Here is a 70,754-nt window from a genome sequence, read left to right on the forward strand (position 1 = left end):
TTGAACTAGGCAGTGGGTTTGGGTGGAGGGCGGTCGGAACGGGTTCAACATGCATAAGCACGAAGGTACAACAACCTTCGCCGCCAACCAACCGAATGACAGCAAACAAACTTAACTGTATATCAAGATGGACAACAAAGACGTGCTGCTGCAATTTAACAAACACTGCCAATGCACGTCCGACGCTTCTTCCCCTCCTCTCCACTAACCAAGCATGGACGCTGGTTATTTGATATTTTCAGCAAAATAATGTTCCTCTCTGTTGTTGGTGGCACATAGACCGGCAGCATGGGCAGTGCTTGTTGTTGCTATTTTTGTTGTCATTTGGGCGTACATCAATTTGCATTGCTTAGGTTTAAATTATTATTATGAGCCCGGCCAACAAGCAGAGGCCTGGTCAAAACACAGGCAGGTGCAACAGCAACAGTTCACAACAAAGTGTCACTCGCTTTGGCTTGTTCCTTGGTTCGATGCATTTGCCGCCAGTCTCAGTTCCCCAATGTTGTTTTTGTTATTCTTATTAAGCTTACAACTATTGTTATTGTCGGTTGTTTACTATACTGTCAGGCTGTACGAACTGTTGATTTAATGTCGTTCTTCCAAGTCAGTCCATCTTGCCTAGGCCAAGTAAGTTGAGGTGGATTACAGAGGAGCTTCGCTCGAACAGCTCTCCGTGCTCGAAGAAGTGCTGCCAGCGGACGACAGAATCTGTTACACAGTGTAAACAGTGCGGATGTGTGTAAGTGTGTTTGGCATAGGAAATAAATAAACAAGGGGATGAAGATGGCTTAGTGACAATCCGTTGTACTGTAATTTATACTCGTAGGCAGTGGCAGTGGGCGGCTCTACGTTTATTTGGTCACCTGTTTACCTGAAATGTGAAACACGGCAATTTGGTAATTCAGCTGTTTGAAAGCATTTTCAATACTATAGTGGGGCTTGCTCGTTTTTATGTTGTCAAAAGAACGAGGGAATAAAAGCGCGTGCATTACTTAGCTTAATAGAATACCATATGATCAAAATTGACCCGGACTGCTTCATTTTAACAGAGCGCGTAAAATTTTTATGTCTTTGAGAAATATACTTTCCATATACATATATGTCAATTAGTCTGTGTTCGCTGGCTTTCTGTTTACGAATCAAAATGTTTGTCTGTTCTTTTAATACTGAAACAAAAAGTGAACAGCGAGTTGACTTGATATTTTTGTTTCCAATAATAATCACGGCCACGTAATCGTTGCAAATGCTGCAGAAATGTTAAATGTTATTTGTGTGGCATATCGCGTTGAGAGGAGTTCGAGCAGCTAGCAAAAACTTGGTTCATGCGAGTTGTCTATTCACCTGCCTTAATGACGATAACATCGAAGAACTTAAAGAAACAATCTTGAATCTTCCGTGAAAACCAACTTCTCTAGGTATTCTAGAAACGAGGCGAAACCGAAAAAACCAAAAATCGCTAAAAGCACTGAAGGCCATCGTAATTATATGAAAATTTCGGTTAATAAACCTATTTTAAAGGCGACCCAGTTTGGGTGAAATTATGGACGAATTCAAAACTGCTTTTGACAGCACGAAAAGGCAAGCAAAACTAATACGAAGGGTAAGTTAAATAATTGAAATTCAGAGAGAATCCTTTCCTGATAATAGTAGATTTATGTCCCTTCCCTTAACTCCCATATACCTTAATAAAATTGAGAGATCGTGTTTTTCTGATAACGGTTCATCTTTGTATTTAGAATTAATTAAATCGGATGAAAACTTGCCCTAGACCTCATATAACTAACAAGCCGTATGCACCTGAAGGTAAAGCCAAAAACTTTTCTGAAATACCTAAAGCAAAATCTTCCTCAACGTACCGTTTAATGTTAATTACCTCGAATCTCAATATTGAGCCTCGAAATGTCTCTGTTAAGATGAAAATAAAATTTAAGCACTGAAATCAGCATATTCGGTTTCCACCGATTGGCTAATCTAATCTTTCTCATTGCTGGCGTCACGGATAGAGCGAGTAAATCGTGTAAATCGACGAATGCGAACTGATACTAGAAATGCAGCTAAGAAGACAGGTGAGAGTAACTGACAAGCCGACGGTTTGACAGCCAGACAGACCGCGGGGCGAAAATTCAGCGTACAAACCGAAAGATTTGGATGTGCACATGTGTACTCGAAGCGAACGCCAACGAAGTTTCACGGCAAATCGGCATGTCAGCGAGGGGAACGGATCATATCGCAGCAAATGGACATGCTTCTGCTTTCTGCAGGTACTTGCCGGGAGACAAAGGCAACGATAGCAACCTGACAGGTGTTCAATCGTACAGCGATGCACCTAACGCGCAGCCAAGCGCTCCCCGCGACGCTCAAAGGAATCAAATACTGCCGATTGACTGCAAACACTCACGCTGTCATGAAGACTGCTTCAGAGCCACAGACAAGCGCCCTAATAACGTTAAAATGTGCAGTACGTAAGCGCCAACTATGCAACTGCATCAGTTAAGGGCTCGGTGAGCTTGCAACGTAGGCAGCAGAAGAGGCGAAAGATATTTGGAAGCAATGAAAGGGCTTCGCGGAGGATTCAGCGGCTATAGCTCAGACTGTTTAACAAATAGAAATAAGCATGAACAACTTTGGTAGTGGCAACATTAGCGGTTTAGGAATTTTTATATAAGTACATGCATACATGTGCACCCTCTCTCGCCTGGTAGCCGTTGTTTCCGAGCGCTAATGGCCGCAACGGGTCCTCCTATCTGCAGCATTTGCACACATTTATGCTAACGCGCAGCTGGGATTAGTGCTGGTGAGTTCGCCGAAAGCAGAAAAATCCACACACATACATATGTGTGCGCATAGGCGTGCACGAGCATAGACGGCTGCCATCGCATATGAATTTGCAAGAAAGTATCAATCGGAAGCCAGCTAAATGGCTGGGGAATTGCGACTACGACGGCCCCCCCTCCGCTCCGATACGCTGATACATGGTAATTTCATTTGTAAACGGCGCGCTATGGGATCGGATTCGGAATAGCGGGGAAGCCGGCAGCCAGGGAGTGGCAAGAAAAACAAAGTATTCTAAAATGCCACCGGAGAATAGGAAAATTATAGCAAGCCAGCATGTTGGAGTGCTAGTATGCAAATTGCTGGTAAATTGCTTTTGCATATTGATTTCAAATACATTTTGCACGCGGAAACGGTGGAGAGGGGTCCCAAGTATGGCAACTGCGCTTACCGCGGCTAAGGCTAAGGCGAAGGACGCTATCATTTGGGAAATTTACACATAATCACCGGCTCTTTTACACCCAGAAAGAGCATGCAAAATAGCAGTCATATGAGACCGACTTTCATCTTCAGTTTGGATGTGTGCGCCCGTTATTTCCTTATATTGTCTGCTGCAAACATTTTACATCTGCAGACTGGCGTTAAAAGAATTTCTTTTGAAGTACAAGTAGTTATTGGATATTCTGGAGCTGGAGCTGGAGCTGGAGTCGCTACAAATTTATCGAAATAATATAATAATAATAAACGCAATAATTGCCCTTCTCCCTTATAACATAGGCTCCTGTAAGATAAGAGAGTTTCTAGGGGTCGAAATATAAAACCCCTGATTACAGAAACCGAAAAAGAGTTTTTTGAGCATAGTTATTAGGATTAGGTAGTAGATGTCTACGATTCGTCAAGTGTTGGAGAGTAGCGAATCGAACACATTATACCAAACACTGAAACAGCACTTGTGAGCAACCCTGCCTTAGGATGCCTTCTACGCCGATGATATTGATATCATTGGTCTCAACAACCGCGCCGTTAGTTCTGCTTGACAACATCAGATGAGTTGGCGTACGAGTTTTCGAAAGAAAGGTTCTATGGAAGATTTATGGTCTTTTACGCATTGGCACCGCGAATCACCTGGCTAAGTCATGTCGTCCGATTGGATGACTGCAAACACACACTCCAGCTATGAGAATATTCGACGCATTACCCGCCAGAGGAAGATTTCTACTCCATTAGAAAGACCAGATGCAGAAGGACCTGGTGCTAAAAATCAAAAAGGAAGAACAACTGGCGCACTGTGGTAAACTTGGTTGTAACCGCGTAGCAAAGAAGAAGAAGAAGATTGAATGGAATATTTTATTACAGAAAATCGGGCCAAGATGACTTTTTAGAATACCTAAAGTATTTTTAGATGTTATTTGATATGCTTAACTACTGAGTTAAGAAGAAATCCATTAAGGAAGCATTGACATTGACCCATATTTATGAAAGCCAAATTCCATTAAATAAAACCCATAGCAGAAGTCGTTCCTAAAGGTGCTTAACTAGTCCACCTGTGGCATGAGCTCAATAATTACTACAGTTTTTCTTTCTGCTCGGACAGATTCGTACAAATGCAAGCGCTGAAATGTCTTAAAGTAGGAATTCGCATAATTCAGTTGCGGGTTAAATGGTCACGCCTACTTTAATTTGCATTGAAACTTCCTGAATTCCGAAAATATTCGCAAGTGCCTTGGTATTTAGCACAATTGAGCAAAATTATATGCGATTTCAGGCTTTACTGAAATAAAACTGAGAAAAAGAGATATTTTTGAGCTTTATTTCTGATGGACAGACAGAAAATTTTCATGGCAAATGTTAGCAGCGCAGATAACCGAAAATTTACTGTTAACACCATACGACTTTACATTGGTGAAACATTTGCATTAAACCTATTGCAGAGGAGTTGAAGGAGTTTGCAATAACAACTATTGCAAGTAGGGTTGGGTAACTAGAACGCTCTCAGTAGATTTTTAGCGGCTTTTCTAAACTCCATAAGTTCCACATGTACAGTTATTTGTTATGTGCTTGCCGGATTGCTTGCAGCTAAATGTGCTTTAGAAATACAACAACAAATAGAGCTTATGCTAAGACGCTAACAACAACTGCAGGCAAACTTCAAACGCGCGCTAGACGAGCGAGAGTGGGTGTGCGAGCGGAAGAAAAAACTTTTAACCTCTCAATTCCAAAGCAACTTTTCCACTTACTCGGTTCCATTGACAGCCATTCAACACAAACACACAGCACAGCCCAGGCCCCCTACGCAGACGGGCCATTTGGCGAAACTTTAGAAAACACTTTTATAGTTTTTGCCTTCGCTTGTACCGACTTTTTTCGAAGGCACAACACTTTTCCACTATTACTTCTAATATCCGTTTTATTGAGGCGGCAACCACAAGTCCTTAGCGCGTATAGCGTAACTTTGTGGCTTCTAAGCCTTTTGTAATCGGCGGTGAGCGGGCGCGGGAGGCGGCGTTAACGCCAGTGAGAGAGTTCGACAACTTGACGTTGTAAAATTTTATGAATATTTCGATAATGTGGAAGCTTCTAATGGGTTTCGGATAAAACGCGCGATTGCACAAAAATGTTGATACACAAAAGCGCACACCTTCTCACTCTACCGCATCGGCTGATAGTCAATTATACATACAGACACACACTGGTGCTCCTACTTCGGTCACTTGCACGAAATTGCTGCTGTGTTTTGTCTTAAATGGAGACTTTCAGCACCTAAGCACCGAAGTATGGTATAAATATCGTTTGCGAGACAAAATGGCACAGAAGCGTCCAATAAGTGAGGTACATACATATGTACATAGGCAAAGCACTAGAGAAGTTCTTGCAAATGATTCTATATGGACAAATTTATTTTTTCTTTCAACGGATCATTGTATGCAGATTTTTTATCCAGTAAAAACATTGTTTTTAATTTTTCATTATAGATGGCTGTAATTTTTCTAAATTAAGGTCTGATTGTGGATCGATTACTCTGTGGAAATTTGCCATCTTTGATCACTTTCGATTGTTGTTTATGTATTTGAATAATGGCGTTTTGTTGCAGATTTGAATCGATCATACCAACAGATACATATACAGTCTTAGATAATTTTAAAGGTGAACAGATCAAGCATGCTCCGCTGGATTTTTTTAAAGAAAATTTGCGTTCTTAGGAATGTGCTTTCAGATGTTGCACTAATGTGAAATATACAAACAGAGTGCTTTCAAAACTACACATACATACATAAAAGCTCTGGGCAAAAAATAGTAAGACTTTTTAATTTTAATTTTTCACAAAATTTCTTTCATCGACATATTTTTTTTTCCTTGTTGGGATTTTTTCGATGACAGAATATATTCAACAAAGAAATTCCATACATTTTTGTTTGCGGAATCAAATTTCTGGTGCCGAGACGTTCACATTCATGACGGCCATCAACATCAACTCACGATCAACAAGTCAATAAAATATAGGAAAGGTGATTGAATCGACAATTAACAGTCAGAGATATTACTGGAATCATTGGAATATCAGAAAGATAAGTGAAACCCATTTTGAAGAATCAAGGTCTGTGAAACAATATTTTTCGACTACAGGATGTCATGAAACGTATTATTATTGACGATGAATCCTGGATCAATGCTTATGGTCCCGAAATAGTCGATCAATCGGCCGAATATCGCGGCAAAGGTGAAGCTGGTCAAAAAATAAGATAATGTTAACAATTTCCTTCGATTATTGAATTGTGATGCACTCAACGTTACGAGTTTTCGAGAGAAAAGTTCTGCGAAAAATGTATGGTTCTTTGCCCATTGGTTATGGCGATTATCGTATTCGATGCAACGATAAGCTGTATGCGATATTCGACGGAATAGACATAGTTCAGCGAATTAAGAGACAGTCTCTACTCTGGCTATATTATGTCGACCGTATGAATAAAAACACTCTAGCTCTGAGAGTATTCGACGTAGTCCCCGCCGGGGGAGGCCAGGTGGAGAAGGAACTGGCTTCGTTTGGAATCTCCAATTGGCGCGACCTTGCGAAAAGAAGAAACGACTGGCGCGCTGCTGTTAACTCGGCTATAATCGTGTAAACGGTGTCACAGCCAGACTTTGAAAGAGAATACATAGATTTTAAAGAATAAATTAAGAATTCTATAATTATGATCAAAGTCTTACTATTTTTTGCTCATAGTAGTAGGTTTACTAACTTTGAACCCACTAACGGATAAAGTATGTTACTATGTTTACGAAATTCCGATTCCTCAATCGGTTTCCCAAATGTGTGACACCAGAATCTCCATGAATGTCTGAACTTAAAAACTTACCTAACGGACTTCCTTTACCTCCTTTTTAAAAGTAATTTGGATAGAACAATTTTCTGCAATATTCATACCAAGAACAAAAATGATTTATAAGGAATGAATACGTAAATTCATATGCATTGGTTATGTTATTGACCTTCTTGATTTTCAACCAATAGAGATAACAAAATAAAATCTATGAAATTTTCTAAGACAAAACTGATTTCATACTCTCCAATTACTTTGTCCCTACGCAACTATAACTCTTTGTTGTCAAAATTACTATTTATTACTATTCAAACATTTATATGCGGTGTAATCTATAGACTGTAACAAAACTTAACTTTAACTTTATCAACCATTAATTTAATTCAAGAAAGGGCAGGACCCGTGAGAAAGCATTACAAATTTCGCGGGTAACGAAACTTTGACTTATAGAGAAGTGGGTGCCTGACATCGTAATGTGGAAAGCACTAAACATATTTTATACGACGCGCGAACACATTATCTTACATGAACAGGAACGCTGGAAAACTCCGGCCGCGTGTGCGAAGCAAAGGCCTCAGGGACTCCAGTACAATTAAGAGCAAAGGTGTTTGCGTGTTTGGACAATTGTGGGCGTTGTACAAACAAGTCGGTACTTGCACGGCTGAGTAACCCCAATGGACACTTTATTTTCTTGAAAATTTACTGCCGTCCACAGTTGATTGTATGGCGGAAGTGCTGCGTGAAAGCATAATTCTCGAACGTAAGTTATGAGCGGCCAAATCAAAGTTTTTTGTAAGTTTTTCCGGCTAATAAAAAATGACTGAATGAGGAACCGAACAGCCGCCAACTGAAAACTGGAGGCAAGTAGCTCACAGCCTATCGACAAGAGGCGTATTGCAGCCATTCTCCCTCTAGCTGCTACCTTTGGGTAAGTTAACTGCGGCTTTTTGCGCAAACTAACCGCAAAGTAGCTTTGCTGTGTAATGTTCGTTCAGCAACTTTTGTGACTTCGAAATAAAGACCACTCTGCGGTGCGCTACAAGATGCAATTTGCAGCAATGCGTGCGAAATGCGTAACGGGTTCCCGGGAAAGTCTTACTACCATCTATTGAAGATCCATGCTTCGTTTCAAGGTGGAAATAATTAATGAATTTTCCTTCGCAAACTTCTGCGAAGATTTCGCTCATTGATCTTGCTCCGATTACCTGGGACCGCTCACCATAATTTAAAGTAATGTTCGTTTTCAACATTGAGGGATGTTCTCAGCGTTTTTTCTTGATACCATAAAAAATTCTGAATAAACCAAAGGAATTTTTAACAATGCCTTAACTTAGAGAACCGCTGACCGAAGATCACTGCACCACACAAAACTGTCATACGCCTTCTTGGCAAACTGCAAAGCGGCTCAAAGGCGTGCTTTGTTTGCACAATCTATGACAAAGTAACTTTTCGTGGTTGCCTTTGTCGTTGTTGTTGATTTTTTAGTTCTGCGCTGGAAAGTCACAATCTCTGCACTTGCATCTGCGGCGTTTTAAGTTGCGGTTAAGTTCAACACTGCCGTACTCATGCACGAAACAAAAACAAACACGCCACTTTATCACTTTAACGAATAGTTGATAGTTGCCATAACCAAAGTTGGAGTAGGCGTGCAAATATTGCCAAAGGAATGTTTTTCCCACCACCGACGCCACAAAACGTGCCTCAGGGCGGCGCTGTTCACAGAACTTAAAAACTACATGAAAGTCATGAAGGCGTTGAGCTGCAGCATAGTACGGCACCACAGCCGGAAGCATTCATGCGATGCTAAAAATTAAATGCTCTCGGCCGCAGGGGCTGCGAAATGCGGACGAGTGTACAGAACGCCCAAAAGTAGTTTAAAATTTACACTCTTTTTATTTCGTAAACATTCGCAATATTAACCAGAGGGGAAGCTGAAAACTATGAACAAAATCTGCTGGCAATTTGTAGCGACCAAGAGGGGGCGGCAGAGCCATTCATTGCCGCGCCTTTAATGTGGGCTCTTTAAAGTAATGACTGCTCCAACTGCAGCAGCCAGCGACCGCTCACCGGCACAAAGCGATTTAATAAAATATTTCCATTCGTTTACTTTTTTCCTGGAATTGAATAATGTACTCGGGGGATGCAATAAAATGTAATGAGTTTAACAAAACACACACACATACATAAGCATACTTTATATGCCTATATATGCATATCTGAATTCCTAGATATTTCCAAAACAACAACGACTGCAACGTATTAGCTGGAGAGTAGGGCTAAAGGGAATTTCGGAAAAGTACAAAAGACGAAAGAGAACAAAGGCTGAGCGAAGAAGAGGCGATTACAAAGCAAATATAAATTGGGAGATAATAAATTTGAGTAGATACGTCGTTGGAAAAAATCTTCATTTGAAATGCTGTTATCTGTAATACATATGTGATTGAGAGCTCGCACTTTCTATTAATACTGATTCTCTCTAGTTTTCTCTAACACTACACGGTTCATCTACTGAGCGTTATGCCTCGAGACTTTAAGGCTAGATTAACGTATTTTAGGATATTAGCTGAAGATATTAGAACAGAGACGGTTTGGGACTGATCTTTTCAAATTTTAGATTACGAAAGGAAAGTTCATATATATATAGAGTAGTCGAAAAAATCTTGTCGTACATATTTCCAATTAAACTTCACCTTTTGTATATATTTATAATGAACTATAGTGAACTATAATGAACCATTTTGGTCTATCACTTTTAACCATTTTTCCGCTAGAGACATCACTGCATAAGTGTAAAATTTTTCTGGTTTCTTGGCGAAAAACTGCGACAAATAATTCTCAAAGACTTCTCTTGAAGCCAACTTTGCTCCATAAAGGGAATTCTGCATTGACCAAAACAAATTGTAGTCCGATGGTGCAAGGTCAAGGTAATATGGTAGACGCATCAAAACTTCCCAGCCAAGCTCTGCCAGTTTTTTCCGAGACACAAATATGCGTGTGGTCCAGCGTTGTCCTGATGGAAGACGAAGCCTTTTCTGTTGGTCAGTTCTGGCCGTTTTTTGATTACTTGCTTCAATCCCGTCAGTTGTTTTCAGTGAAATGTAGAATCAATCGTTCGACCAGGCTAGACCAGCTCATAGTTGACGAGTCCTTTCCAATCTCACCGAACACTCAGCATAACCTTTCGAGGCGTCAATCCTGGCTTTGCGAATATTTTTTGAGCTCCTCCACGCTCGGACGTGATCCACTTTTCGTCTCCTGTTACCATTCGCTTTAAAAATGGTTCGATTTCATTTCAGCAAAGAATCGCAGATGTTAATTGGGTCCATTAAAGTTTTCGCAGTTAATTCATGTGGTACACAAACATTGACTTTTTGTAGACAGCCGTTTTTAAATGCTCCAAAACCGTTTGATGATGAACGTTAAGTTCCTTAGCGATGCCTTGGCCGCTTATGTGACGGTCCTGGTCAATCTTTTCCATAGTCTCATCGACTTTTTCAACCATATGTCGACCAATCCGAAAAAAGGTACCCAGAAATGTCAAATAGAGTACGGTGACACCTGTCATTCTGAGACAAGTTTTCCGTAGTCTCCAAAAAGCTGATAATTCTTAGGTTGTTATCTTCATTTCACACCCTTTATTAATTCTAGAATATATTGAACCGTTGTACACAATACGTTCTGAATACGATTATGAAAGGCTTCCAACAGAATTTTTTTTCAGCTTTTGAGATGAAAATTTTCTATACTTTGTTTAAATTTTACACAAAATTATTTATACAAAACTACCATTAATATTATTTTAATATTTCCACATTTTTCATATAATTAGTTCAAAGTTGACTTAACATTAACAGGAAGTTGAAATATTCACCATTCCGCCGTGAAACGATACAATATGATGAAAATTTCAAGCGACTGCAGGTCATCTGCTTTGTTATTGCAGTGAAATGTGGGAAATTATTTTCCTCGGCAGCAGCGGCAACCCGCAAAGCAGAACTAACAAAATAACTGTAGAAATGCCGAGTTGCTTAAATAAATTTGGAGCCCAGCACCAGCATTACGGGCGAAACGGCAATCGCACGCAAGCTAACGGTGCACTACAGGACCGAACCGTTTGCGTGGTCATGATGAATTTTTCTGGCGAATTGGTGCGTGAGTGTGCTCGTGAATCGCCGCTTTTGTTGGTGCTTGAGTAATAGTGTTTCGTGCTTTGCGAAGTAGCAGCTGTCGCCACTTTCGTAATAATGATGATGACGGCGCTATCAGGGCAAATAGCAGACGTACGAGCACATGCTGCAACAGGTAAGCTCTTTAGAGTACGCACGAGTATGGTGTGGATGTTACGTATACGACCAGTTGTACCTTAAATTACTCTAAAATATTTATCATTACAAATTGCAAAGGGAAAATGATTCCACATAACACGACTATGAGAGTCGAGTTACAAATTGAGTTGGAAACTTATTAATTATTTTTTTGTAGTTTATTATTAATTCATTTCGTTGGTATTAAAATCTTTGAAAATTCTTCGAAAAACGGTTAAGAGACATTTTAAAGACCTTCCCGGATATTATCAATTTGTATTATATAATGAGCTCAGACTCAAACTTAGTTTGAGTTTTTAAAATTTTTCAATATTTAATCAACTCCAACTGCTACTTATAGAAATTCCACATCTTTGGATAAATTCTAGTAGCTTAAAAAGATAAAATCGAGGAAAGAGAAGTCTCTACGGCCCCAAAAAGCGCCAAGTTTAAACTGTTATATTGGATGAGTTCCTTAATCTTCGCAATATTATTTTCATTATTTTTCTAATTTTGAATAGACATTTTCGATATTAATCCTCCTTTTAAACTGTGCGTACAGTATACAACAGAAATAAATACGAATTTACTATATTCCAGTAATTCCATTTTAAAACCGAAAAGCAGAAGGACACCAAATATTCCAATGAAATTCGAACAGAAAGAGAAAAATTGAAGGACAACATGAAATATTTATTGTGCTTGCATGTAGAAATCCATGTGAGCAGAGCAAGAACTGAAAGTGAATATTTGAAAACATGCAAAATAGTAGTGGAAATGCCTTTTGGCAATGACTCAAGCGATTGACTGATATTGAATGAATTTTGTAATATTATTTGTCAACAAAGTTGCTGATGCGCATTACTATTCATATGTCCCTGCACAACTGTGTGTGCATACGTGTGTGTATGTGTGTGCGAGTGCATATGTTTGATCTTCGTGGGTTGATAAATATTGATAATATCTATGAGCGAATAGTTCAAATATTGCTCTAGCCGAAGGGAACAATTCGGATGTGCTAATAGTGCAAAAGAAATAAAAACAAATGCCAAATGCAAACTCATCTGTGCATGTATGTGTGTGTGTGTGAGTCTATATGCAAAAAGTGACAAGATACAAATGCATGCTCTGAAGCTCAAACCCGGCTTAGTGGAAAGGAAACTATTATTTTCTATGAGGGGAAATATATAACGCGTAAGCCCATTAGAAAGCCCACTAGTTTCCCAAAAAGTCAGTAACATGGGAGACACTTAGCTTTTGCGTGTTTTGTTTTCTTTTGAGTTAGTTTTGAGAACAAATTGTGTGCTATTCTAAGGTGGATAAAAATCATTCAATTTTCCTCGCCTCGTATTGATTTTCTTATATATGAAGTTCACTTCTTCCTTTGAGACCGAGCCTGGTTCGAATTCTCTCCAATATGTTCTAGTGAGAGTTGTGCGTTCTTGGAGCAGTCCTTGCGGGGTAGTCCACGTCTTTGTATGCCAATAACTTCACGCTCGCTGCACGAGGCATTTACATAATGCTCACTTGTATTTGCCATCAAAATATAAATATTTGTGTACATTTGCAGAGAATTCTTCAAACACACGCAGTGAAAGTAGTAAAGTAAATTGCGAGCAGAACTCGCATTCGCAGTGCAAACATCGTTAGCAATTTAATCGGCTATTTGTTGACGAGTGTAGTAAATGTTGCAATCATCAGTTTTATTAAAAATATATTTATTATTCATCAGCTTTTATTTATTCACTTTCTCCGGCTAATTTGTTTACGTTTGCGATTTTCCTTGAGCAGCTGCCTTAAAGCAGCTCGAACTCGCACATTTGTGCTAAATCTGTGTAAGGAAAGCTAATAAATAAAGGATATTGCTCGGAATCATTCAGCGGTTACAAATAATATCTTAGCAACAGTCACACCCTCCCCAGTTCAGAGCATTTTCCACCAGCGTTACAAAATAACTATTACTTTGCAATTAATTAGAGTACAAAGTAGGGATCTCATTGGAATTTATTTTCAGAGGGTGAGTAAATGACGCCATTTTTACTAAACAACGAGTTGCACTTGAATAACCAAGCCGAAAATGATGTTAGATTGCTTCTATCCTATAAAGCAACTAATAGATATCCCTTCTCACGAGGGCATTTTTAGACAAAATCTTTTTGGGTTAGATTTAGATATTACTGGTTATTTGGCTGGCATTAAAATGTGTGAGTTTCTCAAAATATAGGATTTTTTAACCTTATTATGATTCTTCAAATATAAAAAAACATTATCAGCAACCTCCACCAAATATTTTTCCAAATACCTTCGGTTGGCAGAAAATGCTCGTTCAGATTAATAGGATCTGTATCTGACTTTTTTTCACAGATCACGCGGGAGTCGTGTCAATCTTTCATGTTATTTTTGTTCAGTATTGTTTGTCATTTTTTCAAAGAATGTGTTTCGCGCGCTCCGCTCAACTTAACAGCATAATCGGCCTACGTATTGTTCACCCACTTGAGTCCCAGCATATATTATTGGATAATATTCAACTGACTAGATCTCTTTCAGCACGCAGTAGAGAAAATATATCAGCCGTAACTGAGAGTGCACGTGAAGACCATGGAGAGTCGATTCGGAGTCGTTCCAAGCAACTCGGACTGACGTATGGAACGACTTGGCGCATTTTACTTCGAGAAATTGAAAGCGTACAAAATACAACTTGTGCAAGAACCGAAGCCTTTCGACATTCCCAAGAGACATAGATTTACTCTATGGTTTTACAGAATGAGGTCCAAATTGCCGCATTTGGGAGCAAGTACAAACTGAAGAGATTCAAGAGTTTCCATTTCATATAAAAAAAAAAAACAAAAAATCGTAATGTCGACTCATCAGATGTTGTCATCGTCCATGTCTCTGCACCATTTAGCTGCACGGGAATAATAAGTGACTTATAGAGTTTTGTTTTTGTTCGTCGAGAGAGGAATTTACTTCTCAATTGCCTCCTTAGTCCGAAGTAGCACGAGGATTTTCGAATATCTGGTCATTTTTTAATTTGTTAGGCAGTTTTGTTGACGGTGAGTTTTAATGTTTCACACAATACGCCCGATAGAACCTTATATGCGATGTTGGGGCAGATTGTGAGGTCTCTCTTTTTGTGGATTGTGCAGAGCACACTTAATTTCCAATCGTGGGACATGCTTTCGTGCTACCATATTATATAACCTACTATACAAGAATATCTGAAATTTACGCTCGTGATCTCGGCGACATTTTGTTTCAACATGACGGTTACACAATTAGTTTTAATATAAAAAAAGGTATAAAAAGGAGGAGGATGGAGTCATGTGTAGAAGTTCACGCAAGTGAGGAAAGTTCTCTGATTGCCATTCACTTGGGAGTGGCCAGAAACGATTCTTTTACATGTGACTCAAGCAGCTCACGACTTCCGGTCTTTGACCAAGTATCCTCTGGGTAGCCTAAGAACATCCGTTTGAAGGCGAGCTAACGTGAGAAGGCGAAGCATCCCCTGCATAGGGTTGTGCGCTGGGTTTGGGACCCGCCACGTAAAAAAACATTCCAGTGAATAGTCATAACCAGCCTCGGATGAGAGACCCCCCTTTTGATGACGACCATGGCAAACGAAATAAGGACTACGAATTGAGGGCATGCACCTGGAATGTCCGGTCCCTTAATTGGGAAGGTGCCGCTGCCCAGCTGGTTGATGTCCTCGTGAAAACAAAGGCTGACATCACCGCCGTCCAAGAAATGCGATGGACGGGACAAGGACAGAGACGAGTAGGTCCTTGTGACATTTACTACAGTGGCCATATAAAGGAGCGCAGGTTTGGTGTGGGATTCGTGGTGGGAGAGAGACTCCGTCGCCGAGTACTATCATTCACTGCGGTGAATGAACGTCTAGCCACAATCCGCATCAAAGCGAGGTTCTTCAACATATCGCTGATTTGCGCCCACGCCCCGACGGAAGAGAAGGACGATGTGACCAAAGATGCCTTTTATGAGTGCTTGGAGCGCACTTATGTGAGATGCCCCCGTCACGATGTAAAAATCGTGCTTGGCGACTTCAACGCCAGGGTGGGCAAAGAAGGTATCTTTGGTACTACGGTCGGTAAATTCAGCCTCCACGACGAAACTTCCCCAAATGGGTTGAGGCTGATCGACTTCGCCGGGGCCCGAAATATGGTTATCTGTAGTACTAGATTCCAGCATAAGAAAATCCATCAAGCTACCTGGCTGTCTCCGGATCGAAAAACTACCAACCAGATCGATCATGTTGTGATAGACGGAAGACACGTCTCCAGTGTTTTAGATGTGCGTGCGCTCCGAGGTCCTAACATCGACTCGGACCACTACCTTGTTGCAGCTAAGATTCGCACCCGCCTCTGTGCAGCAAAAAACGCACGCCAACAAACACAAGGAAGGTTCGACGTCGAGAAGCTGCAATCACAACATACAGCCGAACGATTCGCTACTCGGCTTGCACTCCTGCTCTCTGAGAGCACTCGTCAACAACTCGGTATAAGGGAACTGTGGGACGGCATTTCAAACTCTTTACGTACAGCTGCAACCGAAACCATTGGTTTTCGGAAAGTGCAAAAGAACAGCTGGTACGACGAGGAGTGCCGTGTCGCAGCGGAGAGAAAACAGGCTGCCTACCTCGCAACGTTACGATCGACCACAACACGTGCGGGATGGGATAGATACCGAGAGTTGAAGAGGGAAGCGAGACGCATTTGCAGACAGAAGAAGAAAGAGGCCGAAATGCGTGAGTACCAACAGCTCGATAAGCTGGCCGACAGGGGTAATGCTCGAAAATTCTACGAAAAGATGCGGCGACTTACAGAAGGTTTCAAGACCGGAGCATACTCCTGTAGAACCCCCCAAGGTGATCTAGTTACCGATGCCCAGAGCATACTTAAATTATGGAGGGAACACTTCTCCAACCTGCTGAATGGCAGTGATAGCACAACACCGGGAGAAGGCGAACCCGATTCCCCAATCGATGACGATGGAGCAGACGTTCCATTGCCCGATCATGAAGAAGTTCGAATAGCAATTGCCCGCCTGAAAAACAACAAAGCGGCAGGGGCCGATGGATTGCCGGCCGAGCTATTCAAACACGGCGGCGAAGAACTGATAAGGAGCATGCATCAACTTCTTTGTAAAATATGGTCGGACGAAAGCATGCCCAACGATTGGAATCTAAGTGTGCTCTGCCCAATCCATAAAAAAGGAGACCCCACAATCTGCGCCAACTACCGTGGGATAAGCCTCCTCAGCATCGCATATAAGGTTCTATCGAGCGTATTGTGTGAAAGATTAAAGCCCACCGTCAACAAACTGATTGGACCTTATCAGTGTGGCTTCAGACCTGGTAAATCAACAACCGACCAGATATTCACCATGCGCCAAATCTTGGAAAAGACCCGTGAAAGGAGAATCGACACTCACCACCTATTCGTCGATTTCAAAGCTGCTTTCGACAGCACGAAAAGGAGCTGCCTTTATGCCTCTATGTCTGAATTTGATATTCCCGAAAAGCTAATACGGCTATGTAAACTGATATTGAGCAATACCAAAAGCTTCGTCAGGATCGGGAAGGACCTCTGCGAGCCGTTCGATACCAAACGAGGTTTCAGACAAGGTGATTCCCTATCGTGCGACTTTTTCAACCTGCTTCTGGAGAAAATAGTTCGAGCTGCAGAACTCAACAGAGAAGGTACCATCTTCTATAAGAGTGTACAATTGCTGGCGTATGCCGATGATATTGATATCATAGGCCTCAACACCCGCGCCGTTAGTTCTGCTTTCTCCAGACTGGACAAGGAAGCAAAAGAAATGGGTCTGGCAGTGAACGAGGGCAAGACGAAATATCTCCTGTCATCAAACAAACAGTCGTCGCACTCGCGACTTGGCACTCACGTCACTGTTGACAGTCATAACTTTGAAGTTGTAGATAATTTCGTCTATCTTGGAACCAGCGTAAACACCACCAACAACGTCAGCCTAGAAATCCAACGCAGGATAACTCTTGCCAACAGGTGCTACTTCGGACTAAGTAGGCAATTGAGAAGCAAAGTCCTCTCTCGACAAACAAAAACCAAACTCTATAAGTCACTCATAATTCCCGTCCTGCTATATGGTGCAGAGGCCTGGACGATGTCAACAACAGATGAGTCGACGTTGCGAGTTTTCGAGAGAAAAGTTCTGCGAAAGATTTATGGTCCTTTGCGCGTTGGCCACGGCGAATATCGCATTCGATGGAACGATGAGCTGTACGAGATATACGACGACATTGACATAGTTCAGCGAATTAAAAGACAGCGGCTACGCTGGCTAGGTCATGTTGTCCGGATGGACGAAAACACTCCAGCTCTGAAAGTATTCGACGCAGTACCCGCCGCGGGAAGCAGAGGAAGAGGAAGACCTCCACTCCGGTGGAAGGACCAAGTGGAGAAGGACCTGGCCTCGCTTGGAATATCCAATTGGCGCCACGTAGCGAAAAGAAGAAACGACTGGCGCGCTGTTGTTGACTCGGCTATAATCGCATAAGCGGTGTCTACGCCAATTAAGAAGAAGAAGATCTCGGCGACATTTTGTTTCAACATGACGGTTACACAATTAGTTTTAATATAAAAAAAGGTATAAAAAGCTTGAAGTTGATTAAATTTTGGATGTGAACATCTTGTAGATTGGGTACAGCATAATTTACATCCAATTAACTGGAAAATCACACAAACAAAACTAAGGCTAAGAAATAAACAACTTAATTGTGTTACTGCAGTGAAAGCAAATCAATAAAAATCTCTTTCTTCTCTCTTCATTTCACTTGAAACTTTGACCCAGATCTTTCTTTTCTTACGTTTTGTCTTCTCCTATTTGCTGAAGCTTGTTGTGCTTTCTATTTGCACTCATTTTACCTTGACGAGTTAATTTGCTCATTTCCCTGTCATCCTTCGCAGCAATGCTTGAGGTGCTTCAAGCATGCAAGATGACTCTGCTTTCCCATTTAGTTTTTCGTGCATTTTTTCGCAGAAGCTTTTATGTGCTCCACTTTCGCTTTCGTCCTCCTCATTTCCTGTCTCAATTAGCACGAGACAAGCACTTCAATCAAGTGTTGTACTTAAACCTAATCCAGTATTGGCCAACACCAGCAACGCATCAATTACCCTCGCTCAACAACAACAACAACAGCGTGCTCGGCCTTGGTCACAGGGCATTTTTCACAGTCATAATAAATTTATGGTGCTTTACATGCTAATAGCCGAGCTAAAATTGGTGTTATCCCAGGTCTTACCGCCACCCCCACCACAGCACCCATCACAGCGGTAAGTTCGCGACGGACGCGGAATGACATAAGAAAAATGTAGACGTCCGGTGGCAAAGGTGCGGGACACAGCACCGCGGTCAGCAATGACCAAAGTACAGCGGCTGACACTGCCACATTTGTTTCGCTCGCGCTCATTTCAATTTGCACACTCACTTCGGCGGAATTTTGGTTCGCAAGTGAGTGAGCAGATATAAAATGATTTTTTATATTTATTCCACTTTTGGCGCCTACTTAATATTTATTATGAATGTTACTCGTGAGCGTATTTAGTTAATTTTATTTCACACAAGCGCAGCTGCGATTACTTCACGCCGTTGAATGTACAAAAAAAATACAGAAAATGTGAAAGAATGCAATGGAAAAGTAAGCACAAAAGCGAAAAGTTAAGAAAACTCTAAAAGAGATAAAATAAAAAATGCGCAGCGAAATGACAGCTTAGGGCTCAGTGCGGAAATGAGCAATAAGTAGCAGCCACTTACATGTCTTGTTTAACCCCGCCCGGGCCGCCGCCAAGCAGCGACGTTACGTTTCACATGGCTTCTCGGCTGATGCGGTAATGCTTGGGGAGATGTGCGCGTTTGTGTTCGCTTCGCACATTGCAAAATTAACTTAATACCGTTATGTTATAAAGTAAATGCGCTTATCGCCGCTAAGTAGATGAGAAAAGTTTCTTTTGCAGCGTTGATAAGTTAAATTATTTTTGGAGTGTTTTATTATAAATGTTCCCGGCCGGCTGCCAGACTGCCGACTGCCTAACTGCATGAAACTTACCGTTAGTGCCCGTGCCCCACACATCGCCCAGCGCCCGCCGGCCTAGATGTTTGGCCTGTTTGTTGTTGGTTACTTGAGTCCACCGAAGCATTTTATTTGATGTTATGACAGTGCGAGTGACTGTTTCGCCGAAGTTAAACGGGAGGGGGCAGCTGTTGCATAAGTGAGTTGCGAATGTGTCATAAAAGTTAAGGCGAGAGTAAGTGCGAAAAAGTCAAATAAAGACGCATTTGCTCGGTGCATTGAGTCGAACGGGCGAACTTCATTGCCTTGAGTGCTTTGTCGGAAAATGCTGCTGTGCATGTGTGTGTGTATAATTTGTATGTGGAATGAAGACTTAAAGAAGTTTAAAAATGAAACTTAGCTTGGAGCTTCTAAGACAAACCATCAAGCAATATTAAGAAATATTTTTACATGTTCAAAGTAATCACTAACTTCTATTCTCTCTTCTTCTGCTATTTATGTGAAAGATCGTCCTAAAATTAAGGGTTTCATGCTCTAAATGTTTTATTGGATTCGGGGTTTACTTATGTGAATTATAGATATAATATCATCGGACACTTTGTATTTAGGGGACACTTACAGAGTGTGTCCGGAAATTAATAGGACTGAGTCGATTAAAAAAAAAAATTATTGAACCAATCTTTACGAGTCTTTAAAAACTTCGAAAATAGGCTCCTTCTGCGTCTATGCAGCGCTACCAGCGTGATTTCCAAGCATTGAAGTCGTCAATGAGCTCTACTACTCAGAACTGGTTTATTTGAAAAAAATTGTTATACCTTAACTCTCTCTCTCGATTAACTCTCGTGCTTCTAGTTGGTGTCTGTTAATAAGGGCAGTACACTACAATGATATTGCTCTTTGCGACCTTCAGCCTCTACTCTGTCCAAACTTTTCCAATTTACAAATCTGAGGCTACGGCTAAGACCAAAAGCAAGTAATTTTTCATTTGACCCAAAAGGTGAGTTCACCATTTCTTGAGCAAATTTCGTTCACTTTCATTCGATGGGACAACAAAACAAACCACTTTAATACAAAACTTCTTTAATTCACATACTTAGTACATGAACTGCCTTGGAATACCGCATGAAGGTACAGTGAGATATTATTTTCTAAAATATATTTTTGAAATTGAAAATTGAAATTTCGGTCTCCACTTTTTCCAATAAAAGACCAAATTTACTGGAACCGCAGAGAACTATTTCAATATCAGTTTTATTTCAAGAATTTAAAAATAATAAATTACATTTATATACTTACAAACATACACACATTGTAACTTATACGATGGGGGAAAGGAAACAGAGAACGAAACAAAAAATTCTATGAGCTGCTGTTTTAGTTTCCTTTATTAAAAATAATTATGTATGTAGCGAGATGAAGCTGGCAGCAGCGAATATTTAACTAGAGCAGCATAAAGTCTTGAGAGAAAACGAATCCAGAATGTTGCGGTCAGAGTTTTCATTTCGACTTGTTGTACATTTGAAAATAATTTTACAGCTCAATACTTTTATGTATGCTGCTCACGCCAAGCGGCCAACACCCACATGCCGGCACGCAGCCACGCAACCGAAGGTGAGGGCGCCCTAACTGACGTCCACAGAAGGTACGAAGAAGGACTAGAGCATAGAATAAATTCTGAGCATATTAATAAAATGCTGCTTACTTGCAGCGCACACACATCACGCACACATACGTACTCGGCACCCACATGGTAGAGTGGAAAATCTCTCCAGCGACACTGCAAATATTTCATGCTGCATGCAACCATGCAATAGTTAAAATTTTACTACACTTGTTGTTACCAGCACATACATACATGCAAACAAAGGACGTGCACACATCCACAGGGCTCTGAGCCCCTCCTCACCCACACCATGGCGGCGCACATGGCACATTGTGCAGCATGAGACGCACGAGACGCCACAGCGTGGAGCCAACAGCTTGGCGAATGCAACTATGCATGTCATGCAACAAATATTGCCGAGAAAAAAGTACGAATTCGAAAATATAACAAACAAACTGGACAATGCCAACAACAAGCGAGCGGCGAGTGGCAAGCAGCCGTCTGGCAAGCAGAGCAGCAATAACGCAAAACAATGCCATCAAGTAAATGTATGCAACATGATGCTCACCAGGGGAGCAGGACAATGGCACGAAGTACATCACCGGAGATATTTATGGGTTGTTAGCAGAATGGGTCATCAGTAGCAACAACAACAGCAGCAGCAGCAGCAGCAGCAGCAGCCACTATTGCTGCTATAGTAACAACAGTAACAGTAACAACAATAATAATAGCACTTATGACAGCTATAATGCTCCTGCCGGCGGAGCGGGGAGAGGACGTGTGGATAACAAGAGGATTTAACGAAGGCGGAAACATAAAAGTGCACAAAGAAAATATGTGGAAAATTACACGAACAACACAAATTTAACTTTCCAAGCGGTGAGTCAAAGGAGCTACACGCTCTTGTCTGTGTGTGGGTTGTGGCTAAAAAATCCAGTATGGAAGGGTAAAATTAGGAAATTATGGTGGAAATTTTGCTTAAAACATAATCATTCTGCTATTATGCACATAAACAATACACACACACACATTTATATGGCATAATGTATTCGCGAATCTCCTTGAAATGTGAATAAAGCTTTAACTATTCTCGCGTGAGATTTAGAGAACGCATAAAAGGAAGAGGGCGACATGTGAGCCAACCGCACCTCAATATTATCCTTTGCAAATGTTTGTGGTTGTAGCAGAGTTAATTATCATTTCATAGAAGTAATGGGTAGAAATTTGGATACTTTCTTACGTAGACTCTAATGACGTGGGCACCGAGTGATCTTATTAACTTTTTCTGTATCAATTTCCCCAAATGAAATACCGTTCTAATCGCACTCTTTCGGCAACGAAAATCTAGATGAACTCTGGAGCAAAATAATCAAGTAATCAGAATCACATAATTATATTTTATATACCTCACTATTCTAATTTATCTTTATTCTTTTCCTTTACCGCCGTAGACACAGCTTACGCGGTTAAAGCCGAGTTAATAACAGCGCGCCATTCGATACTTCTTTTCGCAATTTGGCACCAATTCGATATACCACATGCAGGCAGGTCTTTCTGCACCTGGTCTTTCCAACGGAGTGGAGGCTTCCTCTTCCCCATAGATCGTCCGCAGAACCTTTCTCTCGAAAATTCGTAACATCGAATCATCAGATGTTGTCGTCGTCCATGCCTCTGCACCATACAGCGTGTTCGTCGAGAGAGGACTTTACTTTGCAATTGCCTACTCAGTCCAAAGTAACACCTATTGGTAAGCGTTCTTCTGCCTTGGATTTCGAGGCTGACATTGTTGATGCAGGTGTTGATGCCATTGATCATCGGCTAACGCCAGTAGCTGCTGCCGCCCTCTGAGCGTCATTGATTTGGAAGTGGCCAGAAGCCATTACTTTCCATATGGCTCAAGCAGCTCACAGCCAAAGAATATCCGTTCAAAGGCAAGCCATCCCTCCCTAGGATTGTGTGCTGGGAGCGGACTTGCTACGTAAAAAACGTCCGGCATCAAAAGGAAACAATAGCCTCGTCACGATTCTTACTTATTTTTTATATTCCAATTTAATCAGAAATGAGATTAGCTTCCTATAGTTAAAAAATTAAGATTTTTTCATAAGATCCGTCTTTAGAATCTCTTAAGCCTCATCGAAACTTTGTAAAAACATAACCATTGAATAGTGTTATCTCTTAGGGATAAGCACTCACATAAGTATAAAACCAAGATGTGCATCTATTTCTTCGTAAAGGACTAGTTTGGAAAGATTGTGTAAGCAGCCTTTGCACTAACGATGGAATATGAGACAACGAAGCTACGGAATTCTTATTCACTTGAACAAATATCGATAACAACAAATTCAAGTGATGCATGCAACCAGCATTTGGTAGACTTAACGAGAAAATTATGAGAGTGCAATAACAACCTGTGGGTAAAGTTGAGTTATGCGTTTTATCATGATAACCGCCGAAGTACAAAGAAGTGAACTTGCTTACACAACAACACGAGAAGCAGAAGGTGGACAACGAATGCTAACTGACGAGATGGTATTCACAGAAAGAGCGCAGGAGGTCCAAAATCACCTCTAATGGGGAACATTAAATATTCATTAGAGGAAGTTGAAAATTGCTATGTAGCAACAACAGCAACAGCAAAAACCAACAGGCACAGGGCGGTTTCGTTTAAAATGCACACACTGAGAAATGGTTCTCGGGATGTGTGCGCGTGTATGTGTATGTACATACTTTATCAACTTGAGGACCAGGAGCCAAAGCTAATACAGGTACATCAATTTCTATTGCCAGGTCCATGAGCTCGCAGACGAGCTTTCTATTTTATCACTCGAAAGTTTGTTTGATGTTCTGACGTCGGCGGCGCTGACGGTGCGTTGTTTATCGTGGTGTTGCTATTGTTTTTGCTTGGCTATTCCCACAGTGCAGCGCTTTAATAATGCCGCCACTTGTGACATGTGAGTGAACCCATCGCTTTGCCGCGTGCTTCGAGAGCGTCTCTGGAGGGGCATAATAAACTCCTAATGACTTCAAGTTGCACGCCACTTAAGCACTTGAGTCACAGCTCATTTGAGAACCGCGCTGGGCAATACCATTTGCATGTATTGCCCGCGAAAAATGTTTAAAGCTTTGCCGGTATATGGTTAAAAATATACTTTCGTTTATTTACTGTAGCTCCGAGATTATAAACAGAGAAGGTATAATTTTCATTAAGAGTGTACAGCTGCTGCCGTGCGCCGATGATATCGATATCATTGGACTCAACACCCTCGTCGTTAGTTCTACCTTCTCCAGACTGGATAAGGAAGCAACGCAACTGGGTCTGGTTGACTGGTCAACGAGGACAAGACGAAATATCTCCTGTCATCAAACAAAAAGTTATCGAACCTGCGACTTGACTCCCATGTCACTGTTGACAGTCATAACTTCGAAGTAGTAGATAATTTCGACTATCTTGGAACCAGCATTAAAAGCAACATCAATGTAAGCCTCGAAATCCAACGCAGTATAACTCTTGCCAACAGAGTAGGAGTAATTGAGAACTAAAGTTCTCTCGAGACGAACAAAAACCAAACTCTATATCTTGCTTTATACAGAGGCATGGACGATGACAACATCGGATGAGTCAGCCCTAGGAGTTTTCGAGAGAAAGGTTCTGCGGATTTATGGTCCTTTGCGCGTTGGCAACGGCGAATACCGTAGTCGATAGAATGATGAGTTGTACGAGATATACGACAACATTGACAAAGTTCAGCGAATTAAAAAACAGCGGCTACGATGGCTAGGTCATGTTGTCCGAATTGTCGAAAAAACTCCAGCTATGAGAGTATTCGACGCAGTACCCGCGGGGGGAAGCAAGTTTCCACTCCATTGGAAGGAACAGGTGGAGAAGGACCTGGCTTCGCTTGGAATATTGATATCACGCACCAAGATTGGAATTGCCAAATTGCGAAAGAATGCTCTGATTTTCTTGTGAATTTAAATTTTAACGGCAAGTTCCGTGTTGTGCTACAAAACGTATAAATTGCTTCAATCAGTTTGCTTGAATTTGCTCAGAAATCGCTTTGTTGCACAACAATTAAACTCTCACACGGATTGGAGAAATATTAAAGTGCAACTTTATCTTGAAATCGCCTTGATACTGCTCGCAATTACTTAGCCACTTTCGGAAATTGACGAGGAGCTTTGCGGCACACACTCGCTTCGGTGCTTCAATGAATAATGCTGCATTATATTCCACTAGAAAACCTACAATCCGCCACAATACACTTAATAGAGCCAATCAAGTGTGTGCGCATATTTAAAAACCATTATTTTCCACCCCTATCATGCATTTCGATTACGTTCCCGCTCTACGCTCCGCCGGAGTCGAAATTAGGTATCATGCGTTGCAATTGGATTGAAAGAAGAAGAGGGAGAGCTATAACTCTTTCGAAATCAGCTGTTTGCTTTGAAATATGTGAAACTGGAACATAAAGCAAAAATACAAAATTACTGCTGTTCAAAGAAAATAAATAAAAGTATGGAGTCTTTATCCGTGGCGATATTACTGGTTGAGGAGGAGAGCAGCGCACCTCAGAATGCTGGGGTGAGAATTGAGAGGAGAAGATTACGAGATATGTGCGATCCGTCCAGATGAATGACGAGCTGTAAGTAATTGCACGTGAAAGTAGACATTTTTCTTACAATTTGTTTACCTATTTAGATTCAAAAAAACTTTCGTCTGAATAAGGACGCATTCAAGTATGTCCTAGATACGTTTGCGGAAGAAACGACGGCAAGTAAATTTGATGCTTCCTCTTTCCAAAAAGCCTGCACATCTTCTTTAGGACGCTGGTGGAAACCGTTGGCTATATCTAGCTTACTCTCCATCATATCTGCCAATTTTCCATATTGCTCTGGTGGTTTTATTTTTGACCTGAAAGCATATCAAAAAACATCACTAAAACTGGAAATATCGTGTCTTTTACAACTTTTAAATACAAGTTTTACTTACATTTTTAGAAAATTGAAAAAAATCACGCAAATAATAAAATTTTCGCAGCAAAATAAAAACACAAAAAGTTCTCCGCCAACAAAATTGCAACTTAGCAAAACGGAGCTACGATCGAAATGCATGATAGGCAGAATCGTAAATTTCGAAGTTGAACTGAACGGGAACGGAACGCATGATACCAAAGTCGCCAAACGGAGAAAATTTCAATCCAAGTCGAAATGCGTGATAGGGGTGGTCATTTGCGTTTCAATAGAACAACCATGCACTGCAGCTAACCTGGTAGGAAATCCAGCTGCTCGATCTATTCTATCAGCTATTACAAGATTACATAAATCTAATTTAACAAAGCTGATAATGTACTTAACAGGTACAACGTTATTTATCTATTTTTTCCTTTAGAGCCTTTCTAATAGGGGATGTTTGTCAAGATTCTACGTATTTTCTGTTCTTAACAATACTTTGTATGTTGTTTCGTTTCCTATCGAAAGTGAACTAGTCACAATAGGACCTGTTATGAGCTACATACCCCTCTCAGTTTATCACATCGTAAGTTGCGCATCCATGTGCATGTGTGAGTGCACAATTACATACACGATAATTACTCCATACATCGATTTGCCAGCGAAAACGTGCATATTCAAAGAAGCAGAGTTGCAACCGCATAAAGATACTTTGGAGAATCGTGCGGAGAATGCACAAGCATGTTTGAAAGCGATATCCTTTACCACTACATCCACTACATCACTGCCACAGAAAATGCAAATGCCACAGTTATGCCGTTATATGAAGGTCAAAAGAGCTTCTACAATTGAAAGTCGCAGGTGTCTTCGAGTGCAATTATAAAATGTATTTATTTGATGATTAGATTAAAGCCTCTGCTGGCCGATGGAGGGTGTGTTAAACGAGCGCATTCAAATGTGGCAATTCCATCGTAAGGACATCAGTGCGAAGTGAACTTAAATGAATTAATTTAATTCAGAGCACAGATTTTACGAGTACTTTTGTCAAGACAAATAGTTCCAGAACTCATTTATTTTAATTTAAAGTTCCTTCGTAGGCACTCAAGCAAAAGGACAGTCGCTTAATGGCGCCATGAGCGAAGAAGCAGCTGTAGAAACTATTACAAGCAAATTTTATTGCCAAACGTTCGTTTGTGGGTGTGTATGTGTGTGTTCCGCCTACATGTGCACTTAAGTACGGATAACAAAGAAGCTTTAACAATTTCGTCCGACATATGGTCAATATTATGGGGAATTAGTTGGGTAATAAAATCGGTGTAGCAAACATGTAATCAGAAAAGGAAAATGGGCACAAACATCGGCATTAAGTAAGAAAATATACACGCATAGAACAAAGGAAATGGTTCGCCGCACGGAGCGGAGGGTTTACAACTGCACAGGCAATCGCATATAAATGCGTGTGTAGGTCTCGCAATCTTTTCACTCAATATCCTGCTACACGCATCAAATCATCATCAGGTGAAATTTGATAAGGGTCATAAGAGCAATGATTGAGAAAACGTGATCAAATGCAGACATTTCCTGGACGAGGGGCCACAACGACCGGCCGAAACTGAATAAATGCTAATGCGAGCTTTTGCTTGTTCAAAACGCTTGACCACACTTCGTCCCCCCTTTCACTGCCTAAAATGTTGTTAAAGGCTTGCGTTTCAGTTTCATTTTATTTCGTTCTTATAATGCTCATTTGATGGCCATAATACGCAAATAAAAGGGCAATTTATAAGAAATAGGCAAAAAGGCCATACCAAGAGGCAGCAAAATGATTAAAGATCGCCATCTGCTTGACTTTTTGGTTAATAATAGATCTTCCTAAGTTGACAAACCAAGGTATCCGCTACTTTAGTTCAGTTTTGCATGGTAAGTCGGGAACTTTACACTTTTACAGATTTCTAGCACACCTTGGAGAACACGTAGTACTCCATTTAAGTGAACTGAACTTGAGCAATTATAAAAACAAAGCTACGTTCCAGTAAGAGAGTTTTTCCACATACTATTTGTTATAATTACTTCAGAGCGGTCGCCAAACTTTGGATAAGGCGTGAAATTTACTGAACACCCTCCAACAAAGATCTTCGGAAAAGTAGTTCTTGCAGTAGAAGGAAGGATTTTTAATTTATACAGAAACAGTGGAACAACTAGTTCTCCACAATGTCTAAAATATCAAAATATCAAGAAATAAAATAATTTTTTTCCGTTTGAATGTCCCATGTTTAGAGACAGACAGCTGCATAATTGAAGCTGAAAATAATTTTGCTGGAAGGAGCTTAAAATATTGAATTACTGCAAATTGCTATCGCTTTATGCAATAAGTAATTCTTCGGCTATCAATATCTGAGCTGATTTCGATTTACAGTAAACATAATTTATTATTATCGCAAGCATTTGAGCGAGCTTCTTAAATGGCATAAACGAGCTTAGAGTTTACTCAGAATATAATTACTTTAATGTGTTTACATTCAAATATTTGCAGCAAATACACTTGTATGCAGAGGCTTAGCAAATACAACCAATAAAAATAACTACAATTTATTGTTTTGACATAAACCATGGCAAATGTTTTCATTAAATATTTGCGCTTGCAATCAAGTGTTTGGTAGAGTTGATAATACGATTGAAAGCAAGCTCACAAGCCGGAGCTCGTTGCTCATTGCTGCACACCTCCACACACAGCGTCGGAGTCTATGTATGTTTGTGTGCATGCACTATTGTCACGCATATGTGTGCAAGTTGCCATGTCTCACAGTCAAGCTGGCAAGCATATAATGCCGATCTTAGTGAATGCACATTTGCGGTCACTCATACGCACTGGCAGCCCCGTTGCAGTGAGAGTACAAACTGTAGCACTCGTAACAATTTAATTGTAATATTAATACTGCTATAATTAAAATGGCATAACGGTAAATACGAAGAATTAACAATGGTTAAACATATTTATGTGTGAATGATACCTGGTATTCAGGCAAATAAATGTGGCGTGTGTGTATTAAGTCCAGAGTCCAGACAATCTAAAATTGCGCTTGTGTCAAATGCAGCTATGTCGTTATATATATATGTAGTTATGCAACTTATTTATATATATGTGAGCATATCAAATGAGTTGTGTTGTGAAGTTATGACTGCTCGTGCATCTATTAATTTGCGTTTTCCAATAATAATAATAATCTGCATTCGCCTTGCACTTTGCTGGTCACTCAGCAGTGTGACATTGTTTACTCAATTTGTCACAATTGTTAAGAAATTTATTGGATTATAATTAAATTAATATACATGCGGGTGTATAAGGGAAAATATTAGCAAGAAGTGAGGAGTAAAGTGGGCAGCTCCATTCATTTGCTCTCAGATGAAAATTTTCGAATTTACTGCAATTTAATACATTGATGTAGGTCGAAGAGCTTGGAATTAATAAAATTATAGGTAAATTAAAGTTAAAAGATTGGTTTAAATTCATTAATATATTAAACAAATTTGCTTTTTAGAAAACGCTGAATAAAATCAACTTCATTTAGTCGCTGAGAGCTTGCTGGAAAAGCATACATACATGACTATGCATAAATTGATATTTAAATCTGAGTTCAAGTTATTGAAGGGTTTAAAAATGGAAATATACACAAATTCGGAAAATCCATATAGAAAATAGTTGTAGAACTTTAAGCAATTATTATTTAATCTCAAATATCTTTTAAAAGATGTTTTTCAAAAAACAAGTATGTATACTACTATCGCGAGCAAATAAAACAACAACTTTTGCGTTTCTTCTCACTCCAACCAACTCGCTATTGCGATAACTTTTAATCGGCTTATAGAAGAGCTGATGGTCTCCATAGAAGCGCGAATAAGAAATAAAGAAATACATGGATTATCGCAGTGAAATTGTAGTAATTGCGCACATTTTAATTTTGCACGAGGGCGCAGCAACAAAGCCTGCAAAACAAAAACGAACAGTTTGGATCATAATATCTTTTTGTCTTAAAACACTTGCCCCGCGATCGTCGAATTTATTTATCTCGTGCGAAAGAATACTCACTAATTGGTTTTTGTGGTACTCTAATGGATCTATATTGACAGTCTCTTCATGCTTAAGTTTTCTCCCGAAACTAGTTCGTGGACTTTTGTTATCTTCTACGGCACCTAGGCGTAGCTCATCACAAACTGATAAGCCACCACTTTGAAATCCATTAAACCCAATTTTTATCTTCTCAAAAAAAAAACATCGGTTTACGACTGACATTTCTTGTTTTCCGTTTTTTTAGCTTCCACGGACATCCAGCAACCGCCCGGGTCCCGCCATAATATGCACACTATAAACTTTTAAAAGAAAGTATTCTTAGGTTAAAATTTTTGACTGTTGAAATGGTCTTAAAATAATATTTTTTATTTATCTTCACCAAATCGCAGAAACATATTAATAAACATATTTCCGAAATTTTTTGAGTTCTCAAAGTTACGAATAATTCTCCTTAATGATGAAAGCCATTGTACTCTGTATTCCATCACTATATGACTTGGTAACGAAATGTGTTTATAAAGGTATCTCACTTTTCACTAAGAATCTCGCACGAAGGCAGATATTCGGAAATCTTATCAACCCGATCTTTTAATATAACATATATAATCCTAATTCTATCTATTTTTCTTCTCTGATTGGTAATATCATCTCTTCAGCAACGCTTTATCTTACTATTTCTCATTTATTGTGTTTTTTTAACCACATGTACATATCGCTCATTTGCTGCAAGACCGGCATAAGTCAAAAAAATCGATTCTCCAGAAAACGCGTTTAAAGTTTTCAACTGACTACAACCTTACACCTCTTCTCAAGCGGAGCATATAAGAGGTATTCATATGAATTTTTCACTCAACATGAAGTATGATATAACGAACAATTCTGCAGCATTAACTCAAAAATCACATTTTTTGATTTATGCCGGTCTTGCAGCAAATGAGCGATATATAGGATTTTGTATGTAGTTGTTATTTCTGTCACCTTCACCTGTAAGCGCTTTTCGCGTATTCCTGCATGAATCTTTCAGTTAACGCTTTTGCCAAAGACTTATGGTGAATTCACTTCACACTTGCAGTTGCAAGGCTTATTTTAGTGGCTTCGGGGTTTAAAGATTGCTTTCTTTCTGCAAATAATCAAATATATTATGTATTTACGGTTCATTGGTGCTGGTTGTTAGTAAAGGCACTAAAAAATTTACTTTCTAAACTTAAAAATGAATTTCAATGCAAATATGCGCCCTGCGAAAAGCTGATGGAAAAAGAATGACCGATGATGTAGTTGTATAAAAGCGCCAATGAAGAAGAAAATTATGCACAATTAACCGCAACTGTTTATGCGCTGCCTTGTCGTGGTGACTCTCTCTCTCATCGCCCGCCTCTTTCGCTCCTTTGACTCCCCGCAGGCTGCAGGCTCAGCATTTGGTAATGATGCATGGCCAATTTTCCAACTTTGCTTTTAACGAAAGAAAATAAATTTCGCGAAACAGGCACAAATGAAGCCCCGAAAGCTCCCCATTAAATTAGGCTACTTACATCACTCTCACACGCACAAAGCGATTACATACTTAAATTACTTGCTGAAATATTAAGTATATATAAACAGAACTTTAAAGCGGTCAAGGTAATTGTTTATTGCTTACTCAGACTTGAGCTATTACACATTTTTTAGGCGCAACATATGCAAAATATGTCCAACTGCGTCAAGTTTTCGTTTTCTGACTTCATTCACTTAGACTTCTTATGCTTTTTGGTAGTCTGAGTACCACTTTGAGCTACTGTACCTCTTTGCATTTGCTATATACGTTTTCCAGCATTTTACTGCTTCCAAAACTTTCGTATGTCCCTGCCCACGCCGCCATTGCTATGATCATAAGGGTATCCCACTCTGACTCCACTCCCTTTTGTCTTTGTTGTGTTTGTTTGCTGCTGTGCCTGTGCTTTGTGGCCGCCCGAAATAGACTTAATAGAAAATTAATGGCCGTCAGTGTGGAGGACCAACTTTATTAGGCTATTCCGTTTAAAAATTCATGCCAAGTACCTTGGTCGATTTGGTAACGAGCAGACGGAGCAGCGACATGAGTTGGAAGTAACGAAAACAAAAGCTGAGCAGGTTCTAAATGAAAGTAAGAAAGAGCTTTGAAAAATAAAATAATTTGGTTTTTGTCTTCTGAAGATTGTAACGCAGCTTTGCGAAAATATCATACAATTTAGTAAATTTAACAATTTGTGCAGTTGTAGTAAATATATATAGTCAAATCATATAGTCCAATCGCACACCACTTATTATATAAACATTGAAATCGTTCGCATTTCTCCTTACGAAGATTTCTTATTGGTTGCACGGCGACGCCGAAAGCAAAATAATGCGATACCTGTCCATCACTCGGCTTTGGTCCGCATGTTCACCCCTCCTGCTGCCTTTCGATAATTGAAAATAAATATTACGGCAGACAAAATGGCATTCACCTTTTCTCCACCTTTGTCTTATCCCCTGTTTGATATTATTGCCTTTGTTTTATTCATCACGATGCTGTAGTCTGCAAAGATTTCCTTCATTTTTTCGGTTCTTACCTTGTTCAGCATTGCGAATGAGTATGTATGTATGTTTTAGCAAAGTGCAGTCGCAAACAGATTTTGCCTGATATTTTCTTTTACTTCAGTAAATGTGTGCTTTCCATCCTTCCGGAAAAGGCATTAAATCAATATCTGCGAGAAATGATTTATAAATTATGAATAAGTTTGAGTAAAAAAGGAAGAAAAAGTGGGAGGAAAAGGTACGCGTAATACGTGGTTTACTTTATTTGGCGATTATTTCCAAAAATAAAAATATCATTTTGTTTTTTTAAATATGTAAAATGTTTTCGGAAGTTTTGCAATTGGAATTGGCTTCACAAACCTGTTACAACAAAAGTTTGATTCAAGATTCTATGACGAAAGGAAGAACATTATTTACTATGTCGCAGCTTGAAAGAACGACGATTGCGAACCAATATAGGAATGAAATTTACTAACTTGTCTCCTTTAACGTTCATTATGTCGCTATCCTTTCACTTTTTCTATCAAAACCGGATATTTATGTTTATTACTTGCATTAGACTGAATTCCCATACATTAAAGCATTCACATAAGCTTTAATTAAACAAGCATGTAAAGTGAACTGATTTACAAATATCTCGGAATTATTTAATAAACATCAAGTGCTTACTAAAAAGGCATAAAGAAGTCTGATTCACTTCCATTATTACTAAATCATAATGATCAAGGGATTGATTATAAAACATAATTGATTATTTTGCTGATGGTTATATACAGCTGATATATGTGAGGATCTAGGCAGCCGCAGTGGTCCGCAGGGATATTTTAGATTCCAATATATTAACCAAAATTAATATTATTTCTTCAAAAAAATCCCTCAACTGGAAATGGCTAAACTTCGAGGGAATTTTTCCATGTTAAAGTTTCTTCTAAATATAATAGACTTCCGATCTACTTTGCCGCTTAAAATTTAAGGTTTAAAGTTTATACCACATAAAGAAAAGCTCGGGCAAGCATTCAGCACAAATGCAAGAAAATAGTTGGTTTTTGAATGTCTTACAATAGCAAAATGCTGGTGATTCATTGATTGACCATTTCAACTGTAAACCGCTTGGTCATTAGTCCCAAACCAGCACTCACTCTAACGGACATGCTTCTCCTGAGTCATACACACGGATTTATGTGCATTTATTTAAATGCACTTGGAGTGTAAAATTTAATCTCACATGCACCCAGAAAAATTGATTTCACCGATGCGTAAACACCAGTAAGACCATAGAAAATTATTCAACGAGCAAATATTCCCATTGAAATTTATTCTCGAATCTATTTGCGTATAATTTCTGCAATATGAATGTGCATTGTGCATACATAAGGATGCACGCTTGATTGCTTAGGAAAGCAACAAAGATAATAAAGTGAAGGTACGAGTATGAGTGAGAGCAAAAGAATTCGAATGCTAAGTCTTCTCACATACAAAATGCACACACACACATATGTACCATACACACATATATATGTATATGTGTACTTACAAACAAGTCCATAAATAAGCTTGCGTGAAATGTCTATAGACTTCTACACTTGAAAACAGAAATATTATATTTACCGACCACAAATGTTCCAAATAAGCCCCGGTAGAAGTTTACAGGCCGCATATGCGTATGAGTGTATTAAATAGTGCTTATGTACATATGTATATGTGTGTTTGGAAGTATGTATGCATGTATTCTCATCAGTACATTTTCACTCCACAAGCGTTTATAGGTCTATGCACGCCCTTTGGAATCCCTGGATAGATGCCATCAACATTTTGAATAATACTTAGTTACTCGTAGACAGGGCCTTAATTCACCAACTCAGAGCTTTGAAGCTACGTACTGACATACATACACATGTACATACTTATATTCATGTGTGGAGGCAACGCCAGACTTGGTCAGTGCAAATTCGGTTTAATTGATATTTATTATCACTGGAATAACTGTGGTCCATACAAGCCGGATAATTACATTTCAACGCATAAAAGCCAAAGAGGATTTCGCAAATATGTTATCGACTTCTATTGTTGTCAATTTAACTTGTTGACTAATTAAAACCTAAAAAACTGTAGTTGTCATTAGAAGACACAACTTGCTTTTTGTTGCATTGAATTTAAGAAAATCCAAATAAATAGTAATTTCGACTTGAAAGTAAGACATTTTCTCAATAAATCCAATTTTTGATGGGATGAATGGGAAATGGTGCCGTCTTGTCAAAACCAAACGACGCCAAGATCCTGAGCTTCAATTTCAGGCATCAAAAACTATTTCATGATGCGAAAACGGTCGCCATTGATGATTACGTTCTTATCGGCATCATTTTTGAAGAAATGCAGACCGATGATTCCACTGAACCACAAACCACCGCAAACCTTCTTTTTTTTTGGATGAAATGACAGCTCTTGAACCTCGTCAGGTTATTCTTCGTCCCAAATGCAGCAATTTTGTTTGTTTACATACCCAATGAGCCGGAAATGAGTCTCATCGCTGAACAAAATTTTGCTCGGAAACGTCGAATCTTCTTGGTACTTTTCATAGCCCATAGAGCGAAGCGATGTTGCTTGGGAAGTCGAGCGGCTTCAGTTCTTGCACAAGTTGTATGCAACTCTCCACGGTCTTCGTGTATGCTCTCTGCTACGGTTGCTATATTCTCTTCATTGCATCCAGAACGTGGTCTATTCGGTCGTATATTATCCAATAATGGGTTCTGGGTCTCAAAATGGGTGGAGTAGCGAATAGTACGCTCAGTGGGCCGTTTATGTTGACTCACGCGTGGTCTGACAAAGAAAGGCTATTAAACACATATCTCTACTTGGATCAACCATTACAAATAATCATTTGACAGGTTTTCATATAAAATAAGGATAATTTAACTTCTCGACCCTCTCATATGGATCCAAAAGCCCTCCAGACCAGTTTATGCTGATGCCGTTGACCTTCCCAGAAGCTCAAGATGATTTTGCTTTCAAAAAAATTGGCAGTGAACAGACTTTCTAACAAATGTCTCCTCCCTCCTTTCTACGCAGTGTGGGCAGGACGATAAATATGATTTTAATACTTGGCTGGCAGGAAGAACACAACTCATTAGTATTAAAAATTAAGAAGAAATACAAGCAAAAAGCTGTGTCAATGAGTATTTGCAGCCAAAGTTGCTTGCTCTGCGCCGCTGCTCGTGGGCATTGCCGACGACACTTTCTAAATGAAGCAAAATTAATGTAAATTTCGCGCCAGATCTCCGGAAAAGCAACTTGGTCCACGTAAATCACAGCAACAAACACAACACTAAGAGCAATAGCAACTCTTTCGTTCACTAATTAAGCGAAATATTTACTGATAAATATTTCGGTACTTGCTTGCAAATATATAAATAACGCTTGTTAGACAACACAGAAGCATGAAGTGACAGCAAAGTAAAATTGAAGACTCGCAAGTTGTGCATAAAAGTTCGAAATTAAAACTAAAATTTTCAAACTTCAAAAAAACAATGAAACTTCTGCCGCGCGCAGATGTCAATATGTACCGCGCTGTTCCACGAAGAAGCCACTTTGTATTTGTGTTTGTGTGTGCTTGTCGAGGGACTCGTGGTTGTGTGGCTTCTGAATCTTCGAACGCGGAACACAGTCTTCTACGTTGAAGCTCGACAGCGTCAGTTCAATCACGTGGTGTTTGCTGTACGCCGCGGCTCAATAAATAATTAAATACACGTCGAGAAAGGACAAAGCAATTAGAAACTCAACTTTTACATATACAACAACAATACAAGCAATAAAGCAACAAGCGCGAGCACAAGGAGGCCCATCGTTGCCAAAGAATAACAAGCAGCCGAAAGAAGGCGTATAACTGAGGAGCCCTGGCGTAGTCCAAGTGGTGGTGAATGACATAAAGTCGATGAGGAGGCAGACGTACATTCAAGCTGGTCCATAGTAGGACTTAATTGCTTTTGCTGATAGTTTTGCATTATGAAATGATTTATTTATGCAACGTATCGCTTTACATATTCTGCGACCAAGTTCAATGATATTCATGGAATCCGGCGCCGCGAACGGATATTAACAAGTGATGTGCTAATCTGATGAAACGGGTTGTAGCAAATCATTCTAAAGTATTTGGCTGGGCACAAAATATACTCAAGCAGTATCAAAGCAAGCAAGAACAATTAATTAAAATTGGGACTCTGTACAGCCGCCATTTAATGAGCCAGATATATTTTAGGCTGTTCGATAAGCCATTGGATTTTAGATACATAGGGACATTGCTTCTTTCGACTTCATGCTATATACTATACATATGTTTACCAACATAATAACAGAACAGGAAAAATGTAAACATAAGTAGTGAATCAAGTGCTAGGTTAGTTTAGGTTAAACTAGTAGGCAATAAGTAAGTATATAGCCAGATTTGGTCCTTTGCGATACCAGATGGAGTACAGTTCCTAGGTCTAAGAGAAGTAGCTACCAGACAGTACCCAGTTGGTATTTCGATCATTTTCCTACAGTCTCTTCTATCGAGTGCCAATGGAAATTTTGTGTACTTCCAATCTACCATTTTTTACATGAGTTTTGCAGTCTTTCAACCAGGTAGCTCGTTCCATCAGGGTTTGATTTTCTTCACCATACTTTGGTCGAGATCGTCGTATAACTAATGAATGGGTTACCCAATGTTTATCAAGTTTTCGGATATTAGCCTTACACCATTCTTGACAATCTCGTCCACTGTTTCACTGCCTTCGATGCTTTGTGACCTGACAGCCAGTAGAAGTGAAGTTGCTTACTTCTGGCAATTTCTGCCTTGTTTCCCAAGACACTTCTGGACGATATGCGGTAAGAGGTTACTGCCTTCATTGCTGCTTGGCTGTCTACGTAGATGTTGACTCTGGAACTGCCTGCAGGTGTATTCGAGGCCAACTCCGCTGCTTTCGCAAGAGCAAAGACCTAAGCTTGAAATAACCGCACCAACTCTATCCTCCAATTTCGAGTAATTAGTATAGATGTTTAGGGTGTTGCGCGTAGTTAACATACCTTTACGCCAGCCATCTTTTCATATGATTACTTTGAACTTTCTTTCCGAGTTGAAACGTGGGGTTACGTAGTCAGTGTTTGCCCAACCGCCATTACCCATTGAGCTATGCCCGAAGGTCCTATATGTAAATTTTCCTGCAGCCAATAGTCGTACCGCCGATTTTGCTACGACGTTTTCAGTACAGACGCCTGTCCACCATACTACAGCAGAATTGGTTTAAAAATAGCTGTGTAGCACCAGTGCATGAGAGAGGGAGAGAGCCATCCGGCTTTCCTCACTCTTTCTTTCACGTTATGTTTTTACATCAGTTTGCTGTCAAAGACTACCCCAAAGTACTTCGTGCGGTCCTTGAGAGAGATTTTTGCCTCATTTACCGAAGGCAACCTCATAAATCGATCCGTTTTCTCTGGATTCAACCTCAAACCCGCTTGCCATGTCTATTTCTGGACTGTAGACGCCTGGCCGTTATTAAGATGACAATGTCGTCCACATATGGCACTATCCCAGAAGCTTTGCCTTCAAAGTTTCATAGCAGTTTATTCACCACTAATGTCCTTAGAGGCGAAGATAGCACTCCACCTTGCACCAGCATTGTATAGCAGGATCAACACCTACTGACTGGATACTATTCAGAATAGTTTTCGTAGAAACGGAAATGTCCAGGAATGCCCCAAGAGCATACTCCTGATATTCAAGGGCCCTTTCGATATAAAACACCAGAATCGAAAGCTAGTTCTTGATAAATATTCTTCAGGTGAGCTGACCCACACGTTAAAATTAAGTACTTATAATACCAACTTCTAGTTATGACGATCTTGCGACTCACAAAACAAACAAGTTTTTGGAGCGGAAAATTAACAGATGAAGGTCTGAACTATGCGAGATGGTTGTTAAGCCCCATTAAGAGTAATTTTGCACTTATTATTTCACAGGGTTTTAAATCGGTCTTATACGTTAATTTAAATAATAGAGGTTTTAGTCAAAACCAGTTTTTAAGAAAATTCGAGTGACCTTTTAAACACTTTGTACTTGAAGAGCGAAGCCAAAGCGCAAATTTTATTTAATTACTTGCATGTCTAAATATTTAAATAGAAGCACTTTTAATGCCATTTTGCCAACATTTTTAATGAAAAATACACAACCGTTCTGCATAGTCTAGTGGCACTTGACAGGAAAAAGTTGAAAAAATACTTCGAGCTGGAAAGCAGCAAACGCTCTTCAAATACTCTACATGTACCAAACCAAGCAGCGGGCACCAACACATTCGAAAAATTTCCACATACGGATTTCGAAAATGTAGATAGAGCGGCGAGAAAGCTAAAAAATAAAGAACAACACAGATGTGAAGTGCAGAATAGTAATAGCTCTTTTTTGGTTTTGGCCTGTACAAAAAGTGAAGTTCTAAAAGCGTTTTAAGTCAACAAGGAGCGAGTAACTCGAGCAGCGAACGGTTAGCCAGCCAGCCAACTAGCCAAACAACCAGACAACGGTCACTGCGTTCCCGTAATAGTGCGCGCTGGCGGCGAAGTGCTGGTGTAAGGGGACCAAAAAGGCGACTAGTTCGAATGTACACATGCACGGACATATGGATGGAGATGAACACGCTGATGAAGTTAATATTGACCAGTGCCCAACAAGCTGTTTGAAGAAGTTTCGGACTGCTCTCTTTAATCACTTCTGTTCGTGTAGCACAACAATGGTTCGCTCGCTTTCATTCTGGAAATTTCGATGTGAAAGATGCACCTCACTCTGGTCGACCTATCGTTGAAAGAGTCGAGGAAAGTATGGAAAACATTGACCAGGACCGTCACATAAGCAGCCATGAACTTATCATTCATCATCAAGTGGTTTTGAACCATTTAAAAACGGCTGGCTACAAAAAGAAGCTCGATATTTGGGTACCACACGAAGTGTCTGTGAAAAATTTAATGGACCGAATTGTCATCTGCTATTCTTTGCTGAAGCGAAATGAAATCGAACCATTTCTGAAGCGAACGGGAGACGAAAATTGGTTAAAATACGACAATAAATCTAGGGTTGACGCCTCGAAAAGTTATGCTGAGTCTTTGGGGTTGGCCCAGCCTGGTCGAACGATTGGTTCGACATTTTGCTGTCAACAACTGATAAGAGTGAGCAAACAATCGAAAAAACGACCAGAACTGATCAACAGAAAGAGCTTCGCTTTCCATCAGGACAACGCTAGACCACACATATCTTTGATGACTCGGCAAAAACTGGGAGAGCTTGGCTGGGAAGTTTTGATTGATCAATCATATAGCCCTGACTCTGCACCATCGGACCACCATCTGTTTCGGTCAATGCAGAACTCACTTAATGGAGTAAAATTGGGTTTAAGAAAAATCTGTGAAAATTACTTGTCGCAGTTTTTCGCCGAGAAACCAGAAAAGTTTTACACTGATGATATAATGTCTCTGGCGGAAAAGTGGCAAAAAGTAGTCGGCCAAATTGGAAAATACTTGGTTCATTAAAGTTCATTATAAATACAAAAACAAAAAAAGTTGAAGTTTGACTTGAAATACGAAAAGACCTTTTCGACTAACCAATGCATCCCAAGCATATTTGGAGTAAGTTGGAAAAAGGTGAGATCTAACCCGTTTATACAAAGAGAGCGTCAGTGAGGCATGTTGGGGATTTCAACTAGTTAAAGCGCTTAAGATATTCTCACACCAGATGTTTACCCTGTGCGACGTTGCCGCTTTTACATACTATATATTTATGAATATTGGTGGATACTTTTAAAAATTGTTGTTGTATATTTTGGGCCAAATTTTGCTTGTCCAATTAATGGGAAAATAGCCATATTTCAATAGAAAATTCTTATTGGACAAGAAGCAGCAACGCTTCCTGTAGGGTAGTGTATACGTAGTATGTAGTACATATGTATGTATACGTGCGGTTGCGCTGGTTGCGGTACATGTTTGTGCAGTTGCAGTTCTCACGCTCAAATGCATTATCCTTTGAACAAACTTGTTTGATTCAACGATTGCCACTTGGCAAACTGCTGACTGACCACTTGATGGATGCATAACACACAACCATAACGGTACATGTGGAAATGTTAAGCATAAGAAACTCGACTGACTCGTAGAGCAATTTCAAAAAGTATCCTGCAGGAAAGCTGTTTCGTTTAATCTAAACTGATATTTCGTTCAAGACAAAAAAGCCGACAGAGCCTCTCCGCTTACAAGAAAGTTCGAAGTTTACTCCGAAAAGAAGCGCGATGAATACAAACTCTAGCTAAATAAACAATAAATATTGTATATATGATATTTTTACTGTTACCGTAGTCAAGCTATCAAGTTCGGCTATAATATTTAAAGAACTATGACTAATTAGTTTCTATTCCTGAAACACGCTAGATTGGTCTTATTTTATTTGCTATCAAAGAACCGTTCTTTTTATGCTGCTTAAGTGGTTGATCACTGGTTATACCAAATTTTTTGATAAAAATGCTCTATCAAAATTCACTCATTTCCCTTCAGGTAAAGTAAAGTGTACGAGCACCTAAAGGCTTCGCAGAAAAAATGGCAAAAGTTCGGTTTAAGAAAGAGTTCTAAGCAAATACTTACATTCAAAGTCTCGCACACACACACACATTTATTCATAAGTGGCTTATTTGTTTGTACACTTGCATGTGTTTGCTTAAATGAAAAAGTGGCTGGAAAGCGCATACACATACCCACACGCACACAGCACACATTTTGCTTCATGTTTTCCACATCTTGGCTTTGTTATGCGCTTAGCATGAGTGCTCTATGCGATTATGGCGTGCCGCCCTCTCAATCTACTTTGGCAGTCGAATGTGTTCGCACACAGGCAAACCGACACACACACACACACACAGCATTGCAAGCGCTGCACACATCTTGCAGAGAACTTTTTCAATGCCTCTGCAGCTCACCTCCCCGAGCTGGTATGTGTGTGTGTTTGTGTGGTTCGTCTTTCATCAGGTGTGCTCTACACTTTAGATTTACTTCAACTGTAAAATGTGAGGAATAAAGCGCATAAATATTTATATAGACGCAGTTGTAAGCGCATTACGTATGCGATTATCGGCCAACAGTTAAGATGGAAAAGTGAACAAGGTGCAGAGCTCACATTAAGCATGTGTGTGTATGCACTTCCGAAATCTGCTTCGACGCACTTGAGTCAATTACTTAAATGCACAGCGGCTGGATAAACATTCTATATTATAAATACATATATACATATTTATCAGTGCTTAGTAGGAATGCAATACATTATCCATCTCAAGATTTAAGAAATATCGCCCAATAGACAGCAATTTTGAGCTATTTAAAATTTAATCTTTATAAATTTCCCTAGAACTTTGAAAGGATTCCTGCATTGGATATTATTTTTCCTCATCAACAATGACATATAAACGGCCACATTTTCTGTTGTTTTTGTTGCAGCGGCTGAAAATGTGTCTGAAATAATTTTGAAGATGCTGGGAGGTTGATAATACTTGGCCGTATAACAATCTGTGCCCGTCCCGATTATGTAGACCCGACTGTCATGGCAACGAGACCATGGATCGACTCTGGATTGTCTGTAGAGAAAATAGTTCGACAAACTTGGTTCAAAAATGATCACGCCCACAACTCATGGTCACAAACTATTAGGTAGTCGTATTTCTAATCAAACTTCAACTTATTTTCTTAAGTACCATTTTGGTCGACCACTTTTTGTAATTTTTTTGCCAGAGACATTATTCCATCAGTGTAAAGGTTTTCTGGTTTCTCGGCGAAAAACTGCGACAAGTAATTTTCATAGCCTTCTCTTGAATCCAACTTTACTCCATTAAGGAAGTGCTGCATTGACCGAAACAAATAGTAGTCCGACGGTACGAGATCAGGACTATATGTATGTTGGATGCATCAAATCTTCCCAGCCAAGCCCTCTCAGTTTTTATCGAGTCATCAAAGGTATGTGTGGTCTAGCGTTGTCCTGATAGAAGACGAAGACCTTTCTGTTGATCAATTCTGGCCGTTTTTTCGATACCTTGCTTCAAGCTCATCAGTTGTTGACAGTAAAATGTAGAATCAAGCGTTCATCCAGGCTGGAGCAGATCATAGTGGATGATTCCAATCCCAATCTCACCAAACACTCAGCATAATCCTGGCTTTTTGTCGTATATGATCCACTTTTCGTCTCCTATTCGCTTCAGAAATGGTTCGATTTCATTTCGTTTCAGCAAAGAATCGCAAATGTTAATTTCACAGACAATTTATGTGGTAACAGCCAGCCTTTTAACTGGTTTGATGGTGAATGTTAAGTTCCTTAGCATTGTCAAGGCTGCTTATGTGACGGTCCTGGTCAATCTTTTCCATAGTTTCATCGACTTTTTTTGAACAGATGTAATTTTTTTTCCATTTCCCCGAATTTCATTTTTGGTTAAATGAAGTTAAAGATCTCACCTTTCCGACACAATTTGATTGATAGAACTGGAGATATACTCGTACGTCTACAACGACATCTATTGGTAAAATACGAAAATACTTTTTCGACTAACCAATATATTCTTCAAAACTAGTAACGTTTTATTCAGTTTTGACATTGAAGCCTCTTCAAATATATTCCCATATCGACGCATATACGAGTATGTATGTACATATATCAGCCATCGGTGTCCTTGTAAATAATAACTTAAACAGCAACCAAGTATCGAATACCCATTGTATGTGGGTAACAAGTAGGCAAGTATGCGCAATAACGGTTGTGATCAGTGGCGACAAATATTATTAGTGAAATCGTAGTTTGAATAGGTCCCTACCCCCCGTCCCGCCAACCGCTTAGCTGACAACTCAATAGGCAAAACCGAGGCTGGTTTGTCGGCATCACTTCGGGTGCCACTAAAAACTGCCAGCGGCATTGATGCTACGCCACGTTGGCACCGCGCCAAATACGCACACACACATTCACATCTAAGCCAGCCCACACATATGCAAATGGCACTGGCGGCGTGTGCCCGGAAATGGCGGCGCTAACTATTTATGCTTTTGGAATATTTGTCATTCGCTGTTAGCAGTTTGGCTAAATGCGAAATTAAATGAACTATGCGCTGCTAGTTATTGCCAGCTTGCCAGCTTTAGCACGGGGATGGAGCTGGCGGGCCGGCTGCATAAAGGAACACACACATGCGCGCCCGTGTGTGGCGACAAAAGCGCTTAGGTTTGTACGCGGAAAATAACTTTTTAATGAGATAAGCTCGTTGATTTTGGAATTTTCTATGTGCAGCGTCGCTCGTGTCGCGTTGCGCTCTTCTGTTGCGGTTTTGCGGCTTCACAAAGTGCGCCACACACACACACATAAACTCTCTTTTGCGTTCTGCGGCAGATTGCGGCTTACTGCCTTGACTACTGCGAGCGCAAAGATTTAGCAAAGCAGCAGATGAAAGGGCGATGCGCGCGCGGGTGAGCGGCAGTGGTTGCGTAACAGTTAAAACTTTTCGACAAATACCCATACAATGCGGGACAAAAGCACATTGCAATATTATGCACTTTTAATGAGCCATAATGCTGCAGCTGTACAGCCGCCAGCACACAAACACACACACACATGCGCTCGCATACATACATAATTTAATTTCCACTTGCACAGAAGAACACAGTTGCTGTTCGCATTCCTCACTGCTAATCATATGCAAGCGGGCGAGGAGCAAAAGTTTACCGGCAACAACAACGCACTCGACTCTATCCATCTTCGGTTGCAGTGCACTTTTGTTGTAGTCCTTCATGTCTTTTGCCAGCCATTGTCCGCTCGGCGCTCCACAGCGCCACGCCGCAGCACGGGCACGTGCTTTTGGACAAATTAGTTCAATAAATTTTATTCAAATCTTACAAAATTTCCTTGACAATATCACAGCACGCGCCCAGCCCCGCCGCCGTCCGCAGAAGCAGCCTGCTGAGATATTTGACCGTGTCGGCAGCCAGCTGTGGTGCCCCGAATGACAAAGGCTTCATGTGTGCGGGTATGTGTGTGCGCCAGATTTTGCTTTCTTGCAGTATGACTTCATTAGTTTTTGACTCATTGTCGCAGCGGCGGCGGCGCTGGCGTTGGCGCAAGTTTCAAATGGCAAGTGGCAACCAGCAAGTTGTAAGTGCTGCAATCGTTTGTTGATGACATTTGACCTTCCCAATTTCTTGTGCCACTTTTTACCACTATCTCTTATTGGGAGTTTGCAATCTAATGCCGTTTCTCTGCTGGTGCGTCATTTGTAATGTGTTTGCTTTGTGGTTGTTGGAGAATTTCTCACATAAGATTTGAACAATAATTTGTGACTTCTGACCTCAGCACGCTCCAGTTTCCCTCTGTTGCAGCAAATGCTTCCAACACTTGCATAAAGTTTTGACATAATTCTCATTGCAGTTATTAATTCATACAAACATACATACATACAAATACAATCACATAACTAAGAGATTGGAATAGATTACTGACTGGAATTTAAAAAACGGAGAAATAAATTCATCAAATTTCATATTTTAGAACATTTGATCTCTGAACCTGTTAAGGGGGTATTCTGGTCTAGACGCATGAATTTTAGGCATTTTTTAAACTAAGATAAACAAAAAAATGAAAAACATTTTTACTATCCATTTTTTTTATATGTTTTTTATTGACATTTTATTAATTAAAAAAAAAATTGCAGGAAAAAAAACCAAAATTCGTTATAGAGGAACTGGAAAGCTCTTTCCTTATTATTTTCGCGTTTGCAGACCCAAATAACCAATACCTGTTATAATATCTGTTAGTCTGTATATACTTACGCCATATTTGCTTCATAAGCTTGCATTTGATTATAGAATTCCATCTGTTCTAACCTATTTGTTGAAGTTGCTTTATACTTCCGCTGGAACTCTACTTCGGATTCCTCTAAAGAAGCTCCTCACTTAGCCAATTCGTCTACTTTTCGTTGCCGAAATGCTTAGGGAACCCAGATTATGGGCGAGTGATGTTGACTTGCTGCTAGTGGTGCTTAAGGATTTCCTGCAATTGTTGGCTACTTTGGGACTAATCTATGGCCGCACTCGCGACTAGGTTCCCACAGTCACACATTTAAAGTCAAAACTTTCAAGTCGCAGATTATTGCGTCTATCTTGGAATCAGAATTAACACGCCTCGAAATCCAACGCAGAATAACTCTTCCAATCAGATGCTACTTCGGACTGAGTAGACAATTTACTTCTCAATGTGACCGCTTTCTTGGATTGGTCGCATATCTACGAGTGTGCTCTCTTTATTTCAATATTTAATACTCTATAAGTAAAAGTAAATCTCTTCTTTATATACAATATGTATGTATGCAGTATTTTAATAGTTTTATGTCAATCCATGCGCGTGAAAACGGTAACATTTTCCCATTTATATGAACCCTTTATGCGTACACACACACACACAATGTTAAAATTTTCGATAAACTGGGGCGGATGTTGACCCAGCCAAAGAGGGCGGATGTCAAAACTGGCGTAGAAAATTTCAAACACGTCACTAACATACGTTGATTGCCAACAAAGCGAGTGAAAAACAAACAAGCGCACAAATACCGTTATGTATGTACATACACATGTATATATTTGTAGTTTCATATTTAGTTTCCCAAAAGTCAAAACACAAAGCCCTTTATCTTGCGGTCTTCAACGGCATGCAGCCTATTTCAGACACTTTTAGAGCCAATGTTCATATGGTTGGAAAATCGTTCCTTTGTCGAGCAACCCTCGAGCGGTTCCATCTTTGAGCTCTGCATGAAGTCAATAAAGTTGGCCCGTTCGACTTTTTAACAACTCTGTCATGCATAGTTCCACATTTATTTCTTTATTGTGCCCAAAATGTTGCTGCCTTTGCAACTGCGTTGATTGACTCTGCTTTGGAGTTGAAATCTGGCTCGGCTTAAATATTTACAATAAATTGCAAGCAAACTTTTTCGACCTTCTTTGATGCCTTTTGTAATTTGGCAGTTGTGTGAATGTGTGGATGTGTGTGTGTGTGTACATACATAAGGCAATACCTGAAGTTTCAATGGCGTTTTGTGCCGAAGCGGAAGCCTCGGCTTCTTGTCATTTGTGGTTGTGCCTTCACAAAGGGTAATTATCAAGCAACTTCATGTGGGTTTTATGACAGTTTGCCGGGATAAAAATACTTCCCTGAACCTAGTTGTTAAATTTCTATTGCTTTTTGCACGTTGTTTCATTTTAACGGTGCTTGAGGACCAACCAAATGAACCTTATAAGGAATAAAAAGCCACAAATATGCTTGACATTATATATTTATATGTATATTTCACATATTGTGTATATTTTAATATAACTTTTCGAAAGAAAAGCCCATTCTTCACGCTTTAGTGCTGTCAAATTAGTACGCGAAGAAAGGAGTTAGCCAAAGCAAGCTCTTTCGCTTAGATAAATATATAAGCTTAATGTTGCCAGCCCTTTAGTCCACGCATGACAATATATATTTCTCACTAAATGCATTTCTGTTTATTGAATTCTGCTGCATTCTCAGCAAACTTGCATTAAAGCGCGAAAATGTGTTACAAAGTGTCAAGGCGCTCGTGTGTGTATATATCTGTCGAAGTTAATATTGTGCGAGCTGTTATGTGCGAGTATAAATCGTGGAACCCAATTAGTTAGACACCCATAATCAGTCCTTAAAAGCCATGTGTGCATTGTCGCGCATCAGCGACACGCAAGTGGCCGGGTCAGCCGGCACGTTTATCCGTACTCGGGCAGCTTTTCACTCAGCGGCCACTGCTCCATCAATATTCATGAATGGAGCTGGTGTCAGCCAAAGTAGCTCACACACACACACGCACAAATATATGTATGTATTTATTATAAGTATATATACATATGTACATAAGTGCATGCTGCTAACTGTGCGTCTACTTACACATATGTAAGTGCAAACATTGTCACACACACGGCCGTATCGCAGTTGTGCATGTGTTTGTGCGGAGTTCAGCCCAGATGAGCCAGCCACTCACAACATCAACTTCCTACCGTCACTTATGTCATGTCCAACTGTCACTTAACATCACATAGACTTACACTCGCAATCCACAATCCATGCATTAATATATGTGACTATATACAAGTATATATACACACACACACACGCGCGCGCGCACGCAATCGCCTAGCTGCATATGTTCGAATGCACTTATCCCTTTGAGAGTGATAAACGCGCATGGGCATGTGTGTGTGTGCGTGTCGGTGAAATATGCTAATTTGTCTCCGTACGCCGAGGCGATCTCCAGAGATCCTGGCTGCAAGCGACTTTCGCGCCTATCGGATGGCTGCGGCGTCGAAGCAACAAGCAGAAATGCAATTTAACATTTAAACGCAGCGCCACTCGCCTGCCTGCCTCTGTGCGAGTGTGTGTGTGCTCAAATGGGGCGTTGCATGTGCGCTGTTGTTGTTGCAGCGGCATGTTGCAAAAATCCGCGCCTTTGGCTGGCGCTGCGCGTTCACTCGCGATGAGTTAATGTTATTTCGCTCGACTTTAAATTAATTTTCAGCGAGATTATCAGTTGTTTGCATTCATTTGCATGTGTGCGCTCGCACACACACACACACGCGCACTCTTGCATGTTGGTTACATGAATATGCATATTTTTGCAACTTCATCCAGGCGGTCGCATATGCTTGTTGTTGTTGCTTTGCTGTGGCGCATGCCAAAGAAAAGTCATATATTTAACTCCGAAAGGCTGGCAAAGGCATTGAAAGTGAATATTAAAACAGAAATTTAAGACTTTTAATATCTTAATTAAGTAGTGAGCGGGGGGAATGGAAAGTGCAAATGGTCGGGAAAACAGAAAGGCCAGATAATTCGAGAGAATATTTCATGCGAGCAACTTCTTCTTTCGCAATTCACCTCAACTTTAACGATGCTCACATCGCAATGCCAAAGTATTTCTTTACAGGAGAGCGCAATATTTCCGCAGTTTCCATTTCCAGCACATTTGCTTTTAAAGCGAAAAATTTAAAATGCCAGTAATCCCTCAAATTAAGTTATGAATATTTTAAGCGCGCCCTCACGTTCTAACCAATTAGCAGCAGGTGATTAAAGGCCAATTAAAATAACTTCCATGAAGTAGTTTAAACGAAATTACTCTCTTCGTTGCAATTATTCATTAGTTGCATGAAATCGAATAAAAATATAAATATGAATGTGTAAAAATAAAGCAAAACGGTAAAAACCCAGTGTTGCATTTTTGTAAATTTTTTTCTAGTTTTTTTGAATTTCCAGCAACAATCAGCCATGCAAATTCGCGATGTCAAAAATGCGACAAGCAAAAGTTGCTGCCGCTCAGCCCCGTCGCCGCACATATTTGGCTGTGTGGCGCACTAAATGGCAGCCAAACGAAATGGCAGTGAAACCGGTCATTTTTCGAATTACATTCATTTGCATATTTAGCAGTTAACGCGTTTTGTCACTCAATACACAATTAGATTTTGCATAATTTACATGCGAATGCAAAACTAGCGCAACATTGTTTAGCGCTGCTGCCTGGCACACACACACACAAGCACGCCGTTGCTGCCACCGAAATCAAAAAAATATACATTCGATTCCAAATGCCAAACCAGCAATCATTGGAATAAATATGCATAGATTTAAAATAAACGAAGCGAATAAAAATGTTCGATTGTGAACAAGGCGATCGACGAAAAACCTTAATCAAATAGGGAGAGCATGAAGTGTATGAAAAATGGTGGACACCATGATGTTTGATTGTGTACTCATAACATGTGTGGGCGCATATGATAGTTTGGTAGTGTCACGTGGATATTTTAAATGGATCAGATTCGAGGCTTTAAGAGGTTTCATGGATTTCCTCGCGCAAAAAACGGCTAATTTTAAATTTTTTTTGTCATATAAAAAATAAAATATTTTATTCCAACTTTTTATAGTTTCAGAGATACATACATGTTTTACAAAGATTTTGTGAAATTATGGACATTAATGGTGAATAAAATGTTCAAGAACCTCGAAGGCAAAGCCTCTAAGATAGTGGTCTATGCGGACGACATTGCTATCTTAATAACAGGAAAGTGTCTTCAGCCCATTAGTAGTATTATGAAAACCCCTCTCAATACAGTCTAGAACTGGGAAGCTCAAGCAGGTCAGAGGTTGTATCCGGAGAAAACGGATTTGCTGCTGTTCACAAAATTCCTCTGATGAGGTTTCCGTCTATAAATAAGACACAACTCTCTCTCTCAAGTACCTTAAGGTATTGTTGGACAGCAAACTGTTGTGGAAGCACAACATACGGTACAGTGGTATGGACCACTTACCGGAAAGTAATGGAAAAGGTTCAGAAACGCGCTGCGCTGTGCATAACAACTCCAACGGCGGCCCTTGAACTGGCACCAAACCTCTTTGCTGAAAATTGCGCAGTAAAATCGGCGCGACGGCTGCTGGCTGCAGGAGAATTTACATATAGAACCTTCGAGCATAGCTCAGGCGATAATGGCGGTTTGGAAAAACCGACACTTGATCCCACTTTTCAACTGGGAAAGAAACATAGAAAAAGATGGATGGTGTAAGGATATGTTAGCTACGCTCAGTACTCTAAACATCTATACTGATGGCTCGAAATTGAACGATGCATTTGGTGCGGCATTATACTGTCCAAAGTTAGACATAAGGCAACCTTTTAAGTTGTCGGCCCTCTTCGAAAAATGCGAGGCTGGCCTCTAATGCACCTGCAGGCAATTCCAGAGTCAACATCTACGTTGTCCCGCTTTGGCAAGACTACGCTGTAAGCATCCACAGTATGATACACTGGAAGAGGTACGGACAGAGAGGCCGCAGAGTCTGTTAAAACTCGCGTCAAGCGCAGGTATGACCTATGACTCCTCTTGGACTTAGTAAGTGAACTCCATCTGTTAGGACTAAACTGGTCTATGCATGAATTTGGAGGCTACTTGAAGGCAGCTAAATAATCAGTTTATATGTATTAAAAGGTTTGTTTCATTCAGAGCTTTAGACTCCTTGCAGACCCTTCAGAAATACCAGTATATTTCTAACTTTTCTTTTAAGGTAAATCCGTTATTTTTGTAAACATGAAGTGCATTTATTATTACATTTAGATAAAAAATCAAAGTCTTTAAATGACTTAGATCAGACTTGATAGATCTTTTAAAGCAACCATTTGCATTCTGCAAAAGGAAATCATCTATAAGCGATTTTCACTGTTAGAAGAGACCGCCGACTAAACCACTAACATGTTTGCTACTAGTGCAGTTTGGTCTGCAAAACACTTCTAGCGGAATCAGAACCTCGACCGCCTTCATTGGCATCTGTTGACATGGACAACGTCGCTTTCGTATTGACCAGGGGCGACAAACTGCACCGCTAACCACTGACCGCTGACATCATTCACACTAAATCGCGTATACACACACACAGGAAGCATAGAGGGTATATCTAATGTTGTTGTTGCATTATTTGTCTAGTGCGCACTCACACAGACACAGCGCTCTCGAAGTGAGTGAGCCACATTCAAACTTAATTGCTGTGTAATTTTTCGCAATTCCCTCGCCTCTCTGGACATCAGCACACTTTTTACAGTTAAAGTTAAATATGCATATGCGCACCGCTTTTTATTCTCACTGTTGCTTTTTAACACAAATATCAGCGATGGCTGCATAAAAATAGCTGCGAGTGGCAATACTAAAATTCGGTTGAGCACAGGGCCGCGGGGCATTAAAATGCAAACTAGCGGATCCGCATATGTGTACGAGGAGGATTCGTGTTTGCATGTGTGATAGCGCAGCCGAGTACAGCGCCGTATGTAGGATGCGCATATGAATATGTCCATAAGCGTTATTTGCCATATTTGCCGAGATTTTATTGCTGTTGGTTGGGGTTGAGCGTATAAAAGTACAATTGGTCATTGGTAAGTTTAAACCCACAGCTCAACCTCGCAATCCCCCTAAAGCTTTCGGATACACCAAATAAACCCTCTTAAATAGCCATCCAAGAGTCGACCTGCGAAGGCAATAACAACGCGGTGGCTTTGGAAATATGACCAGATAAATATACATATGTATGTATGTACGTCTGTGCTAGAAACCTCGTGCAATAAAAACAACCGTTTTGTCTTTTATATATGGAAATGATTTCAAATTGCATTCACTGCAGTTGATTACGTTTATTGCCCTTTTACCTTTTACTTTTGTTACTTTTTATTTACACTCTTGATTTTTGTGTTTTATTCTAATTTGTCTGCATTTTCACAACTTTTATGTAAATAATCACATTTGAAGTTTTTAGTGTTGTTAGTTTTATCTATTGCTCGTTTGGCACACTTCCCAAAACAACAAAGCAAATCACTCTTCCTAACAAAAGTTGACCCTAGGCAGCTATGAAAAGTACAGGACCAGGCAAAGGTACACAGAGGCCTCATTTGGAGCGGTGCCCCTGCCAGAGATTCGCAGCACAAATGTGAGATATGCATTTTTGACAAGTATTTTCCAACAAATAAAGTACAGCAATTATAACGGTTATTTATATTTACATACGTTAACAGTGTTCATTAGCTGGCCGGAGTTTCTCATTTCTGGACTAGCGAAATCAACGATTATAAAAAGAGGTATGAAGTGTTGAAGTCGTTGATGAGAATTAATCTTTAAATTTTTATTAACGGGAATACTAATAGTCACATTCCAAAAATATAAATTTTGATTTCATTATGATTTATAATAAACTTTTTAGATATTATATATTTTTACTATGGAATATGTATTTAGAATTCACTATTTAAAAATATATTAGGTTGGAAAATATCTCCCTTCCGCATTTTTGTCTTTTGAGAGTCGCGGCTAGGTATTAAGCGCTACGGAGCTCGTATCTGGCAATACTGTACATCTTTGAAAGGTCTTGACATAGAAGAAGAGTATTTTGAATAAAATAAATTGATTTTGCTGAAAAAACCATTTGTTCTGTTTTTTTAAAGTCTTGTTTACTTTGGAACGCACCTTGTATATTTCAACATAGCTGCCACTGAGGCGATTTGATAATTTTATCTTTTGTCTGCGGACTGCTATGCGGTCAATTAGCAGGTGTTCTGGAGTTTCAGGCACCCTGTCGCTGAGCCGGCAATTTGCCCAAGCAGCTAGGCCCCGATTACATATTTAAACCTGCTGAGGTTGTAACCACCCATTAGCAACCTGACATGGAGCATGCCTTGGAGTTGTTGCCAATACCTCTCTGCCTACTGGAGTTAGATATAGAATTATGTACGCATAAATAATCTGGACGAGACCGAGACGAGTTGAATTCCGATTTACGGTCTGCCTTTTTTTACGAGGAGAGAACATCGAAAGCCTGAACCCCAAGTCTTTGTGGAATTTTAACTAAACTTCAAACTATCTTGTACCGATCTCCTCCGGTACCACCATACGTGATGATCCGAATGCATTCAGTAACAAGCTGCATTTACTTGGCCCTACCTCGGTTTGTCTCATAAACTGTCAGCGATGCATCCACGCAGAAATAGCCTGGTTCAATAATAGGGGTGAGCCGAATCCATTTCGACTGTCTTCCTATCGTTTTTGCCAGCGCTTCGCCGTATCTTCTCTGGCTTTTTCTTTTTGGGTTCTGGGTGTTACTCTCTCGTTTTAAGGGTATGTGAGCTCTGTGGCTAAGAGGTCCAGTGGGTGTAAGCCAGCGATTCCTAAGGCAGCATCTTCGAATACGGTACAAAACGCGGAACATACTATTAATGTGCATAAGGTGTACGTGGGAAATAAGCTGCGACGATACGATTTGATTTCGAGGGCTTTCGCCCATATTTGGACGCCGAATAGAGCAACAGACCATAATACTCCGGCTAGTAGTCATCTCTTGTTTTGTTTTGGTCCACGGGTATTGAGCATTAGCCGTGTTAGGGCTCTTCACTGTGCACTGTGAAAATGGACGAAATCGGAGTACAACCTCGCCTACTTCTGTAAATCAAATTTCCAAATTCCATCTGACTCTTTCACTTTACAGTATACAAGTATAAATCAAGCACCATGAAATTAAGCTACCGGGACACAACTTTGCGCAAATAGCGCCTTTAAGGTACGCCCTCTGAATCTGTGAGATTTAATATATTATTGAAATTCACAGAGAATATGAAGAAAAGCTCAGTTCACACAAAGAGATTTAAAGGCTCAGAGTACCCATTTCAGTGATTTTGTATATAAAGTAGCAAATGATTGAAAATATCAAATGCTTCTTCTTATCAATTGTCAAAAAACTTTCGAAATTCGGACTTCTCCTCTAAGATACTCTTTAAGCACTATGGTGTCTTCTATATGAATTTTGCAGATTCGGCGCCATGTAAGAAGGAGAACTAGGTCAAATTTATAATTATAATTTAATTTTTATTCTCCCTCCAAGTGTCTGCCATCTTTGTTGCAACCCGTTTAGAAATGATATCGTGTAACTAATTGAGGAACAATGTGGAATGTGTGACATTGTACTTTACTATTAAATGCAATCTTCTGCCAATAATATTTTATTATCCGACAGGCTTAAATGGTTAGCTTTTCTTTGCAAACAAGCCTAACGTAATATACACATGTGTTTGTAGACATGTTCAATTAGCAGTGAAAGTACATTATTTACTCTGCATTTATAAACTTTGAGAAATTTAAATTTATTTAAATAAAATGCAAATATTTGTTTTCTTGTGGCAGCTTTTAAGCGTTATTAATTGAAATATTTCAACCAGCAGATGGGGCAAGCAATTTAGCAACATATTTTGAACAAATATTTTCAAAGCAAATCGTTTAGCTTTCACGCAAATTCATAAATTATTATTTGACATGGCGCATGGACCTGCCAGGCGCAAGTCGGCCTCGACTGGCTGAACGAATATTTATTTCTAAATACACAAGCTGCCCACGCACACAAGTGCACTTACATTGAGTGTGAGTGTGTGTTTGTGCAGCACTGAAATGTGCAATTTTATTAATTTGAACGCTTTGAATTTTTAAGTGAAAATTTCAATATGTGCTTTCACACACGATTTGCTTCCGCAAATGGCACATACGCACACACACACAAGTGCCGGCGCTGGATTTTCAAAATAATTCGGCGATTATATACTCGTTCATGTATATTTTCACACACACATGCATACACATATTTGCAAATAGTAAATTGCAATGTAACTTCTGCAACAGAAACTCGCCGGTGAGCGACCAAAAATGCGCCTTTCCGGTGTCCCGCAGCGTACACAGGCCTTGCACACACACCCACCTATTTAAGCAATACCGCTAGCGCTAATGGTAGTTCCCAACCACATTGGCGAGCAGCAGCTGAATTTTCACATCGCAGCCGAAATATCGCACGACTCCACTGTGCGGCACTCTATGGCGTCACCATTGTCCAGCATTGGCGGCTGAGGGGGGCCAGCGTGTTCATGTGACGACGGGATAATCAGCGATTTGCTCAAATGGCGTTGTATTGTTTCACGATTCAGCGACGGCGCCATTCATTTGCTAGCAGCCATGTGCCTAATTCTACGGCTCACATACATAAATATACTTGGAGTCTAAATCGCCTTAGCGCTCTGCCATTTCACACAATCTGGGTTCGTTTCGCGTCATCTTAAGCCTTAATTAACCAAGCGCCACTGTGTACAACGGGGAGGCTCCGTTGTTGCTTTCATAAAATTTAGTTCCAAATTTTCGGCAAAACTGGGTGGATGGAACGGCAACAGAAGCGAAGTCCCCATGGGCGTATCGAAGGCGTGGAATTCTATAAAAAGAGTAATGAGTAATGTATGTACTACAATTCTTGAAAGAAACGTTTCTTAGAGACCGTTCCGTCCGATGTTTCGTCACTTAATAGAATCTGTGTGCTCACAAATATAGCTCATGCAGTTTCCGTAATCGCAGACGGAACAGAATAGTAACAGTTGATAAGATTACTACAGCAGCCTTTTTAAACCCCTATCCCTATCCGTAGGTCTGCTTAAAAGCAAATTTTTTAATTCAAAATTCAATTACACTGAAATGCATTTAAAACCTGCAGCGATCCTATAATTGCGAGCCCTTTAAATGGTATGCTGCGTTAAAGAAACTGCCATCTTAAAAGCTCATTTCGCGATGAATATTCGGCAGTCAGTATTCACTCTTCAAAGAACTGCAGCATTGTCGCAATTACCGTTTAACTTCGTTCTAATTAAAACTACCGTACTGTATCGAGGAGCTTCGATAAATAAGTGGGTATTACGCACCTACTATATTGGAGTGTTTGTGTGCTGGCAGATGGAGGCCTACAGACTTTGCTAATTTTAATTGAAAATAGCCGCACTGCCACTTGCTCATTCACTCTGCGAAGCTAAAATCGCGTGGTCATTACTTCAGTTCGATGCTTCCGCATTTGAAGTGGCTTCGTGGTCGCGATGAGCAAATGAGCAGCGTGGCTGCGTCTGTGCTACTGTGCCAACCGAACAAAGGATAATCAGTGTGGCGAGTAACCATTGTTCAATGATTATGGTCTTTGGCAAACGGCATTCGCTGCAATAGAAGCGGAATATTTGACTACATATTGAACACAGTGCTGGCGTGGCCAAATAGGAGCGTAATTTTCTAAATACGCGCATATTTTGGTTAACAAATGTGCGGCGGACGGCGAGCTTCGGTTTAAATCCGTTGAACATCTGAGGGCAAGGCGCAACTGAGAAGAGTCAGCGGCTTTAGTTTACAAGTTAGCACCCGTAACAATTGATTTCGGTTGAATCGGCTGTGGAATCTCTTCTTATGCGTAATTTGATAATTTTCCATTTTTATTTGAGAAAACTTAAATGCTCAAGACTCATCGACAGGAATAATACGTTTCATGACATTCTGGTAGCCGGAAAGCATTGTTTCACAGACGTTAACCCAACGCTTTTTTTCGAAAAATTTAGTGATTTTGCAACCAATCGTGCTTTCTTAGGCTCAAATGAACTTTCATTATGGGTTTCACTGCTCTTCTATAACTTTAATCGCCAAATTTGTAACTGCGATTAGAATCATGTGTTGACACACATCTGCAGCCGCACCCACCCTTCCGAAATAGAGGAAAAACCCCTCTAATAGCTGGCAATAAAAGTCAAATGAAACAAATGTGGGCGTCAATTGGTGTAGTTCTGCAGTACCTTCGACTACGTGTGTACATATGTGTAGTTGTAATTGTTACGAAATATCGGCACATTTTTCTCACGTACCATTTATTAACTGTAGGAAACACTCACGGCCAAAATGCTGTGGGTGAAAGGTCGCGTAATAAAATAAAGGAAATGAATGAACACCAAAAAGCAATAAATAGCTGCGCACAGGTCGCTTTCGCACGAGAAATATGTCGAAAATATGCCGCAATAATAATAATAATAGAAATTGGTCAAATGTGTTGCCTTAAGTAGTCGCGACCAACCGGATGGCGCTGCGGACAAGCAATGAAGCGGAATATTGGATAATTTGCAGGAAGCTAAAAGCTTTTAATGTGAACTTCTACTACATCAGAGTACAGTGCAAATGGGAGCAAATGAAATAAATTTGCACCAATAAAGCATTTTGGATTGATTTCGAAAGCAGTGCAAATTACTCATAAATACAAGCATTACAGTTATATTTTTTATACCTAAAGTGATGTGCAAGTTCAGTTGAGTGATGATTTTGCAAAGTTGTAATGCATACAGAAACCATTGAGTTCTTGACATTATGAATTTATGGCAAAAAGTGAAATAAAATAAAGCTTCTAAGTTAGATTTCATTACATACACAAGCTTACAGCGCAAAATGAAAATTGTTGTTGTCTTTCACAAACTCAAAAATAATAACAGTTTATTGAAAAGGATTGAAAAAAAGCGTTTGTTCGACAAATTTTTTCAAAGGGATATTTTATTTATACTATAAATAAAAATACTTTAATAATCGGCGATTCATTTTTAAAAAATGTTTGATTTCCTTGATTCTCTAGCCGATCTGCAGAAAATCCTCTGTAAAGGGTGCTTAGCGGTGAAAAGTGTTTTTAATTATTCTGAACAAAAAACAAAAAAATTAACAAAAGATAAATACAGCTAAAGATAGAAGGACGGAGAAAGGAATGTTTTGTGTTTTGACAAAAAGGCCGCTTACCACTTCGATTTTACACTTCCGTGTGGCTTAAAAACTTTAAATAACTGTCTAAACCTTATTTCTTTGATGATTACCGGACAAATATATCTTAGCGGGTTAAAGGGTCAGTGAGGTAATATTTTTTCAAAATTTTTTTTTTTAATTTTTTTGCATTTTCAGTTCCTTTATACCCTTAGAATTAACCCTTTCATGTCATTTGTTGCTTATAGGCAACATTGCATATTTCTGTCGATAACTTCTCGAAATATCAATATTTTTACAATTTGTTTATTTTCGTCTCTAACGGATATCTGTGAGCACTAGTTTGCGAAGTTTCATGACGATAGCTTAACAGGTGTTCATTTGATAACTAGCTAAAGTTGCGTAAAAGCTTGTGAAAAAGAAAGTGACAAAAATAAGCTTTGAAAAAGTTAAATAAAAAGTAAACTGACTGCCATTTCTTTATACAAAGTGGTTTATTTTATAAATAACAAGTAAGAAAATGAAATAAAATTTACAGAACAAAATTGTGTGTAATATTGTGATTCCAGGAATTTTTTTAAACACAATGTTGCTTATAAGCAACATTTGTCCAAAGTAACATTTTTTTTTTCTTTTAAATTCTTTTAGATATACAGAGGTCTTACAGAATCAGAAATAAATAAAATTATCAATTTTGACTGGAATAATTCTGAAGATGAGAATGAAGAAGAAGAAGAGGAAGAGAATTTGTAGAGAATTATTGAAGAAACAATTGAAGAGGGGAAAAAAAGGGAGAAAACGTGGAAATGAATTTGTTAAATGAAATCATTGAAGGCGGTGGAAATGCTGATGAAGTTGAAAAAGAAGTGCTCACAGAAAAAATTGTCAGTGAAACGTATGAGAAAGTAAACCTGGATAGTTTGAGATGGAGGTCAGCATGCCTACAAGAAGTCAAAGATCCTATAAACTACTTCAATGGTTTCTTCGATGATGAGATCATAACGAAGATTTGTACCGAAACAAATCTTTATTCTATGCAAACGAATGGCGTAGAGCTTCATTGTGCACCTTTCGAAATCAGACGATTTATTGGCGTACTTCTTTATTTGGGCGTGATACAAGTTCCAAATATGTGAATGGCTTGGACGCCAAACCTCAAATTATCAGCTGTTGCGGATTCTTTATCCAGAACACGGTTTGAGAAAATCAAAGGAGCCTCTCACCTAAATGATAGCAGCCGCAACCAGGATCACCCGATTACGACAAGCTATATAAAATACGTCCATTATTGGCCAAACTGAAGGAGAAATGCAACAAATTACAGCAGGAAGAACATCAGAGCATAGATGAACAGATGATAAAATTTAAGGAACGTCACAGTCTAAAGCAATACTTACCCATGAAACCCAATAAATGGGGTTTTAAAATGTTTACAAGAGCTGGAGTTTCAGGCATCGTATACGATTTTGCTCTCTATGTTGGAGATGGAACATGTCCATCTTTTGGATTGGGTATTTCGTCAGATATTGTGTTGTATTTGGCTAGTTGTGCCTAGAGACAAAAATTATAAGTTATTTTTCGATAATTGGTTTTCTTCCATAAGCCTGATGATTGCACTCAAAGAACGAGGTATTTTAGCAGCAGCAACAATACGAGGCAATCGGATTAAAAACTGTAGCCTTATGAATGAAAATGACCTCTTGAAAAAAGGTCGGGGATCATACGACTTCAAGTATGAAGCTGTACATAATTTAGCTGCCTGTCGCTGGTACGATAACAAAGGTGTGCAACTTTTGTCAAATTATATAGCTGAAAATCCGGTTTCACAATGCAGACGCTGGTGTCGTAAACAAAAAAAGTACATAGATGTACCTAGACCGGCTGTTGTTGAATGTTATAACAAGCACATGGGAGGTGTAGACTTGACTGACATGTTGTTAGACTTATATAAAATCAACCACCGTTCTAAGAAATGGTATATGCGCATAGTTTACTGGTGCATCAGCACAGTGGTAGTCAATAGCTGGTTGCTGTATAGACGAGACCTAAAAAATCAAGTCACACGAACGAAATATATGACATTGCTGGATTTTCAATTATCCATAGCAAACCAGCTTCTTCACGCGTCTAATATTACGTCAATAAACCCACGTAAAAGAGGTCGTCCATCGGAAATACCTGAAAGAATGGAACCAGGTTCATCTTCACCAGCGTCGCCGGTACCATCTAACGTGTCAGAAATTTCAATGAGCTCTTCGTCGTCAAAGCGATCATACATAAGTGAACCCCCAAAGTCGATTCGTCTTGATCAAACCGGTCATTGGGTTGAATGGGGAGGAAAAGGAAGGTGTAGATTATGCCAGACTGGTATTCCAAAATCTAAATGCTCAAAATGTAAGGTGCACTTATGCTGTAACCCACAGAAAAACTGTTTTGTCTCATATCACATATAAAATGTATGAAAAGTAATACAAAAAAATGAAAACTATCAATATTTGTATGTGTTTGATTGTATACTACCATGGCTCAATGTTGCTTATAAGCAACATCTTATAACTCAAAAATCAGAAGAGATACAGGTTTGAAATTGATATCGTTTCATATTCAAGGCTCAAATAGTATCCCCATATACTCAAAATATTTTTAAATAGGCCCAGTTTAATTATGACATGAAAGGGTTAATGTAGAAACCCACTTTACCATTGGAAGGTTTCGAAAAAGGCCCAAAAATAATAATTAGAAGTATGTCAATTTTTCAACGTTTATGTCCATTTTTGTATGCTTTTTCAGTACCTCAAACTTTAAACGCGTTTTTCTCAAACACACACTTTTTTAAACTGGCGGACATGATTCCGGTCGAACTACTCAACCGATTTTCTTAATTGTTTTTTAAATATTCACAAAACGCCTGGCTATCGTCCCAACTAGATTCATAATTTTTTTTAATTTGTTGACAATGACAAATTTATGTAAAAAACAAGGGGAAAAATTAAAAAGAAAACGTTGATTACTTTTTTATTTATCAACATTTATTTCGTGATTCTAGTAGGGACGATAACCATTCACGTACTTTTTAAGAATAAATTAGATTTTTGTGTTTCAGATGATCCAAACGTGAGAAATCGTGTCCACCAGTGAAAAAACGCATCTCATTCATCCAGCCATTTCTCCAACAGATGTCAACAAAAAATTTCGAAAAAATTTGTTTATATACTCCAAGATATACCTCATGATATGCGAAAAAAGTTCTATTGTAGAATAAAAATTTCTATGCTAAAAAAAATGTCAAAAAACAGGCCAAATTACCCTACTGCCCCCTTAAATGGCATAGACAGTTTACAACAACGTTCTTTCCTTTCCCTGTTTGGAGCCAATTGGAGATTCAAAGCGTAGCCAGGCCATTCTGTACTTGGTATTTCCAACTAATTGGAGGTCTTGCTCTTTCTCTGCTTCGTAAGGCGGGTACTGCGTGGAGTACTCTCACAGCTGATTTTGTTTCACCGGACGACATTACCAAGCCATCGAATAACTAGTACAGCTCTTCATTCCATCGACTGCGGTATTTGCCTTTGGCAATTCGCAAAGGACCATAAATCTTCCGTTAAACATTTTTCACGAAAACTCGTAATACCGACTCATCAGTTGTTGACATCGTATATGCCTCTGCAGCATACAGCACGGCGGGGATCATGAGTATTGTAGAGCTTTTGGTATTGCTCAACGTCAGTTTACACATCCGTATTAGTTTTCCGGGACCCGATTGCATCAGGTTAAAAAATTCTTACGAATACCTTCGAAACTTTTGACGGATCAACTTAAATTTTGAATATTTTACATTTATTACTTACTTAATAACTCCAAACTCCTTCTCCTTTCTTTTGCGAAAATATGAATATGAAATGAAGCTCAACAAAGCTTTGTGAAGCAGTTGCAAGTTCCGTGATGAGATCTCTTACAAAAATGGCATGATTCTATGATTACCAAGCACAAGCGCATATGTCCACACAAAATTGAGGCGTAATTGCAGGGTTGCTCTAAACCCATCCCATTACACTATTAAAGCCCAGCTCTCACATTCTCTATGTCAGTCTTCGCCATGACATGCTCTTCAAAATCACATCATTGATCATTTGCTCAAACACCAATGGCATTGCTTCAATACAATTGAACGAGTGATGTGGAAACGGCAAATCATTGGCGGGATGTGCGATTATTGCTGCAATTTTCCACAACTCCAGCAAGCAACAGTCCCACTTCTGTTTCGTGAGCTGAACCCCATAAAGGTTAAATTACTACTCCGACTTATAAACACATACACATACGAGTATAGAAATGTGTACATATTGTGCTGGCAAATTGGCACATATTTTATAGTCGCGTTGAAGTAAATACGCTGCTCAACAATACGTGGCAAGCATTGTCTGTTGTCCATTCACCGCTCAGCAGTCGCCGGTTAATGCTACTTTTGATATGCGGATTTGCAACGCGCTTAAATGTATTTTCACTTATAAATTGGTTTGCAGATTTACCATTTGAGATGTGATAAATTGCTGTGTGATTGGAATTACTTCGGATGTGGGATGAGTTACAAATGCATTTTGATGCTGCATTGCGGTGAACCATTTCAACGAAGGAAAAATAATTCTTCAAGCAGTAACGGGAGTATAATATGCAGGAAAGTGTAGATATATATGTAAATATATGAATTATTTTCTTACTTACTCAAGTATAGTGCAAAGAAACATAAAAAATATTTTAAGAAAAATTTTCAAAATCGCAAGCTTCAATATTATTTATTATTATAATAAAATGTACTTTAGTGGGTAAAAAGTCGTTGAGAGATAGCATATATGCCGATAACTTCGAAGTTAATATAATATGAGTGCTCCACTGCGTATACGCAACCGCCGATAGACATGCAGTATGTAGCTTTCAACTTTCATCGGAGAAAGTTGAATTTCGGTTACATGGAATAAGCGAGCCCACATTATCCAGCAAGTTCACAACCAAGTTCTACCTCCGATGCACAACAAAATAACACGAAAATAACGTTTTTCCATTTCCATGCTTTTCAATTTCATTGCACCTTACTGCAAGTGCACGAATTACACAAAACGAGGAGCAACATCCCAACGAAAAGCGAAGAGAAGAAAAACGAACAAACATTAAGTGGAAAAGAGGTTAAAGTGGAGTGATTCGAGCGAAATTTCATTTTTTATCTTGTCGAACATCGTTTGTGCTGACGTTAACCGAAACTGGCAGCAACCAACAATAACAACAATAAAAACCACTAGCAACACTACAGTCAACAGTGTATAGCTTTGTGAGCAAGCATCGCAAAAGGAATACGCTGCCGTGCGTATGCGCTCGCATATGTTCAAGTGTGTGTGTGTCCGTTCGGTTATGTACAAACACACGCATGCATATGGGTCGGTTAGCGTTAGGGTCTGAGGGTCTGCAGCACAAAATCTCTGCGGAATTTGAAAAATTTCGCTGCAACCGCCACTTCTTTGCTCTGCTTCACCCGCCTGCGCCGCTGCAACGGCTGCTGCTGGAACAAGCAATGTGGGTCTAACTGCTCGTAATGCTGTTACGGTCTCTGCTGCATTGCTGCCGCAGCTGTTCATCTGTGCAGCTGTCCGAACAACGAACAACTGCATGCCCGCTATCCAGTCCATTTTCAAGTGGCTGCAGCGAGTGTGTTGGGGAGAATTGCGCAACTGGACGTACACTTGGCATTTCACTGCTTTCACTTCAACTGTCATTGCGGACTTTGACTAACGATGTATGAATTAGTTCTGAGCTTTTTGGCGGAGTATCTGTGGTGTTATATACAATTGATTGCAAATGGTTGTGTAAATGTGTGCAAGGGGATTGAACACATGAAGAAGCGTTGTGCTCCAAACCCATAACCGAGATATTTGCGGCTATAAATGGCGTTTTGTCGGTGTTGTTGCCAGCTCACACATTTAAAAGGGGTAAGAAGCTGATTTTTTTGAACTTTGCAGACACATTTGCTTATGCTGGAGCCATTAGGTGGCCTTCATGCACCAAAATGTAATTGAAATAATGATAACTAATTCTTTATACATTTTCAGATGTGTGAGATCAAAACTAAGGTGTTTCATAAACTTGATTTTATTATGTAAACAAAGGAGTGATCTATCAAATTATCCTTCTGATTCTCCAGCAGGGATTTGTGTCATTTAGACACTTGATCGATCAAATTGGTGATTTGTGTAGATTTGATTTGAGACGATTCTGTAGCATTCTCTTAAAGCACCAAAAATTTTAGAGATGCTTATCATGTTAAGGATGATTCTTTCTCTCAGTCTGTAATAACCTCAATATCATCGATATTTTTGGAATTTGGATGGTTTATGAAAAACGTTCTTCTATTTATTGCTCCAAACGATATTTTCTTTAAAAAAATTTTGCAATTCGAAGAAATTTTCGTTTCATCCACAACCTTAAAGCCCAAACGAAATCACTTTGAATTGCAGGCGGCGTCACACATTTACCGCCGTGGCCCACATTGCACGAGCTTCACCGAGTTGTTAGCATAATCCAAAGCGACTATGTGCAAGTGAAATAAGCACAAATCCATATTGATTGATTTGGCGCACAAACAAAATTCCGCTAAGTATTTCGCACTTCAAAGTCGCAGCGAGATTGCAGAGCAGATTGAACGGGCACGTTGACTTCACTCACTCAAAGCTGCCAGCTAGAATGTAATGTGGGTGCACATTAATTTTGCCTGCCAAGATGCAGCCGGGTTCACCGCCTTGCCGGAAAGGTAGCCAGCGAGAAATATTGCCAGCCGACAGGCACACTTGGCAGACGAGCACCCTTGCACCAGGAAGACGCCTGCCAGCGTATCTCCTCCTATGTGCCGCACCATGTACACGCTAGCCCGCATAATCCACACTCTTGTGGACAGGCACAAACACACACACCTAGCAACGGCTGTAGCAATATTTGTCGCGGATATGCGAATATGCAAATTCATCTGTCAACGCTGATGTCGTGTAAGCTTATGAGCTTTAATCCTTTAAATGCTGCAAATATGCGCTGTAAGCACACATGCATATATGCAAATGTACACATCGATCTGTATGTGTGTGTGGCTGTGTGTGTTGTGTGAGTGTTGGATGTGCGCTGGTAAGCCTCAGAGCCGCGAGGATGTTATTGGTTTTGCCGCTGCACCAGTGCGCATTGACACGCAACGCTGGTTGCCGCCCGATGGAGGGGCGTACAACCTGAGTGAGTGTGTGCCTGTGTGTGTGCCTGTGAGTGTTTGTTTGAGCGCATATTAATATCGACGAATGTGTGCCGGTATTTGTTTGCGCCCGCTAGGTCTAACGAATGTGGCTGCAGTCAACCGCAAGCGTTCAATCATCGTTAGTTACCATACTTCGAAGAGGCGAGCAATAAAAGCGCCAGCGTCAGTGCGACATCAACAAACACCAAGACACAAATGCAAAATGTATCCGAAATCGGCATCGAGAAAAATGTCGACTGTGTAAAACAGCGGCAGCACACGAGCATAACACGACAACAACAGCATCATGCGGGGCGACTAAAAACAGGGTCGAGTGACAGGGTAGCAAGTCGCAACTCTAATAACCAACGTGCGACAAATGAAAGTAAAAATAATTCACAAAAAATACAACCAACAGCAAATTGGAACGAGGCGCGAAAAAACTGAAGGAAACGCAGCTGCATTTGAGCGTGGGTACATGTGTTTACCATGGTACACAGGGCAGCTACGACCCTTGTGGAAAGTTAGTATATGAACATATATCGAGTTCCGCACTTCTTTTTATCCTCATAAATATCTAATAACTCCCAACCTGATAGTAATCTCGTGGCAAAACTTCGGGAGCGAAGTTGAATTGAGAAAGTTCTTGATAAGACTGTTATTTACAATTGGACCTTCTTCTATATCTTGAAAATATTTTATCCATTCTTATTCAGCAGACTTTAGAGTAACTCTCTTAATCTAAAATTATATTTTTGCTAAAATTTTTGAGGGGTTCGTTTAAGTAAGTCATAGAGTAAGTTTAAGTTGGCCCTTTACCACTCTTGGAGACAGGTTTAAGAACCCCACAACAGTCGGGGCTACGTAACCGGAGTGGATCGGGATATTTATCTGGCCAAGGACTGTCAACTGGGCATAGTTCTGCCGCCACAACAACATCAGGTTTTAATTCACGGCAAGTTGCAGTTCCTTCAGCTTACTCTCATTTCGCCGATGTGTTCTACCATTAAGCCCTAACGCCAGCGCTTTCTCTGCAGGGTTAATGTTGCACTTGTGCTCGCACTCAGATTAGTATGCATCGGTGTACAGTTACACAAAATCGTGTGAACAAAGATGCTAAAACTAGGTTAGAGTAACAAATCCATGACAGTTCGAGATAAATTGCAAGGCTTTGAATTCGCCCTCGCCAAAGGAAAACGAATACAAATGTGAAACTTAAAATAGGTAAAGCCGAGTTCATGACGCAACTGCTTTTCTCCCGCGACGAGTGAATATTTACAGTAACACTTTTCGCTACAGACTTTCTACACTACATAGTTTACTTATTTTGTTGTCTGAAAACCAAATTGTATAACCAAAATACGAAATTGGACTTGGAACTAGTCTCACAGGCAGTTAGCAGATACATCTTCATACTGAAGGTCAAACCTGTGGACTTGTTTTCAGAAAATGCGGACAACCAATTTCAACTATTTTTCATTTAAGAACAATATAATCCCAGTGGGTTATTATTTTCACAGTTGCATTGAAATTTAGGAAAGTTCAGTTGCTAATTTATTTGTTCATAACGAACGAGTCTTTGGAATTAAATCAGTAATCAGTTCAAAGGTAAAGATATCACTAGATCTCTATCCATCGATCTTGAGCCAAAAGGCTTTTGTAAAGTAACGATGGTGGCCCAGCGCTGGACGAGAATCCGCGAAGCCCAGCGATCTAGTAATAGAACACAAAAGGATACAGAAGAACAGACTCGCTCCCATTCTACCGATAACGGTGCTAGGGTGCTTACTAGCTCATCAGCTTTACAGTTTCCTGGAATTCCGCTATGGCCTGGCAACCATACCAGTCTTATCATAAAAACAATCGATGCTATTGATAGGGAGATTAAGCACTCGTTTACTATTCCTGAACGCAATGTTAATGAGTTCAAGGCTGGTATCGCCGATCTGCTATCTGAGTGGATGATCACTTCTCTTAATGGCTGTAACCTCGGCTTTTAAGACACTGCAATAGTAAGGAAGTCTGAAGCGGGAGTTGATAGAATGCCTGATAATAAACTACTCCACCAACCTTCCCTCCAAGCTGTGACCCATCCGTGAAGAAGCTCATTCCCCTCTCCTCCAACGGCTTCATCCCACTCACAACTCCCTCGACGGTATAAGAGCAGAGAAGGAGCCGCCAAAGTAGTACAATATTGTTAACAATAATTTTAGTTCTTATTTTGAAAATATGTCTTCAGAATGTTCTAAGGGCACTACTTCCCTTAAGCAATCATGTAAGAGTACGTCAAAATGATGTGAGATGATGCCACAGTGTTGAATAGATATTTACAAGTATGTACTTTTATTTGTGAGACCGCTTCTTCTAAAAGTCATAGGTCACAACATTTAAATCTTTTAAGAGCACTTACGAAATTGCAATTATATCTGCCATCACGATAGCGGTAAATGTGTCAATATTTCCGCACCTTTTGCAAAAATTAATGGGACAAAGAATCAAAAAATCATACATCTGCCACAATGCATTCAACATTTTCCGTTTCAAAAGCGGTTCATCACACTTTGCAGAGGGTACACGTGCCTCCTTGCAGCGTGCTGGCGTCCTCGAAATCGACAGTAACTTATAACTAGCTTAGAAGGGCGTTGTACGTAAAGTAGACATCATTAATACACCTGCGACACTTCGAAGGAGATACAGACAGCACTCGTTCGACACTTTGCCACGTAGCGTATAGAAGCCTCATCACTTCTGTTTGCACCGTATGAATTATACCTGTGTGCTGGAGCTCCCGCTCGCCAAGTGCCTGCCCTCCGAAAACGTGATAAATGAAAGTACCATTTGTCAAAATAATGCGACAGCGTAGTCAATAAGAAAACAAAACAGCAAATAAAGCATTCGCTTGGCCACTATTGGCGATGCCAAAGGAAAACAATAATTCAATGATGTGTAGTGCCTAGATAAAAACGGCCGAGACGTGGCGGCAAATAATAAGGTGGCAGCGCACAGACTTCTTTGCTGAAATTTCTGCACACACTCGCTTATTTCAGTTCGTATCTGTGTCTCGCCGGGCCAAAAGGGATGACGGGGTGGAACCGTCGGGAAGAGCGCAACATTCCGGTGGCTCTAAAACAGTTGCCACACTTTCCTCGCATCAGGGCATAGCCGGGTGGAGAGTCGCTTCGAAATGCTCAGTGAAATCAATTTGCCAAACATATTAATAAATACCGAATGTTCAAGGTAAATAATAAATAACAATGTGTCCTGTTGTTGGGCAATAAAATGACAGAAAGCGAATAAAGGCATTATTAGAAAGAAATATGAAAGCAGTTACGGTATAGTTATGGCTATGAGAACGATTGAAGAGCTTGATATGTTTTTAAGCGGTTCAAGATAATGGAGTTGACCAATAATTTACGATACAGTGGAGCCTGGTGAATAAATAATATTCAGTGAGCAGAGCGACGCGGAAAAAACTGTATTTTAAACGAAGCAAATATATGGAATAACGGTAGTTTGACCTGCTTTCTGTAAAATATAAGGTAGTCGAAAAAGTCTTTCATTTTGGTCATTTTGGTCGACCACTTTTTGCCATTAAAACGTTTCTAGTTTTTCGGTTAAAAACTACGACAAGTAATTATCACTTGAACTTATCAATTTTACTCCATTAAGTGAGTTTTGCATTGACCAAAATAAATGGTAATCCCATGGTGCAAGGTCAGGACTTTATGGTGGACACATCAAAACTTCCCAGCCAAGCTCTCCTAGTTTTTGACGAGTCATCAAAGATGTGTGTGGTCTAGCGCAGCCCTTTCTGTTGATCAGATCGGCTTCAATCTCAACAGTTGTTGACAGTAAAATGTGGAATCAAACATTCGACCTGGAGCTGGCTGGAGCACCTCATTCATGATTCCTTTTCAATCCCACTAAACACTCAGCATAACCTTTCGAGACGTCAATCCTGGCTTTGCGACCATTTGTTTAGCTTCACCACGCTTGGACCATGTCTTTTTCGGACATTATAGACTTAATTGATCCATTTTTCGTCTCCTGTTACCATTCGCTTCAGAAATGGTTCGATTTCGTTCCAGCAAAGAATCGCAAATTTTAATTCGGCCCAATTAATTTTTCACAGACAATTCATGTGATAACCAAACATCGAGCTTCCTTTTGTAACCCGACTTTTTTAAATGGTTCAAAACCATTTGTTGATGAATCTTAAGTTCCTTAGCGGTGCCATGGCTGCTTATGTGACGGCCCTGGTCAATCTTTTCCATTATTCTACGACTTTCTTAATGATAGGTCGACCAGAGTGGGAGGCATCTTTCACATCGAAATTTCCAGAACGGAAGCGATCGAACCATTGTTGTGCTATATGAACTGATACAGCAACGTCTCCGTAAATTTCACAAATCTCATTATTGGCTTGAGCCAATAGCGAACAGCTGCAACTTTTTTTCAACTCTCCGAATTTAAATCTCACCTTTCCAACACGGGATGGTAGTACACAAAGTGTTTGGTAGCACTGAAGGTGTAAGACTGCAACGACAGCTGTTTACAAAATACGAAAAGACTTTTTCGACTACTAATATTTTATAAACCTTGGCTACTCTTAGTTGCAGTCTTTTGTCTACCGAAAAACTAGGGATAATTTTCTGTTATAATGGGGTACTGTGGAAATGAGGTTGCAAATATACAAATTTGATATCTAAATTTCATCACACTACGTTAGAGATCGTAAAACATGCTTGAATTATTGAGAAAATATTTAACTTGCACTTATCTTCAAACACACGAAATATTCTCTTCTAAACGCAGGAAATTGGACATTCTCAACACTACATCGCTTCCGAGAGGTTAAGTTATTTACCAATGATAAACGTTTACCCATTAGCAGCTGAGTCGACGGCTCAAGAATTGGCGGCCATGAAGTATAGTACAATCGGACGATATTCACGAAGCACCCAAGCCTTAGCAATATAAATTGCAATATCATATTTACAAAGCTAAGTATGCTAAGGGCCACGAGCAAGTGGAAAGGCAAACACAACCGCCAGCACGTAAAACGAATTCCAATTAATATACTATATAAGGATGTATGTATGAAGATAGTTACGCGCAAAAGAGCGTTTAGCGTCAGTCATTGTATGAATAAGTGCTCACATATCGCCCTTAGAGCTTTCGCCGCTCGCATAACGGCACCCACGCCAAAAGCGGCAGCAAAGGCGGCGTGGCAAGCTCTTTGTCGGTTAGTGTGTGCCGAAGGTGTCACAACGATCCGGCTTATATTGGTGTATTGTAGTTGTAGGTGAGTGTTTACAAAAGACAAATTACATTTTTACCACAATCATAACTCAATGAATGCCCCCAACTCACAGCTCGGCACAACAATAACAAACCGATGGCAGAATCGGGTTGGCGTGCGTTTGAATGCCGTAACAGCGATTGCTTTGCCCGGCAAAATTTATGTTACTGGGCTGTGGTTGCTCACCCGATGCGGTCATCGTCGGCCACCGGAGCACGTTGGAGCCCGTTGTGCTGCTCGCATGGTAATCTCGTATCCGCGCGACAACTGTCAAGATGCGATTGTAATTATAGATTACTAAAATTTCAAAAAGTCATTAATTTTCTATTCACCGGCGCTTGTTTATGAATATACACATACATACTCACATATTTTTATATTTAAATCATTTGCATTTTATGAACTTTCTCATTTCA

General features: G+C 39.9%; 1 long non-coding RNA gene across 1 annotated transcript; it reads left to right on the forward strand.

The window, feature by feature from the left end:
• The first annotated feature begins 25,378 nt into the window (after positions 1 to 25,378).
• LOC125776248 (uncharacterized) lies at positions 25,379 to 25,810 on the forward strand. Its single transcript, XR_007421537.1, has 2 exons — positions 25,379 to 25,703; positions 25,760 to 25,810. It is a non-coding gene; the product is annotated as an uncharacterized LOC125776248 (long non-coding RNA).
• The last annotated feature ends 44,944 nt before the right edge of the window (positions 25,811 to 70,754 follow it).

The sequence above is a fragment of the Bactrocera dorsalis genome, chromosome 2, assembly GCF_023373825.1.
Source record: "Bactrocera dorsalis isolate Fly_Bdor chromosome 2, ASM2337382v1, whole genome shotgun sequence".
Lineage (NCBI taxonomy): Eukaryota > Metazoa > Arthropoda > Insecta > Diptera > Tephritidae > Bactrocera > Bactrocera dorsalis.